This window comes from Oncorhynchus masou, chromosome 21 (genome assembly GCF_036934945.1).
Source record: "Oncorhynchus masou masou isolate Uvic2021 chromosome 21, UVic_Omas_1.1, whole genome shotgun sequence".
In the NCBI taxonomy this organism is placed as follows: Eukaryota; Metazoa; Chordata; class Actinopteri; order Salmoniformes; family Salmonidae; genus Oncorhynchus; species Oncorhynchus masou.
The window spans coordinates 10689960-10762048 of record NC_088232.1 but is presented as its reverse complement, the minus strand read 5'-3'; the positions used below and the strand labels follow the sequence as shown (position 1 = coordinate 10762048).

The 72089-nt window shown below is 43.3% G+C and overlaps 1 protein-coding gene across 1 annotated transcript; it reads right to left on the bottom strand.

Annotated features, from left to right (window-relative positions):
- Positions 1-42488: 42488 nt before the first annotated feature.
- On the bottom strand, positions 42489-69002 carry LOC135507805 (spermine oxidase-like). Its single transcript, XM_064927470.1, has 7 exons — positions 68913-69002; positions 60667-60901; positions 59330-59556; positions 52920-53093; positions 47877-48621; positions 45603-45763; positions 42489-43042 (listed from the first exon to the last, which is right to left on the bottom strand). The coding sequence occupies exons 2-7, from the start codon at positions 60872-60874 to the stop codon at positions 42893-42895; spliced, it is 1665 nt and encodes a 554-aa protein (XP_064783542.1). The 5' UTR covers positions 60875-60901; positions 68913-69002; the 3' UTR covers positions 42489-42892.
- Between the last annotated feature and the right edge of the window lie 3087 nt (positions 69003-72089).

Below are 72089 nucleotides of genomic sequence, written 5' to 3'. Positions count from 1 at the left end.
CCGCACTCTGACATGGCTCAATCTGATATGTCTTTCTTTTTTTTGTTGAGAGGGGATTATGTGTATAGTTTTTTAAATTGTTTTATTTTATTACTGAACTGTTGGAGCGAGAAACACAAGCATGTCACTGCACCTGCGATAACATCTGCACATCTGTGTAGGCGACCAAAAAACGTTGATTTGTATTCAAAGAGTTACATTTAGGTATTCATCCTGAGTGGTTAAAAGGTCAGGGCTATGGTTTGGGGAAGGCTGAAGACAAAATAACTAAAAAGGAGGTGCTATTACCATCAACTATCATCAAGTATTTTCGCGGCTTGCTCGGACATGGTGAACTGCGGAGGCGTGGTGTTATAAGCAGCGCTCTTCGGCTCAGAACGAGTTGGCGCCCATTGCTGGGAAATCTCTCTATATTCTTTTGGGGGTGCCGAAGAAGACATATTTCGATGTTCTCAGGACCTTATAAGACTCCAAAATCGCAGTCTGTTTGTAGTAATCAGGCTGGTCTTCCTGTCTGCCGAGTGTTGTGTCCATATATCTGCATCATTTGAGAAACACTTGTGATGACCCTCCCACTCTGTCCGGTTCGTGACACACTGCAGAGAGGATTCGATGCAACGTTGCGAACAACCAGCAACATTAAACATTTACTTTCCATGATCAGAGGAGTGCAACACTCAATTAGTCTATATAACCCATAATAGCCTGAAGCTCACTAAAATCCACTGGGGTGGACAGCACATAGCTACCCACTCTCATCCCTCTAGGGACGAGAAGACGGTTTTGGATGTCCTCTATTTGTTTCTAGTTTCGATCTCTTATCTAATCCTTACTAAGGACTGACACGGATCATTTCCTGTTCGTCACCTTTTAATCTATCCACACACCTCTCAAACGCAGAGGGGTTGTATGTTGCAGTTGTTCATTAGGGTGCAGCGTTTCAAAAGATTGTGCAAACAGAAACAGAAAGCGTATCGTTCCATTTCAGCCAGGTTTCTTCCGTTTTGTGCCTTGTGAATAAGACCTTGGAGTGGAGTTATCCTATTAATGCACTTTTGAGGCATGTTATTTTTGTGTGAGCACTCCTATGGCATTTTCCAAAATAAACAGATTAGGGGAGTCAATCTTAATGATTTGCTCTGCCAGTAGACTTGGCAAGTATGTTTTGACTTCACTTTCTATTGGGAGCGAGGGTTTGTTCCACATTGTCTAGCAGTATATTTGTCATTACTGTACTGTAAATCCACAACTGATCATTTTGAGAGTATCACTTGATATCTTTCTGTCAGAAGGGTAGCATGTGGGTTTAAGTAATAATGGAAAATTATTCATTCAAATGAATCATAATTTGACTCCTGGCAGGTTTATCTGAGTTTTATTACATTCATTGCTGACAGATTTAACACAGATTAAAAATTATGTTCACCAGGGGTCAATTCACATGTAATGGCTGTGGATTGTGTCATTCCTTGAGGAAATGTGGAAACTGATATTGATATAAACTGGGACTGGACAATGTGACAATATAGAAAATAATATTGTCAAAGAGTGCACTGCTCTAAAACGGCACGGTTATGCCACAGTGAGAAAAAGAGAGTGAACCTAAGCAAGACAATGGTAAAGCACACATTACACATGTCTAACCAATGGCATCCGGTTTAACCAATGTGAAGAAAAAAAACAGTTTAAAAAAACGCTAGCGATGGAGTTATCCAATGTGTAAAAAAGCTGTAAACTGTAACATTGCGCATTCATCCAAACGTATATGAATCTGCCAGATTTAACCAGCCGGCTAATTTTAATCTGCAAGTCATAATAGAGTTCAATTATTCAGATACCATCTGTAGTCATTGGAGACGAAAATTCCAATTCATCCAACTCTTGATTTGAATACATTTTATCTAACAAAAGAATGCCTGGCACAAACACCTTTTGAGAAAAGAGGAAAAGCGTGAAAGCACAGTAGCACTCACCTGTGAGTGAGATGGTTGGTCGCCCGTCCTCATTTCGCCATGCTGCACATCACAGGACAACAGGCGTCTGCTTCCTTTCTATTATCGCTCACCTCGTCACGGTGAAGGGATGAGGAGATGCGGAGAAGTGTATCGCTCTAATGATAAGGCGTGATGCGCTAATCAGGGTAAACGAAGACAGTCCCCTGTCATCGTACACAAAAGGGTGGATGGGTAACGGAAGGGAGGGGGGGCGGGGGGGGGGCGCAGGGTTGGGCATTGTGATGCTAATACTCACACTTGTCTCTCACTTTCATCCCTCTGTTAAAGACAACTTTTGCTACATCCCTGATTCTATCACCTTGATTCTACCAGATGAGGCAAGTCTGCCACGTTACAAGAGGATGGGAGCGACTCACATACCGTACAAGACCACTACCCACAAGACTATATTAGCTCACAGAGTTAAAGCCAAGGTTTTAGCTCTGGGAGCGAATGCAAGTCTTCAGGTCTCAGGCAAGGTTACTCTTCACTTGATCGTGGTTCAGGACCACCCTGTTAGAAGAGCATAAATGCATGGTGGGTGACTACCTGAGTATCTTATAGGTAGCTACCATCCCTGCTGTCCTCCCACCACTAGACAAAGGTTGCGTTCCCAAATCGCATCCTATTACCTAAATAGTACATTACCTTTGACTAGGGCCCGGGTCAAAAGCAGTGCACTATTTAGGGAATAGGGTGCCTTTGGTGTGCAGCCCGGCTCTCACGCTCTTCTTTCATCTCCCCAGTAATGCATTAAAGTGGAGCCGATTTTCCCACCCCTATTCTACATACCTGGGTTCTCTATCTCAGCCAGGGGAGTGGACCGTTTTCTGTCTCTCAAGTGCAGCATGGTGGATGTATTTGAATTAATTAACCATGCTGAGAGTTTTTAATTAAGCAGGAGGGAAAAGCCTTTTTTTCCCCTCCTCGCTTGCCCGACTAGTGTTTTTTTTAGACCAGTCATTCATATGTGTAATGTGAGTGTTTCCCTCTGCAGTGGAGAGGAAAGGTGAGGAAGAGAGGAGCGGCAGTCGGCGGGCACATCTGTTGCTTTTGAAAAGGGAGGACGTGGTTCGATTCTTGGGCAATGGGCGATTTGTTATGTTCACTCAAGGGGTTCACTCAATTGGCCTGGCTGATTAATCGAGAACATGATCACGCATATTATTATAGGAAGAGGCAGCATGAGGTTTATGGTGGGGAAGAATGTTTTGATGATGTCAATGGGCAACTGATGTAACAGAGACGAGTTGTGGAGTGAACCATGCTCAAGTAGCCTTAGCTTGTTTTGGCTAAAAGGCTTTATGTGCTCCACTGGTGCGCAGGAGATCTGGGTTCAAATCTTGGTCACTTGTAATGATGTACAGTAACTGCATGGAATTTTGTGCCTAAGAGAGATCGGGCCTTTCTCACAACAATGGCACATAATTGTTTCTGTGAGTCCCAGAAAAAGCACTCACAGCCAATCACAAAATCCTCTCAACCCTTATCCCCAAAATTACCTCTAATTGTTAAAGGGCCATCAGTTGTCTGCCACAAGAGATTGAAGGCTTACAGTGGAGTTCTGTAGTATCTGTTTACTTCCAAACACTTTGAATATTTGATTTAAACTGCCTAGAGTGCAGGATGGGAAGGGACTTTGCACTTTTGAGACTATTCCCAAAGTGCTCAATCAAACTCTCATGAAAGTACGATCTGAACCCAGGTCAAATTGTGTCTGACTGTTACTCGTGGCAGGGACAGGGCACCGTGACCCAGTCTAACGTATGGAATTGTTTTAAGATGGTCATACCAAGGATCATTTAGCTATTTGATTTTGAATTTTAAGAGAAAAAAGAATATCCCAAAATTATTGGCTGAAATTTTTTATTTTGCATTTCTGTTTCAGATAATCCTCCCTGAAAAAAATCAAAAGCAAGTTTGTTCTGAAGTGTCTGTCCTATATCTGAGAGATAGAAGAGATATCAGGATTATTTATCCCCTTATTTTAGGCACTGAACTATCTCCGTACACGCTTCCATTCATTTTTTTTTTTACTGGTATCGGGACCTTCAGACCAGACTTGTGAGAGTTGTGTAGAACACCATCATATTCGTGAGCGTCTCACTGTCCACAGAGGGGTCATGTTAGTGTGTAGCCCAAACCATTCGGCCGCTACAGACAGAAGTTGGCGGAAGAGGTTGGACCGACTTCAGATGAGTCTTGTGAGGCTTGAGGGCATCCTAGAGCAAAACGGAGAAGGCCATCTTGTTTGTGAGAGTCTCGTGGTCAATACCTTTGCAGGTCAAACCGTTCGGACGCTACAGAGATTTTTGTGAGAAGATTTTCGGGATATCTCAAGGTCCGACAAACATGCTCTAGCTCTGCCAACTTTCACCACAGATGTGAAAGGGCGTTGTCGGCGGATTGAGACACAGCCCATGCAAAAAAAAAACAGGGTAAACTGTGGCCTTACCGGTTGTCTTACTGGTCTTAGGAAAAACCTATGAAAAATCTTTCTCACTACAGTATCATAGAATAACCACAAGATCCTGAGAATAAATAGGTGTAATAGACATTTTAAATGCAAAGCAATTGCTTTTCTAAAGTGTAGCACTAAACCCATCTCAGCCCTGTGCATAATTGTTCTTTCATATCCTGTTTCACAGCTATTGCTATGGAGACCAATATTCATGAGTTTGCTTATTAGGGATTCATTCGTCCTCATCTGCGTTCTCTTAATGAAGTCGGGATGCTTTAAAATAGAAATTTGTGTGTATTAAAACCCAATGTTCCACTTTAAAGTATCTAAATCAATCATTGAATGATACTCAATTAAAAGGAAGTGCTGCATTCAGGCCACACCGCAGTCATTCCTTTGATACACTTCCATAATAGGTCTTCCATGTACTTATTATTAATAATTTTATTAGGCATGTGTCCCAAATGGCACCCTACATAGTGCAGTACTTTGGACCAGAGTCCAATGGGTAAGTAGGGAATAATGTGTCATTTCGGCAGGACACTAAATGTACTGTACCACCCGACACCTAATGCGTTTTAAACCTGTCTTGAATCAAGGATAACAGAAGACTGGTCCTTGTCTATAAACAACAATAGTCGGTGCAATAATGTTCCCTATTAACATACTGTAAATATTTTGAAGAACACACATCAAATAACACACATTAAAGGGGGGTAAATGTTTAGTAAAGGTCCATGTTTAATAAAACATTTATGAAAAATATGTTTGATAAATGTTTAATAAAGGTTTGAGACCTGACCAGACCAGACCACAACAGTAGACGAACAGAGAAAGAGAGGCCACCTTTAAATAGTCACACTGAGGGTGAACGCAGTGCTATAAGAAAGAGAGGCCACCTTTAAATAGTCACACTGAGGGTGAACGCAGTGCTATAAGAAAGAGAGTCCGCCTTTAAATCGTCACACTGAGGGTGAACGCAGTGCTATAAGAAAGAGAGGCCACCTTTAAATAGTCACACTGAGGGTGAACGCAGTGCTATAAGAAAAATACAAAGCCTGGCGTTTTAGATCAATAAAATAACCTTAGACTATGATACACTTGGACCACCTTTTCAATGGACAATCTTCAAGCATGCAGAGCAACCTTTAAAGCCATCTGTTATGAGGCAATTTTGTAAGGGTTTTAACCTTTATCGGTCTCTCATTTGTCCCTCCTCCCTCACTGTACTTAGGACAGCGTTTCCCAAGATGAGACCCCAAAGGGTGCACTTTTTGGTTTTTGCTCGAACACCACACAGCTGATTGAAATAATCAAAGCTTGATGAGTTCATTATCAGCTAGGGCAAAAACCAAAAGGTGCACCCCTTGGGGACCCCAGGACTGAGTTTGAGAAACGCTGACATAAGAGTTTAGTTGCATCAGTAGGACTATGTCTGAGTTCCAAATGGCACTGTATTCCCTATCGAGTGCACTACTTTTGATTCCTTATACGGTGCTTCCAATTTATAGGCTGAGGGAATAGGGTGCCATTTGGAAAGCAACCCATTTCAGGGAAGGCAATCACAGGAAGGAGGACCAGGAAGTAAAAGTGTGTAAGTCATTTCCCCTTTAGAAATGGTCTATGGACGTCACATAGCAGCTGGCATCATCTTAACTTGCCATAGTAATCAATGTAGCATCCGGCTGCTATCCAAAATGCAAGCCAAATCTAGTGTAAAACTAAACGTTTCACAGTGCATGCCAATGCTAATCGTTGTTTTCCCGGTAACTATTGGCAAGCTCAAAACCTCCTGGCTGATCTGTTTAAATTTCCCATAGATCTTCTTTAAAATGACTCATTTTATTGTCAGTCACTCGTTTGCTGGGAAGACATGAGTCTTGAAAGGTGATGCATGGATGAAACCACGTTGACAAGAAACCAAAATAACATGGGACAGGAGCCTTCATTTTGTTTTGCCACATTGAAACCAGCAGCGAAGGCCAAGAGAGAAGAATGTTGCATCAAAAGAAGTTAATTTCAACAACTGTAATTTGAAACAACATTAAGATCCAATCTTCAAAGCCATTTCAAGGCGGTAATTAAGAGACTGCATTCTCCAGAGCTTTTAGTAGTGGCCCTAATGGTCAAGCTGGTCCTAGGTGGGTACTTGAGAGGAGAGTAGGGGAGTGTGTGTGTGTGTGTGTGTGTGTGTGTGTGTGTGTGTGTGTGTGTGTGTGTGTGTGTGTGTGTGTGTGTGTGTGTGTGTGTGTGTGTGTGTGTGTGTGTGTGTGTGTGTGTGTGTGTGTGTGTGTGTGTGTGTGTGTGTGTGTGTGTGTGTGTGTGTGCTTTCGGTCAATGGCCTGAATGGCCTGCTATTGTCAAGTCTAATTTAGTCCTTCTAACGATTGATCTCTCCTAAACGATCTGCCACTGAGTCAAAACAATGATAAAATAATGTTTTTTCCATTAAAATGTGCTGACATAGGCTGCACCCCTTTAGGAAGTGAACTAAGCTGAATTAGCTTATCTCTCTGGTACAGAGTGAAATTACCATTGTCACTGCTCAATAAAAGAGTTCCATTAGTTGCTTAATCTATCCAAATTGGTTGTAAACAAATAAAGAAATGCTGTGAATCACATAACATAAATGTTCCACCCTACTAGTCTGAAAAATAATTTGTGAAATAGTTATAAAATATATATATTTAAATATATATATATATATATCATGCCCTTGTAAAGTATTGTGAACACACAAAGCAGTGAGCGTGATTGTTTTTTTTGGGTGCTTATATAAGATTTTAAAAACATTTACTGTATATGACATTTACTGTATACACTGCCGATTTTGCACATTTTCCTACTTACAAAGCATGTAGAGGTCTGTAATTTTTATCACTTCAACTGTGAGAGACGGAATCTAAAACAAAAATCCAGAAAATCACATTGTATGATTTTTAAGTAATTAATTTGCATTTTATTGCATGACATAAGTATTTGATCACCTACCAACCAGTAAGAATTCCGGCTCCCACAGACCTGTTATTTTTTCTTTAAGAAGCTCTCCTGTTATCCACTCATTACCTGTATTAACTGCACCTGTTTGAACTTGTTACCTGTATAAAAGACACCTGTCCACACACTCAATCAAACAAGACTCCAACCTCTCCACAATGGCCAAGACCAGAGAGCTGTGTAAGGACATCAGGGATAAAATTGTAGACCTGCACAAGGCTGGGATGGGCTACAGGACAATAGGCAAGCAGCCTATGATAAAAATTACAGACCTCTACATGCTTTGTAAGTAGGAAAACCTGCAAAATCGGCAGTGTATCAAATACTTGTTCTCCCCACTGTATATATATAAAATGTAGAAATATATAAAACCTCTAGTGAATCGACTTGGCTCTTTAAAGGTGAACCAATATATAAGAAGTCATAAAAAAACATAAAGGCAGAGAAAATACTGTACATTACACAACATCCAAGAATTGGAATGGTGATAGCTTTTGATATTACATCAGTTTTTCCAAGAACATGCATTTGCTCAGTGATCCTTGACATTGTACTCAAACTACAAATTGCAACCACAAGAAAAAAAGAAAGTTACAGTACATACAAATATATGAGATTTAGTTTTTACTTCTGAGAGACGGACCAAATCAAATGACAGAAAACATAACATTTTCATTGGTCTTCTCCCAAAAGCCATAATGTCCTCAAAAGTCTCTTCCCCTGCAATAAAACAAAGAGGGCGAAAGAGTGGACAAACTTAGAAATTGCCTTCAATAGAAAAAGCTGTCATAATGCAGCCAAGCTTATTTTTATCCCATGCTCCAGCTGTGGCCAATCAACTAAAATGGCCGCTACTTTACAAGAATGTTGTACACTTGATATGCTTTTATGTATCCTCCTTAATAGAGACAAATGAGAGGAGATAGGGGTCATACAGAAAGCAGTAACCCATTTGTTTAAGTTGGATTTATCTTCTCCATCTACAGAATGATCTGCCTAGTCCTAGTGGAATTAGTCCACCTCTATATGCTTCGTTAACCTGAACCTATCATGACACTAGGTGAGACTCAAATGCAGACACAGGAGGCAGATGGTTGGACTTTAAGATGTTTAATACATCCAAAGCCAAGAGAATGGTCGTGGACAAGCAAAAGGTCATAACCGGATCAGAGTCCAGGAGGTACAGAGTGGCAGGCAGGCTCGAGGTCAGGCAGGCAGGTACAGAGTCCCGAATCGGCAAGGGTCAAAACCAGGAGGACTAGAAAAAGGAGAAAAGGCAAAGCAGGAAATTGGGGGGAAAAAACCTTGGTAGGCTTGAACATACAAGACGAACTGGCACAGAGAGACAGGAAACACCGGGATAAATACACTGGGGAAAACAAGCAACACCTGGAGGGGGTGGAGACAATAACGAGGACAGGTGAAACAGGTCAGGGTGTGTCAGTAAAAAAATTAGCTTTTCTTTCAAATGCAGTACATTTCTAAGTGACACAAAACTTCTGAAAGGAGGTGCATATTTCGCCTCTAATATTTTTTGTCTGTCAATTCGCTCGTGGTTGAATCTCAATGGAGAAATTATCCTATCGAGGGAAACAGAGCCACCTCTGTCTCAGTATGTGTAGCCCATGTATCTGATGCTGTCTGCAACAAAAGAGTATGACATGTTGCTGCCGTAGCATTTGATTGATTGATGCCCGCAATCATTTGGCCTCCCTTGATAAAAAAAGTATAAAATAATTAGCCAATCAGCTGTGGGTTGTCCTGGAGCAGCAAGAGAGGTCAGTTTGGATTTAGCTTCACCCCAATCAAATCACTGTCACGGTTGTCGAATGAACTGGACCAAGGTGCAGCATGTTGAGCGTACATATTCTTATATTTTAGAAAAGACGCAAAACAAAACTATAAACGCTACAAAACAAACCATGAAGCTAAAGGCTAGGTACCCTAAACTACAGTGCCTTGCAAAAGTATTCGGCCCCCTTGAACTTTGCGACCTCTTGCCACATTTCAGGCTTCAAACATAAAGATATAAAACTGTATTTTTTGTGAAGAATCAACAACAAGTGGGACACAATCATGAAGTGGAACAACATTTATTGGATATTTCAAACTTTTTTAACAAATCAAAAACTGAAAAATTGGGCGTGCAAAATTATTCAGCCCCTTTACTTTCAGTGCAGCAAACTCTCTCCAGAAGTTCAGTGAGGATCTCTGAATGATCCAATGTTGACCTAAATGACTAATGATGATAAATACAATCCACCTGTGTGTAATCAAGTCTCCGTATAAATGCACCTGCACTGTGATAGTCTCAGAGGTCCGTTAAAAGCGCAGAGAGCATCATGAAGCATCATAAAGAACAAGGAACACACCAGGCAGGTCCGAGATACTGTTGTGAAGAAGTTTAAAGCCAGATTTGGATACAAAAAGATTTCCCAAGCTTTAAACATCCCAAGGAGCACTGTGCAAGCGATAATATTCAAATGGAAGGAGTATCAGACCACTGCAAATCTACCAAGACCTGGCCGTCCCTTTAAACTTTCAGCTCATACAAGGAGAAGACTGATCAGAGATGCAGCCAAGAGGCCCATGATCACTCTGGATGAACTGCAGAGATCTACAGCTGAGGTGGGAGACTCTGTCCATAGGACAACAATCAGTCGTATATTGCACAAATCTGGCCTTTATGGAAGAGTGGCAAGAAGAAAGCCATTTCTTAAAGATATCCATAAAAAGTGTTGTTTAAAGTTTGCCACAAGCCACCTGGGAGACACACCAAACATGTGGAAGAAGGTGCTCTGGTCAGATGAAACCAAAATTGAACTTTTTGGCAACAATGCAAAACGTTATGTTTGGCGTAAAAGCAACACAGCTCATCACCCTGAACACGCCATACCTACTGTCAAACATGGTGGTGGCAGCATCATGGTTTGGGCCTGCTTTTCTTCAGCAGGGACAGGGAAGATGGTTAAAATTGATGGGAAGATGGATGGAGCCAAATACCATTCTGGAAGAAAACCTGATGGAGTCTGCAAAAGACCTGAGACTGGGACGGAGATTTGTCTTCCAACAAGACAATGATCCAAAACATAAAGCAAAATCTACAATGGAATGGTTCAAAAATAAACATATCCTGGTGTTAGAATGGCCAAGTCAAAGTCCAGACCTGAATCCAATCGAGAATCTGTGGAAAGAACTGAAAACTGCTGTTCACAAATGCTCTCCATCCAACCTCACTGAGCTCGAGCTGTTTTGCAAGGAGGAATGGGAAGAAATTTCAGTCTCTCGATGTGCAAAACTGATAGAGACATACCCCAAGCGACTTACAGCTGTAATCGCAGCAAAAGGTGGCGCTACAAAGTATTAACTTAAGGGGGCTGAATAATTTTGCACGCCCAATTCTTCCGTTTTTGATTTGTTAAAAACATTTGAAATATCCAATAAATGTCGTTCCACTTCATGATTGTGTCCCACTTGTTGTTGAATCTTCACAAAAATACAGTTTTATATCTTTATGTTTGAAGCCTGAAATGTGGCAAAAGGTCGCAAAGTTCAAGGGGGCCGAATACTTTCGCAAGGCACTGTAAGTCATAGATAACAAAACATAGAATGCCCACCCCAAATCACACCCTGACCAAACCAAATAGAGACATTAAAAGGCTCTTTAAGGTCAGGGTGTGACAGTACCACCCCCCAAAGGTGCGGACTCCGGCCGCAAAACCTGAACCTATAGGGGAGGGTCTGGGTGGGCATCTATCCGTGGTGGCGGCTCAGGTGCGGGACGCAGACACAGGACGCACTGGGCTGTGCAGACGCACTGGAGACACAGTGCGCAGAGCCGGCACAGGATATCCTGGTCTGTAGAGACGTACTGGAGTTCTGGAGAGCAGGGCTGGCACAATCCTTCCCGGCTGGATGCTCACCCTAGCCCGGCAGATGCTGGGAGCTGGGATGTAGCGCACCGGGCTAAGAACGCGTACTGGAGACAATGTGCGCTCCACCGCATAACACTGTGCCCGACCAGTACTACACCTGTGTCACGATCGTTGTAGTGAGGAGACCAAAGCGCAGCATGATGTGAATACATCTTTTTTTAATGAAAGATGAAAAAACACGAAGTACACTAAACAAACAAACAAAATAACAAGACGAACGTGACCGCTATCAAAACTGAGTGCAAACATGCAACATCACATAGACAATAACCCACAAAATACCCAAAGAAGATGGTTGCCTAAATATGGTTCCCAATCAGAGACAATGATAAACAGCTGCCTCTAATTGACACCGAACAAAACAATAAACACTACAAAACAAACAGTGAAGCTAAAGGCTAGGTGCCCTAAACAAAGTCATAGATAACAAAACATAGAATGCCCACCCCAGATCACACTCTGACCGAACCAAATAGAGACATTAAAAGGCTCTAAGGTCAGGGCGTGACAATCACATCCTAAGCAAAACATCATAATTGTCAGAAAAACTTGCCTGTTTCTGGTCTGCATGTGTTGATGTCATGCAGTAGCTAGCTTGCTAAATCAGCCATAATCCATGGATGGAGATGTGGATTTGGACTTAGTTTTAGTAGTTTTGACTTCATTCTCTGTACAGGACAATGATTATGACATCGATTCTGATCTAATCATAAGTTAATATATTATGCAACTGGCCTAAGATGATTGAAGTTAAATATGTAGCCTAGTATGCTCACATTAATTAGCTAGGTAATTTAGCTGGTTGATTGTTACCCATTTGAGTAAGTTAGGCTAGCAGGCATAGGTAGCCTATGAAAACTAAAACTAAAAGCATACCGTATGACAGAGCCATAGACCGTTTTGCGAACATTAAAGTGTGCCTTTGGAAAGTATTCAGACTTTTCCCACATTTTGTTACGTTACAGCATTATTCAAAAAATCGATTGAATAGGTTTTTCCCCCTCATCAACCTACACACAATACCCCCATAACGACAGAGCAAACACAAGTTTTTAGAAATGTTTGCTAATTTATCATATAAAATAAAAAATAAAAAACATTTACATAAGTATTCAGACCCTTTACTCAGTACTTTGTTGAAGCACCTTTGCAATGACTACAGCCTCAAGTCTTTTTGGGTATAATGTTATAAGCTTGGCACACCCATATTTGGGGAGTTTCTCCCATTCTTCTCTGCAGATTCTCTCAAGCTCTGTCAGGTTGGATGGGGAGTGATGCTGCACAGCTCATTTCAGGTCTCTCCAGAGATGTTCGATCAGGTTCAATGTGCCTTTTCCTGGCCACTCTACAATATAGGCCAGATTGGAGGAGTGCTGCAGAGATGGTTGTCCTTTTGGAAGGTTTTCCCATCTCCACAGAGGAACTCTGGAGCTCTGTCAGAGTGACCATCGGGTTTTTGGTCACCTCCCTGACCAAGCCCCTTCCCAGATTGCTCAGTTTGGCCGGGTGGCCAGCTCTCGGAAGAGTCTTGGTGGTTCCAAACTTTGTCCATTTAAGAATGGTGGAGGCCGCTGTGTTCTTGGGGACTTTCAATGCTGCAGACATTCTTTTGGTACCCTTCCCCAGATCTGTGCTTCGACACAATCCTGTCTCGGAGCTTTACGGACAATTCCTTCGACTTCATGACTTGGTTTTTGCTCTGACATGCACTGTCAACGGTGGGAACCTTATAGACAGGTTGTGCCTTTCCAAATCATGTCCAATGAATTGAATTTACCACAGGTGGACTCCAATCAAGTTGTAGATACATCTCAAAGATGGTCAATGGAAACCGGATGCACCTGCGTTCAATTTTGAGTCTCAAAGCAAAGGGTCTGAATGAAGGTATTTCTGTTTTATGTGGAATAAATTTGCAAACAAATCTAAAAACATGTTTTTGCTTCGTCATTATGGTGTATTGTTTGTAGATTGATGAGATTTTTATTTCTTTAACCCATTTTAGAATAAGGCTGTAACGTAACAAAGTGGGAAACGGGAACGGGTCTGAATACTTTCTGAACGCACTGTACATGCATGCACACACACCAACATACACACATACAGTATGCACGCAGACAAACACACACAAACAAACACACACAGACAAAGGCACAGATGAAGGCACGCTCATGGGCACAGGCCTTTCCTTTCCTATGGGAAAGGGTATTAGTTGGATGCTCAAAGGAAGTTTGGATGTCACCTGGATATGCGTGCGTATTTGACATGTCTCCCATTCCTTTGCACCTCCCCTCTCCTTATATGTTGCTCCCCACGCTACCTTCTTTCCTTTTCTCCCCTCCCTCTTTCTTTCTATCTATCTCTGAGCAGGATTCATGCTTGTTGTGATGCATGCAGACAGTGCCTGTCCCTCGAGACTGTGTGTGTGTTGTGTGTGTGCTGCACTGCATGTCCCCCTCTCTCTCTTTCCCAGGAGTCTGCCCGTCATGTCCCCCTCTCTCTCTTTCCCAGGAGTCTGCCCGTCATGTCCCCCTCTCTCTCTTTCCCGGGAGTCTGCCCGTCATGTCCCCCTCTCTCTCTCTTTCCCAGGAGTCTGCCCGTCATGTCCCCCTCTCTCTCTTTCCCAGGAGTCTGCCCGTCATGTCCCCCTCTCTCTCTTTCCCAGGAGTCTGCCCATCATGTCCCCCTCTCTCTCTCTTTCCCAGGAGTCTGCCCGTCATGTCCCCCTCTCTCTCTTTCCCAGGAGTCTGCCCGTCATGTCCCCCTCTCTCTCTTTCCCAGGAGTCTGCCCGTCATGTCCCCCTCTCTCTCTTTCCCAGGAGTCTGCCCGTCATGTCCCCCTCTCTCTCTTTCCCAGGAGTCTGCCCGTCATGTCACCCTTTTTAAAATATTTTTTACCCCAAACCTGTTTAACGGGGCCTCCGCCACTCTGCAACTCTCTGTTGTTCTTTTCTATTACAGCACTGGTCGTCGGTCGTCTGGTCGGTCACTGGGCCCCTCACTCCAGCACGCCCCCAGCAGAGCATCCACACCCTCTGGACACTCTGCCCTGTCCGTGTGGGGCCTGAGTGGGCTACTTCCGCCCCCCACACCCACCCCGGCCTTGACCCGGTCTGGGGGGAGAGAGAAAGAGAGAGTGTTGAATAAGAGTGAGGAGAGAACACACCCCAGAGCAGCGAGGTATGGGGGTCTCTCTCTACATACCTTTTACCTTGAGGGTGTTGTTGGGGATGTGGAAAGGGCCGCTGCGGTACACCACCTCCTGAACGACGATGCCAAAACTGTACACATCCCCCTTCTGGGTGCCAGAGGAGGGCATGCTGTCCCTCAGCAGTTCCGGGGCCCTCCACAGCAAGGCTGGGAAGAGAGAGGGGCTTAATGTATGAGAAGCTCATATTGTTAGTTATACTGTTTACAAGTCTGTATTTGTAACCTCTTTCTCTCGGTCTCTCTTTCTCCCTCTTCTCGTTTCTTCTTTCTCGCCCCTCTCGCTGTACCCTCCCTTTTTATGGTAACGTTTACAAAATTCCAAGGTTTTCCAGAAATCCTGATTGGAAGATTCTGGACTTGCTGCCTTTTCCCTCCTGATTCAGGGAAACTGGTAAAAATCTGGAAAATCTGAGGTAAGTGGGTAAGTTACCGGAATTTTGCAACCCTACACCCTACACATGTCCAGTGTTCATTGGACCAGCCCTCCTCATCCTGGTCGGGGGGTCTTCTGAGGAGACTGAGGCCATGGTCGGTCACCTTTTAGGACAGTTAAATGATGACAGGTGACCAGGGGGCTGCGGTGCAGGTAGTCCATCCCCTAGAGCAGATGCACACACACACACACACATTTCAGTTTGACAGAACCAAATCCCCCACAGACGGGAATTGCACTGATATGAACTTCCACCCCAGTTTTGTCTGCCTTGTATCCAGCTCATAGAGACAGCCGTAGACATTATGTAACTCATACGGCATGAACACTCTAGAGTTGTGAGAAAATGTACCTTGACGATGTCCAGCATCAGGGAGAACCTGAAGCCCCAGTCAAGCTTAACGGAGCCATTCCTCAACATGTCTTGGAGTTTGGGAGGTGCAATTGGACTTGTTTTGTCTCGTGATGTACCGAAAGAAGCAGTGAAGGTAGGGTTATGTGCGTTTACAGCAGTGGTGTGTGTGCGTGTGTGCGTGCGTACGTTACCTGCAGGCTCCCTTTGGGACAATGCTCAGTCAGCAGAAAGAACTGTGGAGGTACCAGACAAGCACCAATGAAGCTGCAGATGTTTTGGGTGGCTCAAATCTCTACACTGTACATGTGCGCGCGCATGTGTTTGTGCGAGAGAGAGTGGAGTCCATACAAAACACATATGACAAAACTCTAAATGTACAGAGTTCATAACATGCACATTAAGCACATTAAGCACTGCAATCTCTACTAACCCTCGACAACAGACGCAAACACATCTCTACAACGAGGAGGGCCTCACCTGTTCCAGTTCAGTGAGCAGCATTCACATTCAGCAGTCGTACAGGACAGATGTTCTCCTGAAAGAAACCGGAGGGAATGACAGAGGCAAAATTAAAATGAAATGAAATCTAAAATTTACCCAAAGCCCCATGATGATGACAAGGACGAAGCCTGGCTTCTAATCAGCAGGATCATTCAATTAGATGTCCTTTCACAGGACCAGGTGTCAGAGTTTGGACACCTGCGTCTAAAGTCTCAAAGTATACAAAAGGTTTTTACTATTTCCTACATTGTAGAATTTTAAGGGAAGACAAAATCATAAAATACATTGTATATTTGAGATTATTCCAATAGCAACCATTTGCCTTGATGACAACTTTGCACACTCTTGACATAGTCCTAGAGTTTACAGCCAGGAACAACTCTAGGCCCAAGTTATATTCTCCCTCTCACCTCTCTCTCCCCCTCCAGTCAAGAAAAACTCAAGGCCCTAAATGCAACATTGTATAAGTAAAGTGTGGCCAATAAGGACAAGCAATTGATTCACACTTACAGGAAAAACTCAAGGCCCTAAATGCAACTTTGTAAAAGTGTTGACAATAAGGACAACCAATCATAAGTTCAAAGGCACAAATACAACATCATAAAAGTTACTAATAAGGACAAGCAATTCTCACTTTATAGACGGCCGTTCTGTGGGAGGATGGTTTGACCTTCATATTTCCCAGGATGGACTCCAGAGAGGCGTGGATGGACACACTACTTTATCATGAGTCTCTCTCTCTCTCTCTCAATTCAATTCAAGGGGCTTTATTGGCATGGGAAACGTGTTATCATTGCCAAAGCAAGTGTGGTAGATAATATACAAAAGTGAAATAAACAATTAACAGTCAACATTACACATACATAAGTCTCTCTCTCTCTCTCTCTCCCCCTCTCTCTCTCACTCCCCCTCTCTCTCTCTCTCTCTCACTCTCTCTTTTTCTCTGTCACACATGCACATGTTTGTGGGTCACAACACTGGCACCTGATCAATGTGTTTTTTATACACAATGTGAAATGTATTTCATCTACTTCCTTTACAGGTAGGGGAACACAATGGTCAATTCTTGTTTTCATGGTTCTAGATCATTTTAGTGTCTGCAACAATACTGCAGACCTATTGTATGGGACTTAGACGCAATTTCAAATCGACACATTTGCTCTACATAATAAACCATGTCAGAACGTGTTGCATGTGTTGTGAAGACAATGCCTACAGCTGCAGATAGGGCCTTCACAGTAGTACAGTGTACCATTCTCTTTCTCTCTCTGTGTGTGTGTGTGTGTGTGTGTGTACCCGTAGAGAAGACCAACGATAAGTGTCCCGATGGCCAGGACAACCGCAATGGTTCCCACAGGTTCCCCTATAGCGAACCTCCTCTCTGCCACACAAATAGGCAAATACACTGTAGCGTAAGCTTCGATAACAGGTCAACAATGCCAAAAGGTGTGGTTTTCAAACAAACCTTTTATAAAACATTGATTTTATTGCTTTTCGTGACTCATTTGGGAAAATAGATTTGCTCATCTCAGTATAAACTCCTGAGTAACTAAAGGAGAAGTGAATCAATAATGAACTGCGTATCTAATGTAGCAGATGACACGTTCTAATCTTTATCATCACTTTAAGGAGATTCATTTATCAAATACAGGCAGGAAAGTGTTATTTTCATAAACAGGTGGCCAAACAAAACATTCTCATTTGCATTCTTGCATCTCTTCCACATGAATGCCGTCTTAACACAAATTAATATATATATATAAATCCCAAACATCATTAAGTTCCACACATTCTTCTAGGGACCATATGTACGAGTCCGTCTGCAAGCTAGAAGCAACAGCAAAGAAAACATAGTCGGACAATGTATCAAATCCATGCAGAGAGAATCCCAGATAGAAAACCGTTGACAACAAAGCATAAAAACCTTGGTTACTTCTCAAATGGCACCCTATTCCCTTCACGGTGCACTACTTTTGACCAGGACTGTGTACGGAATAGGGTGCCATTTGTAACGCAACCCGTTACATAACCCTGGCTAGACCGTTATGAGATAGACTGAGGTCTACCTAGGTAGCTAAAGGGGACTTTCATAAAACGGCATTAAAAGAAGTAATACTTCAGTGGAAAAATAAAATAACTATTTCCTTTCGTCCTGCAGGCATACGTGAATAATTCAATGAGTAACTGTTTTTGGGAGTCAATTCTTGTTCTCTCTGGTTCCCTCTCTCTCTCTCTCTCTCTCTCTCTCTGCCACTGTCATTCTCCCTCTCTCTGACGCACTCCTTTCTCTTTCTCCCTCCCTCCTTGGGTTAATCTTGAGGGAGTCAGTGCCGGTACAAAGGTTGGTGGAGTTGGGTGACCTATGGTGTAGCCGGAGCAATGAGCTCCAAACACAGTATATCAGAGAGCAGAGAAGTGGGACCGACAGCAACAGAACAGACACAGCTTTAGAGGATATATGGGGCTCTGGCCCCCCCTGTTGGTGTGGCAACATACTGCAAGTGCTGTCAAGTGACAATACTTACATGACATATAAGGACATACAAGCCTGGAGAGGACAGACCACAATGCCTGCTGTTTTTCATCAAGTAAACAAATTAACTAAACAAATGAATGTATTTTGTTGAATGAATAAAGATCGGAAATAAATTATGACTAAATAAATTATAGATGTATATCACGAGACCAATGATTTATATATACACTAGAGCCAGATCTACTGTAATACTGAATGTCTCACAGTGCATGCTAATGACCATTGTTATTTTCCCGGTATGCATGCCCTCACTACTGTAAAGCTCAAATCCTCATGGCTGATCTGTTTCCATTTCCCTTAGATCTTCTTTAAAATGACTCATTTTATTGCCACCACTCGTTTCCTGGGAAGACATGAGTCTTGAAAGGTGATGCATGGTCGGATGAAAGCACGTTGACAGAAGCCAAAATAACATGGAAAGAAAGTCCTTCATTTTGTTTTGAAATCAGCAGCAAGGGGCCAACAGAGAAGAATGTTGCAACAAAATAAGTGTATAATAAATAGCTATATCTTCAGAGCCATTTCTAGGCGATAACAAAAAGACTGCACTCTCCAGAGCTTTTAGTAGTGGCCCTGATTGCCAAGCTGGTCCTAGGTGGGTACTTGAAATAAGAGTAAGGGAGAGTGTGTGTGTGTGTGTGTGTGTGTGTGTGTGTGTGTGTGTGTGTGTGTGTGTGTGTGTGTGTGTGTGTGTGTGTGTGTGTGTGTGTGTGTGTTGCCCTGCATGTCCGCCTCTCTCTTTCTCTCTCTCTCCCAGGAGTCTGCCCGTCATGTCGCCCATTTGCGTACTGCAAGTGGGCGACTGCTCCGCCACTCTGCAATTCTGTTGTTTTTTTTATTACCGCACCTGGGTTCAAGTAGTATTTGTTTGAGCATTTGATTAAGCCTGCCTGCAGTGCCAGTTGGGCATGGTTTAAGATTCCGGGACTATTTACGTGTGCGTGTGTGTGTGCATGCGTGTGGGTGGGTGGGTGAGTGTTCATGATCAGAAATACACTGAAATCAGACAACTGAAATGTGGGCCAAGGAGACAGATTTGGGTTGAAAGGCAAAATGGCAATAAATACAGTGGCAGGGCATTAAATCAGCACTGTATTTGTTCAGAAGTATTGACATGGGCGTTTTACTTTTGGACAGGCTGTGATAAAAGTGATAGCTTAAGATATGAACACTGAAAACAGAGGGTTGGAAAGCAGGGAGGGATATATATATACAGTTGAAGTCTGAAGTTTACATACACCTTAGCCAAATACATTTAAACTCCATTTTTCACAATTCCTGACAATTCCTAGTAAAAATTCACCGTCTTAGGTCAGTTAGGATCACCACTTTATTTTAAGAATGTGAAATGTCAGAATAATAGTAGAGAGAATTATATATTTCAGCGTTTATTTCTTTCATCACATTCCCAGTGGGTCAGAAGTTTACATACACTCAATTAGTATTTGGTAGCATGGCCTTCAAATTGTTTAATTTGGGTCAAACGTTTCAGGTAACCCTCCACAAGCTTCCCACAATAAGTTGGGTAAATTTTGGCCCATTCCTCCTGACAGAGCTGGTGTAACTGAGTCAGGTAGGCCTCTTTGCTCGAACACGCTTCTTCAGTTCTGCCCACAAATTTTCTATAGGATTGAGATCAGGGTTTTGTGATGGAAACTCCAATACCTTGACTTTGTTGTCCCTGTCTAGGACTGGGGTTCCGCTAGCAGAAAAAGTCAAAAGCCAATGAAATTGCAGGGCGCCAAATAACAGAAATCTCAAATAATCAAATTTCTCAATCATGCAAGTATTAGGCACCATTTTAAAGATAGAATTCTCGTTAATCCACCCACAGTGTCTGATTTCAAAAATGCTTTACAGCGAAAGCTCCACAAACGATTATGTTAGGTCACCACCAAGCCACAGAAAAACCCAGCCATTTTTCCAGCCAAAGAGAGGAGTCACAAAAAGCACAAAGAGATAAAATTAATCACTAACCTTTGATGATCTTCATCAGATGACACTCATAGGACTTCATGTTACACAATACATGTATGTTTTGTTCGATAAAGTGCATATTTATATCAATAATTCTCATTTTACATTGGCGCATTACGTTCAGTAGTTCTAAAACATGCGGTGATTGTGCAGAGAGCCACATGACACAGAAATACTCATTATAAATGTTGATGACAATTCAAGTGTTATGCATGGAACTTTAGACACACTTCTCCTTAATGCAACCGCTGTGTCAGATTTCAAAAACACTTTACAGAAAAAGCATAATCTGAGTATGGCGCTCAGAGCCCAAACCAGTCAAAAGAAATATCAGCCATGTTGCGCAGTCAACATTAGTCATAAATAGCATTATAAATATTCACTTACCTTTGATGATCTTCATCAGAATGCACTCCCAGGAATCACAGTTCCACAATAAATGTTTGTTTTGTTCGATAATGTCCATTTATGTCCAAATAGCTTCTTTTGTTAGGGTGTTTGGTAAACAAATCCAAAAGCCCGAAAAGTTCAAAAAGTTATATTACAAGTCGAAGAAACTTGTCAAACTAAGTATAGAATCAATCTTTAGGATGTTTATCATACCGGAGAATTAGATTGTCTGTAGAAAAGCAATGGAACGGAGCTACCTCTCATGTGAAATGTGAGTGACCAGCGCGTGACTCTCTGCCAGACCACTGACTCAAAGAGCTCTCATCTGGTCCCACTTCACAGTAGAAGCCTGAAACAACTTTCTAAAGACATCTAGTGGAAGACTTAGGAAATGCAACTTGACCCATATCCCATTGTGTATTCGATAGGGCTAAGTTCAAAAACTACAAACCTCAGATTTCCCACTTCCTGTTTGGATTGTTTCTCAGGTTTTTGCCTGCCATATGAGTTCTGTTATACTCACAGACATCATTAAAACAGTTTTAGAAACTTCAGAGTGTTGTCTATCCAATACTAATAATAATATGCATATATTAGCATCTGGGACTGGGTAGGAGGCAGTTTACTCTGGGCACGCTATTCATCCAAAAGTGAAAATGCTGCCCCCTATCCCAACGAAATTTAAGACATTTTGCCACAACTTTGGAAGTATGTTGGACTTGTTTTACTGTGGATATAGATACTTTTGTACCTGTTTCCTCCAGCAACTTCACAAGGTCCTTTGCTGTTGTTCTGGGATTGATTTGCACTTTTCGCACCAACGTACATTAATCTCTGGCAGACAGAACGCGTCTCCTTCCTGAGCAGTATGATGGCTGCGTGGTCCCATGGTGTCCCATGGTTATACTTGTGTACTATTGTGTGGTACCTTCAGATGTTTGGAAATTGCTCCCAATGATAGACCAGACTTGTGGAGGACTACAATTTGTTTTCTGAGGTCTTGGCTTGATTTCTTTTGATTTTCCCACGATGTCAAGCAAAGAAGCACTGAGTTTGAAGGTAGGCCTTGAAATACATCCACAGGTACACATCCAATTGACTCAAATTATGTCAATTAGCTTATGTCCAAGCTGTTTAAAGGCACAGTCAACTTAGTGTATGTAAACTTCTGACCCACTGGAATTGTGATACAGTGAATTATAAGTGAAATAATCTGTCTGTAAAGAATTGTTGGAAAAATGACTTGTGTCATGCACAAATCAGATGTCCTAACCGACTTGCCAAACTACAGTTTGTTAACAAGAAATTTGTGGAGTGGTTGAAAAACGAGTTTTAATGACTCCAACCTAAGTGTATGTAAACTTCCGACTTCAACTGTATATCAACTAATATATATATATATATACACTGGTCAAAAAAATAAAGGGAACACTAAAATAACACATCCTAGATCTGAATGAAGGAAATATTCTTATTAAATATTAATTTTTTTACATAGTTGAATGTGCTGACAACAAAATCACACAAAAATTATCAATGGATATCCAATTTATCAACCCATGGAGGTCTGGATTTGGAGTGACACTCAAAATTAAAGTGGAAAACCACACTACAGGCTGATCCAACTTTGATGTAATGTCCTTAAAACAAGTCAAAATGAGGCTCAGTAGTGTGTGTGGCCTCCACGTGCCTGTATGACCTCCCTACAAAGCTTGGGCATGCTCCTGATGAGGTGGCGGATGGTCTCCTGAGGGATCCCTTCCCAGGCCTGGACTAAAGCATCCGCCAACTCCTGGACAGTCTGTGGTGCAACGTGGCGTTGGTGGATGGAGCGAGATATGATGTCCCAGATATGCTCAATTGGATTTAGGTCTGGGGAACGGGTGGGCCAGTCCATAGCATCATGCCTTCCTCTTGCAGGAACTGCTGACACACTCCAGCCACATGAGGTCTAGCATTGTCTTGCATTAGGAGGAACCCAGGGCCAACAGCACCAGCATATGGTCTCACAAGGGGTCTGAGGATCTCATCTCGGTACCTAATGGCAGTCAGGCTACCTCTGGCAAACACATGGAGGGCTGTGCGGCCCCCCAAAGAAACGGGCTGTAAGCACAACCCCCACCTGTGGATGTCGGGCCCTCATACCACCCTCATGGAGTCTGTTTCTGACCGTTTGAGCAGACACATGCACATTTGTGGCCTGCTGGAGGTCATTTTGCAGGGCTCTGTCAGTGCTCCTCCTGCTCTTCCTTGCACAAAGGCGGAGGTAGCGGTCCTGCTGCTGGGTTGTTACCCTCCTACGGCCTCCTCCACGTCTCCTGATGTACTGGCCTGTCTCCTGTTCCTCTTGCAGGAACTGCTGACACACTCCAGCCACATGCCAGGAAGCATAGGAACGGAGAAGTGGTCTGTTGTTGCCACCTGCAGAACCACTCCTTTATTGGGGGTGTCTTGCTAATTGCCTATAATTTCCACCTGTTGTCTATTCCATTTGCACAACAGCATGTGAAATGTATTGTCAATCAGTGTTGCTTCCTAAGTGGACAGTTTGATTTCACAGAAGTGTGATTGACTTGGAGTTACATTGTGTTGTTTAAGTGTTCCCTTTATTTTTGAGCAATATATATATATATATAGAGAGAGAATTAGACCCAAGAAAAAGATAATTACTTGACACATTGGAAAGAATTAACAAAAAACAGAGCAAACTAGAATGCTATTTGGCCCTAAACAGAGAGTACACAGCGGCAGAATACCTGACCACTGTGACTGACCCAACATTAAGGAAAGCTTTGACTCTGTACAGACTCAATGAGCATAGCCTTGCTATTGAGAAAGGCCGCCGTAAGCAGACATGGCTCTCAAGAGAAGACAGGCTATGTGCTCACTGCCCACAAAATGAGGTGGAAACTGAGCTGCACTTCCTAACCTCCTGCCCAATGTATGACCATATTAGAGAGACATATTTCCCTCAGATTACACAGATCCACAAAGAATTCGAAAACAAATCTAATTTTGATAAACTCCCATATCTACTGGGTGAAATTCCACAGTGTGCCATCACAGCAGCAAGATTTGTGACCTGTTGCCATGAGAAAAGGGCAACCAGTGAAGAACAAACACCATTGTAAATACAACCCATATTTATGCTTATTTATTTTATCTTGTGTCCTTTAACCATTTGTACATTGTTAAAACACTGTATATATATAATATGACATGTGTAATGTCTTTATTGTTTTGAAACTTTTGTATGTGTAATGTTTACTGTTAATTTTTATTGTTTATTTCACTTTTGTATATTATCTACATCACTTGCTTTGGCAATGTTAACACATGTTTCCCATGCCAATAAAGCCCTTGAATTGAATTTAATTGAATTGAGAGAGAGAGAGAGAGAGAGAGAGAGAGAGAGAGAGAGAGAGAGGCAATTGAGAGGGGGAGAGAGAGAGAGAGGCAATTGTGCAAGTGAAGGAGAGATACAAAAAAGGGGTCAGGAGGGAGAAAGAAAGACAGAGAGCAAGAGAGAGAGGTATAAATTATGATATTATTATTTTTTCAATGGAGAAATAGGCAGACAGAGAGACAGAAGTATGGCACGATAAAGATGAAGAGAGAGAGAGTAGGATGTAAGAGACAGAAGAGACAGAAAGACAGAGTGACAAAGTGATAGAAATAGACAGAAAGAAAGTGTTAGAGAGAGAGAGCGATCGAAATAAAAGTGAGCAAGTGACAGAGAGATAGAGTGGCAGTGTATTAACGTCTGACTTTGAGCTCTCTGTCGTTGTCTCTGCCCTTGATGTGTTTCATCATGAAGGCAGACTCCCTGTCTCCATTGGCGTCCATGGTAACGTCCAGAAAACAAACATGTGGGCTATCCACACCTGAAGTGTCATTATGTTTTAAATACAGTCATATACAGGTAAATGCCAAAATAAAGGAAACACATTTTAAGGCATTGGGCCAAAATAATGGGCTACTGGTTATTTTTATACAAGACCCAAAGCATGATGGAATGTAAAATTGCTTAATTAACTCAGGAACCACACCTGTGTTGAAGCAATTGCTTTCAATATACGTTGCATTCCTCATTTACTGTATATCTCTCTGTGAGCTGCCTTCTTGGCCAGGTGTCCATAGAAAAATAGCTATTTTGACCTCAATGGGATGGCTGTGCAAAACATAAAGAATAAAATGAAATAATTGTATTTTATAAATGAAACACAATTACTCTTGTAAATAACTGTAAATAATATTTGTATATTATCTCAATGAACTTTAACCGCAACCATTAATCATTAAAGGTATAACTACCTATCTGATAACATACAGGTGAAATGAATAATACAAAATGGCTGACCTGTGAAGGTTTGGTTCCACATCTTGCGAGTTATAGTGAAGCCATCGTATGGGTCTCCACGTTCCGCCAGGTTTTCATTCAGAGCCTGAGCGTACAGCAATACAGTCATGGGCTATGGCTGCCAGGACCGACACCTGCCATTGGACAAACTGTTAAGAAACAGAGTGTCACATATATTGTATATACACTCTTATAAAAAAAGGTGCCAAAAGGATTCTTCGCAGAACCCATTTTGGTTGCAGGTAGAACCCTTTTGGGTTCCAGGTATAATGCTCTGTAGAAAGGGTTCTACATGGGACCCAAAAGAGTTCTACCTGGAACCAAAAAAGGTTATTCAAAGGGTTCTCCTACAGGGACAGCCAAAGCACTCTTTGGTTCTAGATTGCACCTTTTTTTCCTAAGAGTGTACAGTATATATAGTTAAACATAGTAGCTAAGTACAAGACCCGGTTTCATGTATTTGGAAATCGGTCAAATCTTTTAGCTGCGCTTAATTGAGATTGCCTGGCGCAATGGAACAAATGAAATAATCCCAAAAGTACAAAGGCCACCCCATCTGGAACTCCAGACAGGTTCAATCGACAGATATGTGTGTGTTTTATCGCACACCTTTTCGTTGGGTGAGTAGGCATGTGAATTTAGGTGTGCTCTCTCTAATTCTCTCTTTCTCTCTTTCTTTCTCTCTCTCGGAGGACCTGAGCCCTAGGACCATGCCTCAGGACTACCTGACATGATGACTCCTTGCTGTCCCCAGTCCACCTGGCCGTGTTGCTGCTCCAGTTTCAACTGTTCTGCCTTATTATTATTGGACATTCTGGTCATTTATGAACATGAACATCTTGGCCATGTTCTGTTATAATCTCCAACCGGCACAGCCAGAAGAGGACTGGCCACCCCACATAGCCTGGTTCCTCTCTAGGTTTTTGCCTTTCTAGGGAGTTTTTCCTAGCCACCGTGCTTCTACACCTGCATTGCTTGCTGTTTGGGGTTTTAGGCTGGGTTTCTGTACAGCACTTTGAGATATCAGCTGATGTACGAAGGGCTATATAAATACATTTGATTTGCATAGCCAATGTCCTCTCTGCATCTGCGGATGACGTCATTGGAGAAGTTCCAGTACCTCTGGTCGTTGGGTTTGTACAGAGAGAGTAGAAACAGAGCCTGGTAAGGCCTGCTGAGCCACGGAGTCATCCACATCTCCTACAACACAGCAACACCATTCATTGATTCTTCCTAAGGTTATACAATTCCAGTAGCATTCCCAAAATTCCCATGTAGTATTGTGTTGTATTGTAGGGTGCCAATTGGGACACACTACACGATTATTGCTTGGATTACTTTTGAATTAAAAAAGGTTTGAGAAAACAATAGATTGACACTTTTCTGTGTTCTCAATCACATTCAATTCAGAATTGAAAAAAGGTGCAAGTTTAAGTTTGTTCCACCTGAGTAAGTCTCACTGTAAGTCAGAGACCACTATGATGACATACCAAATATGTTTAACGGACCCTTTTTGTCTTCTTCTAATGCTTCTTAAATTAGAGCAATACAAAAGTAACAGAAAGTGATAACATTTCGTTACAGAATTTCAGGTAATCAAAAAGTTTAGTGATTGATTACAATTTTGGACAGATAACTACTAACTGTAATGGATTACATTTAGAAAGTAACCTACCCAACCCTGAGATTGTTAATGGTTAATAAATGTAATTAAGTTGTTCAGGTTTACTTCCTCCTTGGGGCTACAGTCCCAACTGGGATGTTACATTGAATTTAATAGATTTCAGTGCAGTTTCAAACAATTCCCTTTTTAAGAATGGTTGTTTTCTCATTTGTCTTATTTCACATGGGATTTGGGAAGTAAAACAGCCAAAAGGATTATGAAAAACACATATATATGAAAGAAAAAAAATATATATATTTTTTTATTGACAAAAGTATCCTTATCTATGAACTGTGAGAAAACAGGATCATGGGAAATGGCTTGAAGCTCCAACCAGGCTGAAAGCCAAAGGAGGCCTATCGCTACTACTAATAGATTCAACACCACTTGTCTGCATGAGAAATAAAGACAAATGTATCTGCTCAGCCTGAAGAAGGACGTTGCAGAAAAGAGTAGCTCCCTCTTAGAAAAACAGTTATGTTTATATTGAGGACTGGACCCAAGTCAGTGTCGTAGCAATTATTCAGAAGTCAATGTTAAAACAACATGATAGCACGTAATTTATGGTGGCGATGTTCCAGAAAGAAACTGGATTCATAAACATCAAAATATTGAATTGTCACATTGGGTAGATAAGATTAAATTATAAAGGCCAGAGTCCCTGACCCGGATTAAACCTACTCCTGGACCAAAAAGCACTGAGCACAAAATCTGGGTCAGTTAAACCGCTATGGTGTTATACTTTAATCTTATCTCAAAAAATAACGATCACACAATAAGGCCCTCTGGGAAGTTTCCCCTTCTATCCCACATGCACAAACGCACACTTCAGTTTTTTCCTATCCAACAGTTTCATCAGCAGGTTTGGTTAGACTCGAACCTTCCATCCCCTTTTGGTCTCACCTTTGACCTCTGACTCAATAATGACAATCTCACCCCCTTAACCCTAACCCCTGACACTAGTTGGTCATTCGTCCGATATCGGTCAGCCATTTACTCTCCGTCACTGATGATATTGCATGTGTGACTACAACTGCGTGAGTGAGGGCGAAAGCGAGAGAGAAAGCGTGAGAGCGAGTAATGTGTCAGTAGGCCTACCATAGAGAGGTGATGATGTGGTTCCAGGCGATCTTCCATTACTATCAGGTCATGGACTGTTGCTTTGCTGCAGTGATTTATTGTCAACAAGATCATGACAGGCATGAGTGCTGGTGGCTGTTGAGCTAAATGGTGGACATGGATTTACTTCTTTTTTTTGCCAATGTCATAACATACAGTTGAAGTCAGAAGTTTACATACACCTTAGTCAAATACATTTAAACTCGGTATTTCACAATTCCTGACATTTAATCCTAGTAAAAAATGCCCTGTCTTAGGTCAGTTAGGATCAACACTATATTTGAAGAATGTGAAACGTCAGAATAATAGTAGAGAGAATGATTTATTTCAGTTTTAATTTCTTTCATCACATTCCCAGTGGGTCAGAAGTTTACATATACTCAATTAGTATTTGGTAGCATTGCCTTTAAATTGTTTAACTTGGGTCAAACATTTCGGGTAGCCTTCCACAAGCTTCACACAATAAGTTGGGTGAATTTTGGCGCCTTCCTCCTGACAGAGCTGGTGTAACAAGTTTGTGGGCCTCCTTGCTCGCACACGCATTTTCAGTTCGGTCCACAAATTTTCTATGGGATTGAGGTTAGGGTTTTTTGATGGCCACTCCAATACCTTGACTTTGTTGTCCTTAAGACATTTTGCCACAACTTTGGAAGTATGCTTGAGGTCATTATCCATTTGGAATACCCATTTGGGGCAGCAGGGTAGCCTAGTGGTTAGAGTGTTAGACTAGTAACTGAAAGGTTGAAAATTCAAATCCCGAGCTGACACGGTACAAATCTGTCATTCTGCCCCTGAACAGGCAGTTAACCCACTGTTCCTAGGCCGTTATTGAATATAAGAATTTGTTCTTAACTGACTTGCCTAGTAAAATAAAGGTAAAAAAAAAAATATAATTTGCAACCAAGCTTTAACTTCCTGACTGATGTCTTGAGATGTTGCTTCAATATATCCACATATTTTTTCTTCCTCATGTTATCTATGTTGTGAAGTGCACCAGTCCCTCCTGCAGCAAAGCACCCCCACATCATGATGCTGCCACCCCTGTGCTTCACGGTTGGGATGGTGTTCTTCGGTTTGCAAGCGTCCCCCTTTGTCCTCCAAACATAACGATGGTAATTATGGCCAAACAGTTCTATTTTAGTTTCATAAGACCAGAGGACATTTCTCCAAAAAGTGTGATCTTTGTCCTCAACTGTAGTCTGGCTTTTTATGGCGGTTTTGGAGCAGTGGCTTCTTCCTTGCTGAGCAGCCTTTCAGGTTATGTCGATATAGGACTCGTTTTACTGTGGATATAGATACTTTTGTACCTGTTTCCTCCAGCATCTTCACAAGGTCCTATGCTGTTGTTCTGGGATTGATTTGCACTTTTCGCACCAATGTACGTTCATTTCTAGCAGACAGAACGCGTCTCCTTCCTGAGTGGTATGATGGCTCTGTGGTCCCATGGTGTTTATACTTGCGTACTATTGTTTGTACAGATTAACGTGGTACATTCAGACATTTGGAAATTGCTCCCAAGGATGAACCAGACTTGTGGAGGTCTACAATTTGTTTTCTGAGGTCTTGGCTGATTTCTTTTGATTTTCCCATGATGTCAAGCAAAGATGCACTGAGTTTGAAGGTAGGCCTTGAAATACATCCACAGGTACACCTCCAATTGACTCAAATGATGTCAATTAGCCTATCGGAAGCTTCTAAAGCCATGACAAAATTTTCTGGTATTTTCCAAGCTCTTTAAATGCACAGTCAACTTAGTGTATGTAAACTTCTGATCCACTGGAATTGTGATACAGTGAATTATAAGTGAAATAATCTGTCTGAAAACAATAGTTGGAAAAATGACGTGTGTCATGCACAAAGTCGATGTCCTAACTGACTTACAAAAACTATATTTTGCTAACAAGAAATTTGTGGAATGGCTGAAAGACGAGTTTTAGTGACTCCAACCTAAGTGTATGTAAACTTCCGACTTCAACTGTAGCATGACATAACATGTCCTAACTTCCCGAGCTCTCCGCTAACTTTTTCCCCTAGGAGTACATGTGCTTCTAAATGAAAAACATGTAGGAGCACACAAAGAAATTTAGGAGCACAGTGAAAAATATAACACAGAGTTTATTAACAAACAATTTATTATATTCATATTCATACTGCATGTGTGAGTGTGTGTGCGTGTACCAAAGGACACACATCTGTGGAACAGCACATACCACCAAAATCACACATTGACCCATGCCTACTAGACGCAAAGGATAGCAGTTGTCCAGCTGCTTTTGTATGTCGGCCGTCTGGCACGCTTAGAGGTCAGCCGTCTGGCACGCTTAGAGGTCAGCCAGCGGTCCACGGCAGGAGTGGGATCCACAACTCCTCTACAGAAGGCCCCTCCAGGCTGATCCTCATCAGGTCTTCGCTGGTGGAGACCCCAAGGCAGCTTCTTGTCGAATTCTTAATCCGGTTCTGCGCAGAGAAGCCTCGCTCACACCGGGCGGCTGAAATGGGCAGCACCAGCACAAGCTGCACCAAATCCAGTATGTTCCAGGGTAAAGACGATATCTTTCAATTTCATTTAAACTCTTACCATTAACCTCTAGCGTCGAGCAATCCCGTATCCGGGAGCGTAATCATAGCCTCAAGCTCAATAGCATAACGCAACGTTAACTATTAATGAAAATCGCAAATGAAATGAAATAACTATATTGGCTCACAAGCTTAGCCTTTTGTTAACAACACTATCATCTCAAAATATACTTTTCAAACATAGCTACACAAGCATTTGTTTAAGAGTATTGATAGTTAGCATAGCATTAAGCCTAGCATTCAGCAGGCAACATTTTCACAAAAACAAGAAAAGCATTCAAATAAAATAATTTACCTTTGAAGAACTTTGGATGTTTTCAATGAGGAGATTCTCAGTTAGATAGCAAATGTTCAGTTTTTCTAAAAAGATTATTTGTGTAGGAGAAATCGCTCCGTTTTGTTCATCACGTTTGGCAAAAAAAAAAAACGAAAATTCAGTCATTACAACGCCAAAATTTTTCCAAATTAACTCCATAATATCGACAGAAACATGGCAAACGTTGTTTAGAATCAATCCTCAAGGTGTTTTTCACATATCTATTCGATGATAAATCATTTGTGGCAGTTGCCTTTCTCCTCTGAACCAAATGGAAAAGTGCACGCAGCTGGAGATTGAGCACTAATTTCGACGGAGGACACCAAGCGGACACCTGGTAAATGTAGTCTCTTATGGTCAATCTTCCAATGATATGCCTACAAATACGTCACAATGCTGCAGACACCTTGGGGAAATGACAGAAAGTGTAGGCTCATTCCTGGCGCATTCACAGCCATATAAGGAGACATTGGAACACAGCGCATTCAAAATCTGGGCCATTTCCTGTATGAAATTTCATCTTGGTTTCGCCTGTAGCATTAGTTCTGTGGCACTCACAGACAATATCTTTGCAGTTTTGGAAACGTCAGAGTGTTTTCTTTCCAAAGCTGTCAATTATATGCATAGTCGAGCATCTTTTCGTGACAAAATATCTTGTTTAAAACGGGAAAGTTTTTTTATCCAAAAATTAAAAGATTGCCCCCTATATCGAAGAAGTTAACTTATCAAAACCAACCACAGGATACCATACATAACCATACATAACCACTCGTAGACTCGTAGTCTTCCTTTGTAATTGTGCCTGCAGGGGTTCTTTGTCAACATGGTCTTCCACAGGCCACTGTAGGACTTGTCCTTGAAATTGTGGCTGACCAGGATTTTCAGTCCCTCCCATCCTGGATTGCAGCCATGTTGCACCCCGATCTGCAAAATTGAACAGAGCAAGTGAGTTTGCAAATATGCAAACATAAATTGTCTCATATGGCAATGCAGTGTCAAATAAATTCTTACCTCTCTAGAGGCTCCTTGAAATGCCTCATTAGGTATGCCACACCATCATCGCCAAAGGTGAGACCTGGTCTTCTGGCCATGTGTCAGGGTTTAGCACTCTGAAAGACTCCACTGGGGTCTGGACATCCTCATCCTTTAGCAGACCACCAAATCTGGCTTTGAGATCATCCACGCCCATGTTGATGGCCGCCTCCACGTGTTGCTTCAGCTGGGGATTGGTGAGGTCCGTGAAGCCTTTCAGATTCCCCTTCAGTGTTATTCCCTTCACACACAGAGAGACACACCCAACACACAACAACATGTCTGGCCATTTGTCTGTCTCCCATTTTTTTTATGTAAAGACTTCTCCACTGCATTTCCCTCCTTATCCTCAAATCATTCTATTGGGCAACGAATACATTGATTCTCACACTGAGAATCTGTCTTAATCATCGATTTTAATCAATTTCTCTTACATCCTAACAAGCTCTCATCCTAACACATCTGGAATCTCCTCTCATCACTCTGCTGCTTAGCAAGAATGGTCTGCCTCCTGCCTTTTCCCTAAGTTTTAGTGGTTCCAGTCTGGTCACTGTCTTCCTCAACTCTGATGTGGCTTGGGGGAGGGTCAGGTCATTCCTTTGCAGGGTGAGGCTATGTGAGGATAGCTCCTCAAACATGTCTGAAAGAAAATGGCAGAATACACAAGAGTGCATTCTCCATTTCCCGCTTTTTCTGTTAAGTAGTAAGTAAATAAACTGTCACCTGTGAATTACTTGATTCTGAAAGTTCATTTGAGTCTTGAACCTATTTTTTAAAACTTGTGTGGTATTACATTTGCTGTGTAAAACTGACCTTCTTTCCCCGCCCTTGAACTTCAGCTGTTGTTGATGCTATACCAATACTATTTTCCAGTGTTGTTCACCATTCTCTCTCTGACTGGACTGTGTCATCACAGAAAACTCTACCCTGGTTGGCACATGCCGCTTGTGGAATGTGGGACTTGTAGTTTTTAAACAATTAGCAGCGGGGGGGAAATAGATTACGGTAGGTTGTAATCTTTAATCGCACACCATGCTCGTAAATATTTTTTCCGGTTCACACATATCTATTTTTAGGGGCAAATACGAGTGAAATACTCGCACTGTAGAGCCCTGAACTTGTTAGGTTCATATTCGGCATTCCCAGGTGGAACCTGGGTCCTGGATTGTAATAATGTTGACATGTAAAATGTGTATTTTTACATTAAATTCAAGGATTTTGCATTGGAGAGTTCCCTTTCTACCACTGGCCATAGTCTTGGCTGGTGATTAACTGTTCTGTACATGGAGTATATCAAGTACCTAGAGACAACAGATGGAAAAACTTCTGTGACTACCATACACTTGAGTCCCATATCCAGTACATAATATTATGCAGTAGATGGCAGTCATATCCTTTCTAAACTCTAGGCAAATAGAATCAAACTCTGGGCCTGTATTCATAAAGTGTCTCACAGTAGGAGTGCTGATCTGGGAACAGGTTGCTCTGTCTGTGTAATATTGTTTGTGATCTTAATGGCAAAACTGATCCTAAATCAGCAGCCCTATCCTCGTCACCAGGCTTAGTACTCTGGGTCTGAACATCTGCCTCTGCAACTGGAACCTGGACTTCCTGACAAGCCGCCCCCAGGTGGTGAAGGTAGGCAACATCACCTTCACCACACTGATCTGTTTGTGAAAGGCGTGCCGCTAGCGGGACACCTCGACAACATCCGGTGAAATTGCAGATTCAAATTAAATTACTACAAATATTTAACATTCATGTTATACATCAAAATAAAGCTTCACTTGTTGTTAATCCAGCCGCCGTGTCAGATTTAAAAAATACTTTACCGCGAAAGCAAACCATGCGATTTTCTGAGGACAGCTCCCTTTCAACCAGGCAGGTGCGACACGAAAGTCAGAAATAGCGATAAAAACAATGCCTTACCTTTGATGATCTTCTTCTGTTGGCACTCCAAAAGGTCCCAGTTACATCACAAATGGTCCTTTTGTTCGATAATATCCTTCTTTGTATCCATAAAAACTCAGTTTAGCTGGTGCGCTTCAGTCAATAATCCATCCAGTTTCCCTCCATCAAAATGCATACAAAATGAATCCCAAACGTTACTAATAAACTTTTCCAAACAAGTCAAACAACGTTTACAATCAAACCTTAGGTATCCTAATATGCAAACAAACAATACAATTTAAGACGGAGAATAGTATGTTCATTACCAGAGATAAATAAGAAAGAACACGCTTTCCTCCACGTGCTTAGAAACACTACAGCCAATGACAAATTCTGGGTAATTATTTTGAAAAACCAGCCTGAAACTCTCTCTAAAGACAGATATCTAGTGGAAGCCTTAGGAACTGCAATTTGGGAGGACTTGGGCTTATAATTATAGTACTAGCCATTGAAAACAGTGGTAAGGTGAATTATTTGGGTGGGGGGTGTTTGTCCTCGGGGTTTCGCCTGCCATATCAGTTCTGTTATACTCACAGACATAATTTTAACAGTTTTAGAAACTTTAGAGTGTTTTATATCTAAATCTAACGAGAAAATACTTCCCCCTATTCCAAATAAGTTTTAACTTCACTAGGGTAGGGGGCACTATTTTTACTTCCGGATGAAAAGTGTGCCCAAAGTAAACTGCCTGCTACTCAGGCCCAGAAGCTAGGGTATGCATATAATTTGTATATTTGGATATAAAACACTCTAAAGTTTCCACAACTGTTAAAATAATGTCTATGAGTATAACAGAGCTGATTTGGCAGGCAAAAACCTGAGAAAAATACATCCAGGAAGTGGGATTGTTTTATGTTTGTGGTTTTCTATTGAATGCCATTACAGTATCCATTGACTCAAAGGACTCAAATTGCACTTCCTATGGCTTCCACTAGATGTCTTTAGAAATTGTTTCAGGCTTGTATTCTGAAAAATGAGGGAGTAAGACCACTCTGAACGAGTGGACACTGCAGTGTCCCAGAGCTTTTTCATGCGCACGACCGAGATCGCGCCTTTCTTGAAATATTATCGATTATTGAGGCTAAAAACAACCTGAGGATTGATTATAAACATCGTTTGAAATATTTCTACGAACTTTACGGACCCTATTTGGATTTTTAGTCTGCCTGTTGTGACTGCGTTTGAGCCTGTGGATTACTGAAAAGAATGTGAAAACAAAACAGAGGTTTTTGGATGTAAACAGGTACTTCATTGAACAAAACGAACATTTATTGAGTAAATGGGAGTCTTGTGAGTGCAACCATATGAAGATCATCAAAGGTATGTGATTAATTGTATCTCTATTTCCGACTTGTGTAACTCCTCTACTTGGCTGGTATGCTTTTGCCGTAAAGCCTTTTTGAAATCTAACACCATAGTTGGATTAACAAGAAGTTCATCTTTAAACCGATGTATTACACTTGTATGTTTTATGAATTTTTATAATGAGTACTTCTGTTTTTGAATTTAGCGCACTGCAATTTCACTGGATGTTGGCCAGGTGGGACACTAGCGTCCCACATACCCTAGTGAGGTTAACGCATTAGTGTGTGCTTAGTCCTCTCATGTATTCCCTGTTCACCCACAACTGGGTAGCAACGCTCGACTCCAAGACCATTATCTATTTCTTTCACAACACGATGGTGGTAAGCCTGATCTCCGGCGACGAAGAGTCAGCCTACAGGGAGGAGGTAAGTGACCTGGCAGTGTGATGCAGGAGCAACAACCTCTCCCTCGGGGCTCCCAAGTGGCGCAGTGGTCTAAGGTACTGCATCGCAGTTGCTAACTGTGCCACTAGAGATCCTGGTTGGAGTCCAGGATCTGTTTCAGCCGGTCGGGGCCCGGGAGACCAATGGGAAGGTGTGCAATTGGTCCATCGTCATCCGGGTTAGGGGAGGGTTTGGCTGGCAGGGATGTCCTTGTCCCATCGTGCTTTAGCAACTCCTGTGTCGGGCCGGTCGCATGCACGCTGACACGGTCGCCAGGTGTATGGTGCTTCCTCCGACACATTGGAGTGGCTGGCTTCCGGGTTAAGCGGCATTGTGTCAAGAAGCAGTGCAGCTTGGTTGGGTCGTGTTTCGGGGGACGCATGGCTCTCGACTTTCGCCTCTCCCGAGTCCGTATGGGAGTTGCAGTGAGACAAGACTGTAACTACTAATTGGATACCACAAAATGGGGAGAAAAGGGGGTAAAAGAAAGAAAACTCTCCCTCAAAGTCAACGTTTTTTTTAATGTAAAACGGAAAAGTGTTGCGTGAATATGTATTCACCCCTTTGCTATGAAGCCCCTAAATAAGATCTGCTGCAACCAATTCCCTTCAGAAGTCTTAATTAGTCCACCTGTGTGCAATCTAAGTGTCACATGATCTGTCACATGAGCTCAGTATATATACACCTTTTCTGAAAGGCCCCAGAGTCTGTAACACCACTAAGCAAGGCGCACCACCATGCAAGTGGCACCATGAAGACCAAGGAGCTCTCCAAACAGGTCAGGGACAAATATGTGTAGAAGAACAGATCAGGGTTGAGTTTTTTATTTTATTACTTTGAACATCCCATGGAGCACCATTAAATCCTTTATTAAAAAATGGAAAGAATATGGCACCACAACAAACCGGCCAAGAGAGGGCCGCCCACCAAAACCCACGGACCAGACAAGGAGGGCATTAATCAGAGAGGCAACAAAAAGACCAAAGTTAACCCTGAAGGAGCTGCAAAGCTCCACAGCGGAGATTGGAATATCTGTCCATAGGATGGAGGTTCACCTTCCAACAGGACAATGACCCTAGGCATACTGCTAAAGCAACACTCGAGTGGTTTAAGGGAAAACATTTCAATGTCTTGGAATGGCCTTGTCAAAGCCCAGACCTCAAATCAATTGAGAATCTGTGGTACGACTTAAAGATTGCTGTACACCAGCAGAACCCATCCTACTTGGAGGAGCTGGAGCAGTTTTTCCTTGAAGAATGGGCAAAAATCTCAGTGGCTTGATGTGCCAAGTTTATAGAAACATACCCCAAGAGACTTGCAGCTGTAATTGCGGCAGGGTAGCCTAGTGGTTAGAGCGTTGGACTAGTAACCGAAAGGTTGCAAGTTCAAACCCCCGAGCTGACAAGGTACAAATCTGTCGTTCTGCCCCTGAACAGGCAGTTAACCCACTGTTCCTAGGCCGTCATTGAAAATAAGAATTTGTTCTTAACTGACTTGCCTAGTAAAATACAAAGTATTGAATTATGGGGGGTGAATAGTATTTTTTGTTTCACAATAAAAAATATTTTGCATCTTCAAAGTTGTTGGCATGTTGTGTAAATCAAATGATACAACCCCCCCCCCCAAAAAAAACTAAATAGGAAAAATGCCAAGGGGGGTGAATACTTTCGCATGGAATTGTACATAATCAGTCTCTGTGTGTAAAATGAAAAGTGGTTAATGTGAACCTAACTCACAGCTAAAATAATGTAAAGAAAGCAATCCAATGTTATTTGTTGCCAAGACTTCACTACAAATGAGAAAGAACAATACACTAATATTGCAGTAAGCCATGATAGCCTTTATAATAGAAAGCTTGTGATCACACACATCTAAATATTACACTTGGGGGGGGGGGACATCTTAAAGTAGAAGTAGAATGAAACAAACAAGCATTCTATTTTTGATCTATTATAGTGGCCACTATAGACATTGATCAAGTGCACAAAGGCTCCATGTGTGAAAAAGAAATGTTTACTCTCACACAAAAATTTCTGTCAAGTTCACACAACAAAGCAATATCTTTGGGCTACACTGCACATCATTACATTGTACACTTTCTGTCTGTGGAAATCTACTCTACAATGTGCCAGCAGCAGAGCATGATACCCTTTCTTGGCATAATTGATCTCTTTCAGGCAGAGAGTACACCTGGCATACCCCTTTTTATGCAATGTATTGAAAAAGTGAGAAATAGGGGGAGTGTGTGGCGTTCCTTTCACCTCTAAAGTTGCATCCAGCTTAAGCCAGGCCCAGCTCAAATCAAATCAAATCAAATCGTATTGGTCACATACACATGGTTAGCAGATGTTAATGCGAGTGTAGCGAAATGCTTGTGCTTCTAGTTCCGACCGTGCAGTAATATCTAACAAGTAATATAACAATTTCACAACAATTACCTTATACACACAAGTGGAAAGGAATGAATAAGAATATGTACATATGGATTAATGAATAAGCAATGGCCGAACGGCATAGGCAAGATGCAGTAGATGGTATAGAGTACAGTATATACATATGAGATGAGTAATGTAGGGTATGTAAACATTATATAAAGTGGCATTATTTAAAGTGACTAGTGATACATTGATTACATCCAATTTTAAATTATTAAAAAGTGGCTATGTTGGCAGCAGCACTCAATGTTAGTGATGACTGTTTAACAGTCTGATGGCCTTGATATAGAAGTTGTTTTTCAGTCTCTCGGTCCCAGCTTTGATGCACCTGTACTGACCTCGCCTTCTGGATGATAGCGGGGTGAACAGGCAGTTGCTCGGGTGGTTGTCCTTGATGATCTTTTTGGCCTTCCTGTGACATCGGGTGGTGTAGGTGTCCTGGAGGGCAGGTAGTTTGCCCCCGATGTTGTGCAGACCTCACAACCCTCTGGAGAGCTGTACGGTTGTGGGCGGAGCAGTTGCCGTACCAGGCGGTGATACAGCCCGACAGGATGCTCTCGATTGTGCATCTGTAAAAGTTTGTGAGTGTTTTTGGTGACAACCCAAATTTCTTCATCCTCCTGAGGTTGAAGAGGCGCTGCTGCGCCTTCTTCACCACGCTGTCTGTGCGGGTGGACTATTTCAGTTTGTCCGTGATGTGTACGCTGAGGAACTTAAAACTTTTCACCTTCTCCACTACTGTCCCGTTGATGTGGATAGGGGGGTGCTCCCTCTGCTGTTTCCTGATGTCCACGATCATCTCCTTTGTAATTTTGACGTTGAGTGTGAGGTTATTTTCCTGACACCACACTCTGAGGGCCCTCACCTCCTCCCTGTAGGCCGTCTCGTCGTTGTTGGTAATCAAGCCTACCACTGTAGTGTCATCTGCACCCTTAATGATTGAGTTGGAGGCGTGCATGGCCACGCAGTCATGGGTGAACAGGAAGTACAGGAGAGGACTGAGAACGCACCCTTGTGGGGCCCCAGTGTTGAGTATCAGCGGGGTGGAGATGTTGTTTCCTACCCTCACCACCTGGGGGTGGTTCGTCAGAAAGTCCAGGACCCAATTGCACAGGGCGGGGTCGAGACCCAGGGTCTCGAGCTTACTGACGAATTTGGAGAGAACTATGGTGTTAAATGCTGAGCTGTAGTCTAACAGCATTTTTACATAGGTATTCCTCTTGTCCAGGTGGGTTAGGGCAGTGTGCAATGTGATTGTGATTGCGTAGTCTGTGGACCTATTGGGGCAGTAAGCAAATTGGAGTGGGTCTATGGTGTCAGGTAGGGTGGAGGTGATATGATCCTTGACTAGTCTCTCAAAGCACTTCATGATGACAGAAGTGAGTGCTATGGGGCAATAGTCGTTCAGCTCAGTTACCTTAGCTTTCTAGGGAACAAGAACAACGGTGGCCCTCTTGAAGCATGTGGGAACAAGCCGACTGGGATAGGGAGAGATTGAATATGTCCGTAAACACATCAGCCAGCTGGTCTACGCATGCTCTAAGGACACAGCTAGGGATGCCATCTGGGCCGGCAGCCTTGCAGGGTTAACACGTTTAAATGTTTTACTCACACCAGCAGGTTTTGGTAGCGGGCTGTGTCAGTGGTATTGTATTGCCTCAGCTACACCTGTTTAATAACAAGCAACGCCTCATTTTCACCTAATTCTCTCATTCTGAAAATTAACCACATAAATTACTGTAGAGGAAAAACAGTTTGTTCGTTAGCTAACCATAACTCGTAAACATTCCACAGAATGCGTTATAACTTGAGGAACGGCAAGGAGTCGAGGCGAATTGGTTAGGTTACCAACGTTAGCACATCTGTTGTAATATTAGACTTTATTAGCCAGCCAGTTTTCACACCATAAACTCAATTATTTGATTGATCAATTACGTTGGCCAACGCTCATCATTTCTCTGGCTAGCTAACAGATCATTCGAAACAACTAGCAAGATACTTGACCTGGTACACCACACTTTCTCCCTCACAAACTTTCCTATAGGCAGTTGTTGTTTTTTCGGTTAAGGCTAATGAAGTACGCTTCATCACCTTCTCACCCCCGTCTCTGTGGTCAGGCTTCTCACCTACCCCTTCGTTATCGTTCAGGGGACGCACTGCTGTAAATGAACTGATAAACTGCCTTTCCCCTCTCCCGCTGTATTTCCAGAGCTGATGCTGTAACTCCTGTGGCAAATCGGCTGTCTTTTCTCTCGTCGGTAGCTGCTCCATTCTGTTGTTATGTATGTGAACTGACTGGCTGAGCCTTGAATGCAGCCAGTATTGCTCCAAACTACTGGAACAGACTTTAAATATATACAGTGGGGCAAAAAAAAAATGTGTCAGCCACCAATTGTGCAAGTTCTCCCACTTAAAAAGATGAGAGAGGCCTGTAATTTTCATCATAGGTACACTTCAACTATGACAAAAAAATATGAGAAAAAACAATCCAGAAATTCACATTGTAGGATTTTTTATGAATTCATTTGCAAATTATGGTGGAAAACAAGTATTTGGTCACCTACAAACAAGCAAGATTTCTTCCTCTCACAGACCTGTAACTTCTTCTTTAAGAGGCTCCTCTGTCCTCCACTTGTTACCTGTATTAATGGCACCTGTTTGAACTTGTTATCAGTATAAAAGACACCTGTCCACAACCCCAAAGAGTCACACTCCAAACTCCACTATGGCCAAGACCAAAGAGCTGTCAAAGGACACCAGAAACAAAATTGTAGACCTGCACCAGGCTGGGAAGACTGAATCTGCAATAGGTAAGCAGTTTGGTTTGAAGAAATCAACTGTGGGAGCAATTATTAGGAAATGGAAGACATACAAGACCACTGATAATCTCCCTCGATCTGGGGCTCCACACAAGATCTCCCGTGGGGTCAAAATGATCACAAGAACGGTGAGCAAAAATCCCAGAAATGAATGACCTGCAGAGAGCTGGGACCAAAGTAACAAAGCCTACCATCAGTAACACACTACGCCGCCAGGGACTCAAATCCTGCAGTGCCAGACGTGTCCCCCTGCTTAAGCCAGTACATGTCCAGGCCCGTCTGAAGTTTTCTAGAGAGAATTTGGATGATCCAGGAGAAGATTGGGAGAATGTCATATGGTCAGATGAAACCAAAATATAACTTTTGGTAAAAACTCAACTTGTCGTGTTTGGAGGACAAAAAATGCTGAGCTTTATCCAAAGAACACCATACCTACTGTGAAGCATGGGGGTGGAAACATCATGCTTTGGGGCTGTTTTTCTGAAAAGGGACCAGGACGACTGATCCGTGTAAAGGAAAGAATGAATGGGGCCATGTATCGTGACATTTTGAGTGAAAACCTCCTTCCATCAGCAAGGGCATTGAAGACAAAACGTGGCTGGGTCTTTCAGCATGACAATGATCCCAAACACACCGCCCGGGCAACGAAGGAGTGGCTTTGTAAGAAGCATTTCAAGGTCCTGGAGTGGCCTAGCCAGTCTCCAGATCTCAACCCCATATAAAATCTTTGGAGGGAGTTGAATGTCCGTGTTGCCCAGCAACAGCCCCAAAATATCAGTGCTCTATAGGAGATCTGTATGGAGGAATGGGCCAAAATACCAGCAACAATATGTGAAAACCTTGTGAAGACTTACAGAAAATGTTTGACCTCTCATTGTCAACAAAGGGTATATAACATAGTATTGATATAAACTTTTGTCATTGACCAAATACTTATTTTCCACCATAATTTGCAAATAAATTCATTAAAAATCCTACAATGTGAGTTTCTGGATTTTTTTTCTTATTTTGTCTGTCATAGTTGAAGTGTACCTATGATGAAAATTACAGGCCTCTCTCATCTTTTTAAGTGGGAGAACTTGCACAATTGGTGGCTGACTAAATACTTTTTTTGCCCCACTGTATATATTTCCTGTATATGGTATGCTTACTTACTTGTGTCTTTCATATTTCTCCTGTGCTTTTTTCTCGTAAAACATTGTAATTGATTATTGTAGCATTGGGTTTTGAGTTTGAAAGGCATTCCGTCGTCCTTGTCCATGTGACATTGAAACTTTAAACTGTTCAGAGATGCTCGATACATATGGCCACATATCAGTCCTGTTGGAAGGAACTGAACCTATTGTGTTGCATTGCATCCCTCAGATCTAGTTCTGCTAATTGAGCCAATATTTCTTTGCAACTGTAAGTACCTGATGTAGCACGCACCACAACACGTTGTTTCATTTCACCCACAAGGAAAGAACATACACACATGATAACACATCTGAGAGGTGTGAAGACTTGACTGAGGCTCCATTGCCACCTGCTACCTTGGCACAGTTACACAGTGTGCTTCAGTGTCCTCGACTATGATTGGTTGAGATTAAGGAACATAGTGTCAACGCCTGCCAATGTCTGTCCTCGACTGGCACCGTCTGGTACACATTCAAATGGCATTACATTTACAATTAAACATGACCATTTCTCACATTAATAAACAAGTTTATTAATTCTTGCCATTATTTTTTGTTTGTTTTTCAATAACATGACATTAAATACAGAAGGCACTTACAAAAAAACTGTTCAATTATAGACGTGTTATTATATAAACATTAACTTATCAATGACTTTTTTTTTTAAACGTACAGATTGATGAAGGACCAGAGATGACGGCACCCTTTGCCTATTTACAGTACATCTCATATAAGTGGTAAAATCTACCTCGCAATACAGTAAAAACAGTATTCATCATTATCATCGTTAGAATTGTTAATGCCCCTATTATGCTTTTACATGTATAACTTAATCTAAAAAACTTAAAATATAGAAAGCATAAAACAAGTTGTTTATTTTTTATCACTAGTCAGTGGTTCATTTGTCAATTTTTACATGTTAGGCTTTATGGTTTCTTTGTGCAAGTCCTGGTACATCTCTGTAAGACGAGTGGCCTCTCTCTGTCCCGACAGCAATGCACCATGGGTAGTGGAATAGTATTTCCGGTGGGTGGCTTCCCCAGCGAATAAAACCTGTAGAGGCTGAGAGGGGGAAGAGGAGAGGAAGGGTGAGGAGAGAAGTTGGAAAAAAGGAGAGGATAGAGAAGAGATATGATATACAGAAGAATAGAATAGAGGAGATAGGTGGATAGAAGGAGAGGGCAGAGAGAGATGAGGAGCGGGCGAGAGAAAAAAGACAAGATCTAAACAAACCAGTGAATGTCGGCATGACCCAACATATGGCATTACTGCCTCCGAGCCATGGCCTGCATCCCAAATGGCCCCCTATACTCTACATAGCACACTGCCTTTGGCTATAGCTCCATGGTCCCTGGGCAAAATTAGTGCACTACATAGGGAATAGTGAACCATTTAGACGCTGCCACAGGGACCTATTTTAGGCTCAAGACAGAGTGTATCTGTCTATATGTAATAAGGCTTCTTGTGACGATCTGTCGCTCTTTTGACGGTAGGGTGGATTTCTCAAAGGTCACACTGCTCATTTAGCAGTCTTTAAGGGGCCACACACACAGTACACACGCGCACACTCTAAGATAAGGACACATGCATCAAGTTTCAGGGGCTACGCTGCTGGCCAAGACCCATGATACATAAATCGATCCAACACGGACTGTCATGTCCCTTGCTGCCTTATTTGGTGACATAGTGATGACACAGGCACTTTGACAACATGCTACGAGTTCCTCTGGTGGCTGTAAACAAGCGTCACGCCTCCAAAGACCAATGAAAGTTTTAAAACGTCTTGCTACGGTGTGCCGTAATTAACCCGACTCAGCTGATATACACTATATCCTGTCTGGGTTCAAATACATACATATTTAACGATGTGTTATTTAAAATACTTATTTTCTGTTTGAGTATTTTCAAATAATGTGGTCAAATCAACTTCTTCTATTTGAAGTATTTTTAAGTATTTTCAAACGACTTCCTATAAAATATACAAAACCATTTTCAAATAGCCCTAGGACCGAACAGACCTGGGCTAAAATGCATGGAGTATTTAAAATGTAAAGAAACGTCCTCTCACTGTCAACTGCGTTTATTTTCAGCAGACTTAACATGTGTAAATATTTGTATGAACATCACAAGATTCAACAACTGAGACGTCAACTGAACAAGTTCCACAGACATGTGACTAACAGAAAGGGAATAATGTGTCCCCGAACAAAGGGGGGGCTAAAATCAAAAGTAACAGTCAATGCAGCTGGTGTCTCCTCCTCATGGACTGCACCAGATTTGCTGTGAGATGTTACCCCACTCTTCCACCAAGGCACCTGCAAGTTCCCAGACATTGGGGGGGGGGGGGGGGTGGCCCTAGCCCTCACCCTCCGATTCAACAGGTCCCAGACGTGCTCAATGGGATTGAGATCCGGGCTCTTCGCTGGCCATGGCAGAACACTGACATTCCTGTCTTGCAGGAAGTCACGCACAGAACGAGCAGTATGGCTGGTGGCATTGTCATGCTGGAGGGTCATGTCAGGATGAGCCTGCAGGAAGGGTACCACATGAAGGAGGATGATGTCTTCCCTGTAATGCACAGCGTTGAGATTGCCTGCAATGACAACAAGCGCAGTCCGATGATGTGACACACCGCCCAAGACCATGACGCGCCCTGCAAATCAATGTACATGCCTCGGTGTAACACTCATTCCTTCGGCGATAAATGCAAATCCGGCCATCACCCCTGGTGAGACAAAAACCGCAACTCGTCAGTGAAGACCACTTTTTGCCAGTCCTGTCTGTTCCAGTGACGGCGGGTTTGTGCCCATAGGCGACATTGTTGCCAGTAATGTCTGGTGAGGACCTGCTTTACAACAGGCCTACAAGCCCTCAGTCCAGCATCTCTCAGCCTATTGTGAATAGTCAGCACCGATGGAGGGATTGTGCGTTCCTGGTGTTACTCTGGCAGTTGTTGTTGCCATCCTGTACCTGTCCCGCGGGTGTGATGGTCGGATGTACTGATCCCATGCAGGGGTTGTCACACGTGGTCTGCCACTGCGAGGACGATCAGCTGTCCGTCCTGCCTCCCTGTAGCGCTGTCTTAGGCGTCTCACAGTACGGCCATTGCAATTTATTGCCCTAGTCAGATCGGCAGTCCTCATGCCTCCTTGCAGCATGCCTAAGGCACGTTCACGCAGATGAGCAGGGACCCTGGGCATCTTTATTCTGGTGTTTTTTTTCCAGAGTCAGTAGAAAGGCCTCTTTAGTGTCCTAAGTTTTCATAACAGTGACCTTAATTGCCTACCGTCTCTAAGCTGTTGGTGTCAGAACGACCGTTCCACAAGTGCATGTTCATTAATTGTTTATGGGTCATTGAACAAGCATAGGAAACCGTGTTTAAACCCTTTACAATTAAGTTATTTGGATTTCAACAAATCATCTTTGAAAGACAGGGTCCTGAAAAAGGGACATTTCTTTTTTTTTGCAGAGTTTAGTATTTTCAAATACAAGCCAATACTTTCCAAGTGTACTTCCAGATGCATTCCAAAATACTTACTTTGAAATGTCTTGAATTTTTTTTTAAATACCCTAAATAGTATTTGAACCCAAGTCTGCATCCAGATCCAGATGCGGTTCTTACCGGAGCCTTGGTGCTCTTGGTGTAAGGCAAGGGCATGGCTAGCTTCTCCACGTCACCCCCACTGGAGCCCACCCGGGTGAAGGAGTAGGAGCCCCGGATGTAAGGGTGACTGCCCCACGACGAGCGCAGGATCCGCCTCGGCTTCGGAATGTTGGGGTTCCCTGAAGGAGGGAGAGAAAGGAACGGTGAGGTGGATGGTGAGGACAGTCAGTCCAATATAAACCCTTTGGATGGACACGGAAACATCAAGATCCACACACACCAACACTCTCTCTCACACACTGGCATGCCCGCACACACACACACACAAACACACCCTCTCTTACAACTCTTCCACAGGTGGAAATAAGCCATTGAAAACTTCCTAAGGTAATGGCGATGCATGGTGAGTGATCCTCTACCAATCTCCCATAGGTGATCCTCCAACACATCCAATCCAATCTCCTGTATAGGTACTAATAAGCTATGGTCCCTCTCAGAGGCCATACACACTCACACATTCTGTCTGTGATGAATGTGCTTCGTAGGGGGATTAAACCGCACTGACCTACATCAGGGGAGTGTGTCAGTGTGTGGGTAAATGAGTTCCCATGAGTGTGTCCTTCCTATGGAAGTAAACAAAGTGAGGGCAGGAAGCGAGTATTGCTCAGAGCAGAAGGCGGGTTTAGGGTTTACTGTGTCCGTTGGCTTGGCTGCATAGGGAGGAGTAACTGCAGTGAGGTGTGTTTGTGTGTGTCCAGGAAAGCCTCTGACGTCATCATTAAGTGATGGTAACAGGGTCGGAGACATATGCTAAGCTTAGACCTGACTCTACTATGACCTATTTGTCAGCTAACTGGCTTGACCAGAGGATAACTTAGTCCTTGAAGGAGGACAATTGTCACTTACTGTCTGCCGTAATACCGAGCTTTGTCCACCCATGAGATGGGATGCATCCCAAATGGCAACCTATTCCCTAGTGCATTGCTTTTGAGCAAGGCCCATCAGACTCTGGTCAAAAGTAGTGGACTCTGTATTTTATGTTCATTCCACAGACACACACACACACACCTTTATCTAAACTATTTAAATCAGGACAGCGTTCTTATATCTCTTAACCTATTTTCTCTTTCAATATGAAACAGACTGAAGCTATACAGAGCCACATACAGAGGGCTCATCTCTATCAATGGTCATTATTTTCTTCCCGGTGTAGGGCATCCCAAGAACGACTGTGTGTGTGTGTGTGTGTCTTGTCTACACTATCATTTACAGTGTTTTCCAGGGAGCAGAAACTTAATATGGCCTTAACGTAAGATAGCAATGATTCCCGTCTCATGAAGAGACCGGTCAAATCGAACAATTGATTTTCTGTCAGGTTTTCTTTAAAAAAGGCCGGTTAGTCTCGATGAAAGTTACAGCCAATTTCAATTTGCTGTGTTTCCTTTTGTCATCATTACTCTTAAAAGGGGGCTGCTCATGGGTGAAAGACAGAAATGAACAACTTGATAAAGTCGAGCAGCTATGGCATTGACTCACTCATCTCTTCTGTGAGAATACTGGGTCATTCATGTCTGGGATGCAGACACACAGGCAACTCCTCTACCAACTTGTGTAGGATCAGCATTTCTTCATCTGATCCGTATTCCACCTATAAAGAGCACAGTGACTAAAACTGACCCTGGACCAGTTGTTGCGGGATGCACATGTATTCAAAACCTCCACTCTGCCAGACATCTATGTGACTGATTCAGCCCCCTAAAAGCCCCTTTTGGGAAAGGCCATAACTCAAGGCTCGGGAATGATGTCACATGTTGTCATTTCCTGTATCTAATGTATACCTAGAGGCCCACTAAGGCTGAATAAGTGGAATTGCTCTTCAGTGCGTCACCGTGACTCACTGGGAGTACAGTAGTGATGCACCCATTCAGCCCTCAAGGTCACAGTGTGCTCGTAACAGTCTGTGTGATATGTGTGAGAGTATTCCTGCCCTATACTGATGAGTTGAAGCACAGAGCTTGATTCATACTCAGTGAGGGAATGCTGATGATGGCCTATCTCAGTGAGTTATTTAGGTCAGTGGTCCCTCACTCCATCAAGAACATATGATTTGATTCATCAACAAGGCCTTTAAGTACCTGAAATCTAGTGTTACTGCAAGACGTGTACAAAAGCTGCGGGTTCGATTCAGAAAACTCTGATTGTTACTGCATATCACACACACACACACACACACACACGTCAACTGGCCTATGTCAACGTCACAATGACAAACACACAGACATGCACACTGACCTGTGAAGCGTCGCAGCAGCTTGGTGCAGGTCTCAGCCACCGTCTCGTCATCGCAGCGCTCCATGAGCAGTGCCTCCTGGCCACAGATCCAGCCACTCAGCATGTGGCCGTAGCGCTCGGGCGGGTACAGCACATCAAATGAGCAGATCTTACGGTACCACAGCTCCTCGGGGTAGACCGGCTGCTCCAGCTGCGCCTCATCCTCCCACACAAACTGGATGCTGTTGCACTCGGGGCTCCAGAAGGGATCGGCGAACTCCAGGAAAATCTTGTCAGTGGTGCTGATGCCGAGCTTCTCGATGGCGAGGACTTTGTCCTCGGGCAGCGAGGGTGAGAAGAGCGCCTCATGGCGGTTCTTGAGGACGCCGAGAGAGGCGGTTACGATCACGTGGTCGGCAGGGAGCGACTCAAGGTCCTCGCACTCTACGCTTATGGGGTACGCGTGACCCGGATTGGGGTTGGGCTCACCATGGCAACGTCGGTCGTCGTTATGGTCGTCGTGCCGATTGTTGTTGTCGCCATTGGCGATCTCCTCCTGTCGCTGGGCGGAGTAGTTCCAGTGGACACAGCGGACGGGTTTCCCCAGGCGCATCACGCGGGACGGAATGTCCTGCGCCAAGAGGTCCACGATCTTCATGAAGCCTCCCGGTATGACGTGGTGGGCCCCGGGGATCTCCGTCCACTCGCCGAACTCACTCAGCGAGACCTCATCCATGCTGGGGGACGAGCTCTCACAACTCTCCACCTTGGGAACGACACACAAACAAATCAGATCAAATTGAGCTCCTTTATCAGCTGCTCTCACAACTCTCCACCTCTTTCCATCAATCAATCAACTCAATGAATCAGTCAAATGTATTTGAGCTCTTTTTAATATCCAAGCCTAGAAGCCCAGAGAGCAAGCAGCAGAACAGTTGAAAAACTCATTGGATGGAAGAAACCTAAAAAGAGCAACCAGACACTGGCTTTACTGTATAGAAACAGACAAATAAGTCGGTTCAATTCTGGTCAAATGTATATCCATCTTGGTGTATCTACTTAGTTTCAAATATATACACTGCTCAAAAAAATAAAGGGAACACTTAAACAACACAATGCAACTCCAAGTCAATCACACTTCTGTGAAATCAAACTGTCCACTTAGGAAGTAACACTGATTGACAATACATTTCACATGCTGTTGTGCAAATGGAATAGACAACAGGTGGAAATTATAGGCAATTAGCAAGACACCCCCAATAAAGGAGTGGTTCTGCAGGTGATAACCACAGACCACTTCTCAGTTCCTATGCTTCTTGGGTGATGTTTTGGTCACTTTTGAATGCTGGCGGTGCTTTCACTCTAGGGGTAGCATGAGACGGAGTCTACAACCCACACAAGTGGCTCAGGTAGTGCAGCTCATCCAGGATGGCACATCAATGCGAGCTGTGGCAAGAAGGTTCGCTGTGTCTGTCAGCGTAGTGTCCAGAGCATGGAGGCGCTACCAGGAGACAGGCCAGTACATCAGGAGACGTGGAGGAGGCCGTAGGAGGGCAACAAGCCAGCAGCAGGACCGCTACCTCCGCCTTTGTGCAAGAAGGAGCAGGAGGAGCACTGCTAGAGCCCTGCAAAATGTGCATGTGTCTGCTCAAACGGCAGTGTAGCCTAGGGGCGGCAGTGTAGCCTAGTGGTTAGAGCGTTGGACTAGTAACCGCAAGGTTGAGAGTTCAAACCCCCGAGCTGACAAGGTACAAAATCTGTCATTCTGCCCCTGAACAGGCAGTTAACCCACTGTTCAAAACAGGTCAGAAACAGACTCCACAAGGGTTGTATGAGGGCCTGATGTCCACAGGTGGGGGTTGGGCTTACAGCTTACAGCCCAACACCGTGCAGGACGTTTGGCATTTGCCAGAGAACACCAAGATTGGCAAATTCTCCACTGGCGCCCTGTGCTCTTCACAAATGAAAGCAGGTTCACACTGAGCACATGTGACAGACGTGACAGTCTGGAGACGCCGTGGAGAACGTTCTGCTGCCTGCAACATCCTCCAGCATGACCGGTTTGGCAGTTGGTCAGTCATGGTGTGGGGTGGCATTTCTTTGGGGGGCTGCACAGCCCTCCATGTGCTCGTCAGAGGCAACCTGACTGCCATTAGGTACCGAGATGAGATCCTCAGACCCCTTGTGAGACCATATGCTGGTGCGGTTGGCCTTGGGTTCCTCCTAATGCAAGACAATGCTTGACCTCATGTGGCTGGAGTGTGTCAGCAGTTCCTGCAAGAGGAAGGCATTGATGCTATGGACTGGCCCGCTCGTTCCCCAGACCTGAATCCAATTGAGCACACCTGGGACATGTCTCGCTCCATCCAACGCCACGTTGCACCACAGACTGTCCAGGAGTTGGCGGATGCTTTAGTCCAGGTCTGGGAGGAGATCCCTCAGGAGACCATCCGCCACCTCATCAGGAGCATGCCCAGGCGTTGTAGGGAGGTCATACAGGCACGTGGAGGCCACACGCACTACTGAGCCTCATTTGGTCTTGTTAAGGACATTACATCAAAGTTGGATCAGCCTGTAGTGTGGTTTTCCACTTTAATTTTGAGTGTGACTCCAAATCCAGACCTCCATGGGTTGATACATTTGATTTCCATTGATAATTTTTGTGTGATTTTGTTGTCAGCACATTCAACTATGTAAAGAAAAAAGTATTTAATAAGAATATTTCATTCATTCAGATCTAGGATGTGTTATTTTAGTGTTCCCTTTATTTCTTTAAGCAGTGTATTTTTTTCTATTACTCTTTGATTGGCTAAAACTCCTTATTGAATTGAGGCCAAATGAACCTCCTCTATCAAAGTGCTACTTAGTCCAAGTTGAACGACCTATTTATTGGCCATTACGTATTAAACTCTCGTTGGGATATCGTTTTATGGCTCAAGTCTATGAACCCAATAGCTTGTTTACAGAACTAGAGAGACAGTAAGGATGTCATCTGCATCGGTGGCTCTGTAGCCTCAACAATAGAGCCTAACGTTTCCCTGAGGAAAATTTTTAATCATGGCCTTGGCTGCCACTAAAGGAAACTTTTGACATCAGGGGATGCATCTTAAGTGGCAAATTATTCCCTAGATATTACATAGGGTTTTGGTCAAAGATAGTGCACTACATTGGTAATATGGTTCCATTTGGGATATAGCCCTAATAATTGAGTACCGGCGGACCAGGAAATTAATTGAATAAATATACAAACATAATAAGGCTTGCAATAGCTACATTTCCTGAGGTAAATTGTTCGATGCCCTGCTGTACCACAGTTTGCTCTAGGTGTAAAAAAAAGGGCGTCCATTTTGTTGTCCGCTGTGTTTCCATTTCATTAGCAAACTGACCTTTAACTTCTTAGAGATAGGGGGCGCTCTTTTAATTTTTGGATAAAAAACATTCCCGTTTTAAACAAGATATTTTGTCACACAAAGATGCTCGACTATGCATGGAATTGACAGCTTTGGAAAGAAAACACTCTGACGTTTCCAAAACTGCAAAGATATTATCTGAGTGCCCCAGAACTAATGCTACAGGCGAAACCAAGATGAAATTTCATACAGGAAATGGTCCAGATTTTGAATGCGCTGTGTTCCAATGTCTCCTTATATGGCTGTGAATGCGCAAGGAATGAGCCTGCACTTTCTGTCGTTTCCCCAAGGTGTCTGCAGCATTGTGACGTATTTGTAGGCATATCATTGGAAGATTGACCATAAGAGACTACATTTACCAGGTGTCCGCCCGGTGTCCTCCTCCGAAATTATTGCGTAATCTCCAGCTCCATGCGCGTTTCAATTTGCTTCAGAGGAGAAAGCCAACTGCCACGAATGATTTATCATCGATAGATATGTGAAAAAAACCTTGAGGATTGATTCTAAACAACGTTTGCCATGTTTCCGTCGATATTATGGAGTTAATTTGGGAAAAAGTTTGCGTTGTAATGACTTAATTTTCTTTTTACCCAAACGTGATGAAAACGGAGCGATTTGTCCTACACAAATAATCTTCCTTGAAAAACTGAACATTTGCTATCTAACTGAGAGTCTCCTCATTGAAAACATCTGAAGTTCTTCAAAGGTAAATGATTTTATTTGAATGCTTTTCTTGTTTTTGTGAAAATGTTGCCGGCTGAATTCTAGGCTAATAGCTATGCTAGCTATCAATACTCTTACACAAATGCTTGTTTAGCTATAGTTCAATAGCATATTTTGAAAATCTGAGATGACAGTGTTGTTAACAAAAGTCTAAGCTTGAGAGCAAATATATTTATTTCATTTCATTTGAGATTTTCATGAATAGTTTACGTTGCGTTATGCTAATGAGCTTGAGGCTATAAATAGGATCCCGGATACGGGATTGCTCATCGCATGAAGTTAAGTGATCAACACTAATTTGAATCCAATGAGTCATTGGGTATAATTACAAGGAGCAAGGATCACCGACGGAGCAATAAAATTAACAAGCTAATTAAGCTATTGCTAACATAAACAAGATAATGTAGCTATAGCTAACAGCAATGCCAACATTAGCACTTGGGGATGGAAGTCAGAGTTTTACACTTGATTCCCTGACCTGCTTGTTCAGTTGAGTCATAAAACATGCCGTAAACTCTTATATTGTGTGAGACTAAACATAGCAGGAGCATCAAATGTGCTACTTCAGCCATTGATCAGAGTATAAAGAACTGTTTTGAATCAGAACTGTGAGAGAGGCCATAGAGGTGCACCAATTCTCGGCAGAGATGAGTGATTCAGAATACAGCACTGTAGATTTAATATGGGAAAAAAAGATAGTCATGCCTTCCGTGACGATTTTTACAACTGCTTTTCTTGCAACACAGAGCCAACTACATACCGAGAAGGAAACCATAATTCTCTAATTTATTGGATTTGCATGTTTGTCTAGGCTTACCACTGCATTCCAACCATAAACCAGAGCTCTAGCATATTTTATTGTCTCTTAGAAGGACCCCCCCCTCACACACACACACACACCCATCCCTACCCACCCTCCACAAACACACACCTTGAGGTACTGCTGGAGCATGGACAGCTTGAGTCTCTTGGTGCTCTCAGAGTCGTCGAGGTCCAGCATGATCTTCTTGCGCACCACGTCCCTCGTGAACACCCCAACGCTGTTCTGGCTTTCAGCACACACAGGCTTCCCACTCTGGAAAAACTCCTGAGTCAGCTCGTACACCTAGGGAGGAGAGGGGGGGAGAAGAGGAGAGGGGTAGAGGGGATGGCAAGAGGGGAGATAAATGGGACTTTGATGGTCATGGTATAAGCAGTAAAGAATGTGCTGAGGGATTGCATCCCAAATGGCACCCTATTCCCTTTATAGGGCACGGCTTCTGACCATGGCAAATAGGGCTCTGGTCAAAAGGGTTTGTTGCCAGGGTTTGTCTGGGTGCCAGTCTGTTTTCATTCTGGTTCTACACTGGACAACCCAGAGTTTCATAGACAGGCAGTATTTTGCTACTACCTTATCCAATAGCCAAGCAATCCAAAATAGAATAGAGTGTGCCTGCTACTGTGGCTATAACCGAGTCTGAATCTACTGGGGTGCTTCTAAAACTTTAAAAGGGGCAATCTGTAAGTTGATCTCTTTGTGATCACGTTGTTTGAATGCCAAATTTGCCCTTTAAAGGGTGCAGCCAGGAGAGAATTTATAACATAATTTAACACCTTGGCATGGCTACATGGGAGGGTGGAACATAGTACATAATTCAACAACAGATGGTCATTTAATTTATCGACACTTTCTTCCGAGGTCCGTGACTTCTACAGTACAGCATATATAGCAACATGCATGACAGAACTTCTTTATCCAAAGCACACACCTCTTTTAGAAGGAACTGCCCACTCATTGCACAATAGGGGGAGCATCATTGTGTAGGAGGTCACACAGTGAAGGGTTAGCACTATATCCATTGGTATTTACTAGGAAATTCTGTTTTTTAATTAATACCTTCTGGTACTTAGTTTCAACAATTCAACACAATTGGCAATGGCCTGGTACCAATTGGTGCCTGTTTTAAGAACAAACAAGTCATTTATAGATTACCGTGCACCATTTCACATGTAATTTCTCAGTAAATACCTGGGATGATGCCAAATGGCAGCCTATTCCATATTTAGTGCACTACTTTTGACCCACAAGGCTCTGGTCAAAAGTAGTGCTGTATGGGATGCAGCCCTAGCCATTTCTGTGCCGTAAAATAAAGTGCAACCGTGAAGGTGTCTTATTTAAATAAGTTAAACAGTGAGCTGAAAAAAAGAGGCAGGAGGGAACTGGAGCTGAGCCGTCAGTCAGTCACGAAACTGGCGATCGCCCGGGGGCCATTCCTAGGGAGTGCCGTGTTACAACAGGTAGACACCACTGGCACTGGGAAATAAGATCTATGGTAGGCTACCGCAAAGTAGCCGAAAGGCGTCCGCCTATTCAATAGCCTGTGGGTATTCTGCCCATGTATGAGGGTGAGCGTGATGGGGGTAGGCACCACAGAATATCTTTGGTTGATACAGCACCAAAATCTGTGGCATGAGTGATACCATGTCTTGAAGCCAAGGGCATCCACCTATTCCGTAGCCTGTGCGGGTGATGTGATTCTGCCAAGTTATGAGTGTGTTGTAACCACAGATTATTATTGTGTGCAATAATAATCATTTAAAAATTGTGTTTTTCAAGGACCCAAAGTCATGGTTGATACAGTACTGCCACGGATACCCCCGGTATTGCTGCTCATTCCGTTCACCAGCTCAGGAGGTCTACGTCGCGGCCTTCTAGGCGTCACATTACATTACATTACATTTAAGTCATTTAGCAGACGCTCTCCGAACTGGATCATTACCACCAAACCCGGACTGTCTTGTCTCATTACGCACACCTGGTTCCCATTCCCCCTGATTAGTATGTGTATATATGTGCCCTGTTCCCCATTGTCCTTGTCAATCCTTGTCCTAGGTCCGTTGGTCTTGTGAGCACCTATGCTCAGTTTTTTTTATGATTATTTAGAGGTTTACACCTCGCTCTTTTGTTTTGGGTAGATAATTTAAAAACACTATTACTTATTCATGCACATGTCTCCCCTCCTTATGCAACGTGATAAGTATAAATACATGTGTCATGTTGGGGTGTGAACGTTTAAACGTTAAAAGTTTAAATCAAGAGAGACGCTCAAGTGTTTTAGTACTATATCTCTTGACACAATGATGAATATAATCATGGCCTCAAAACCTTCAAGCTGCATACTGGACCCTAGTCCAACTAAACTACTGAAAGAGCTGCTTCCTGTGCTTGGCCCTCCTATGCTGAACATAATAAACAGCTCTCTATCCACCGGATGTGTACCAAACTCACTAAAAGTGGCAGTAATAAAGCCTCTTGAAAAAGTCAAACCTTGACCCAGAAAATATTTTAAAAAACTAAAATCGGCCTATATCGAATCTTCCATTCCTCTCAAAAAATTTAGAAAAGGCTGCAACTTAATGCCTTCCTGAAGACAAAGTGTATACGAAATGCTTCAGTCTGGTTTTAGACCCCATCATAGCACTGAGACTGCACTTGTGAAGGTGGTAAATTACCTTTTAATGGCATCAGACCGAGGCTCTGCATCTGTCCTCGTGCTCCTAGACCTTAGTGCTGCTTAAGATACCATCGATCACCACATTCTTTTGGAGAGATTGGAAACCAAAATTGGTCTACACGGACAAGTTCTGGTCTGGTCTAGATCTTATCTGTCGGAAAGATATCAGTTTGTCTCTGTGAATGGTTTGTCCTCTGACAAATCAACTGTAAATTTCGGTGTTCCTCAAGGTTCCGTTTTAGGACCACTATTGTTTTCACTATACATTTTACCTCTTGGGGATGGTCATTCGAAAACATAATGTTAACTTTCACTACTATGCGGATGACACACAGCTGTACATTTCAATGAAACATGGTGAAGCCCCAAAATTTCCCTCGCTAGAAGCATGTGTTTCAGACGTAAGGAAGTGGATGGCTGCAAACTTTCTACTTTTAAACTCGGACAAAACAGAGATGCTTGTTCTAGGTCCCAAGAAACAAAGAGATCTTCTGTTGAATCTGACAATTAATCTTAATGGTTGTACAGTCGTCTCAAATAAAACTGTGAAGGACCTCGGTGTTACTCTGGACCCTGATCTCTTTTGAAGAACATATCAAGACCATTTCAAGGACAGCTTTTTTCCATCTACGTAACATTGCAAAAATCAGAAACTTTGTCCAAAAATGATGCAGAAAAATGAATCCATGCTTTTGTCACTTCCAGGTTAGACTACTGCAATGCTCTACTTTCCGGCTACCCGGAAAGTGCTAGTCTCCCTACACTGGCTTCCTGTCAAAGAGCTGATTTCAAGGTTTTACTGCTAACCTACAAAGCATTACATGGGCTTGCTCCTACCTATCTCTCGGATTTGGTCCTGCCGTACATACCTACACGTACGCTAGGCCTCCTAATTGTCCCTAGAATTTCTAAGCAAACAGCTGGAGGCAGGGCTTTCTCCTGTAGAGCTCCATTTTTATGGAATGGTGTGCCTACCCATGTAAGAGACGCACACTCTGTCTCAACCTTTAAGTCTTTACTGAAGACTCATCTCTTCAGTGGGTCATATGATTGAGTGTAGTCTGGCCCAGGAGTGGGAAGGTGAACGGAAAGGCTCTGGAGCAACGAACCGCCCTTGCTGTCTCTGCCTGGCCGGTTCCCCTCTTTCCACTGGGATTCTCTGCCTATAACCCTATTACAGGGGCTGAGTCACTGGCTTACTGGGGCTCTTTCATACCGTCCCTGGGAGGGGTGCGTCACTTGAGCGGGTTGAGTCACTGATGTGATCTTCCTCTCTGGGTTGGCGCCCCCCCCTTGTGTTGTGCCGTGGCAGAGATCTTTGTGGGCTATACTCGGCCTTGTCTCAGGATGGTAAGTTGGTGGTTGAAGATATCCTCTAGTGGTGTAGGGGCTGTGCTTTGGCAAAGTGGGTGGGGTTATATCCTTCCTGTTTGGCCCTGTCCGGGGGTGTCCTCGGATGGGGCCACAGTGTCTCCTGACCCCTCCTGTCTCCAGTATTTATGCTGCAGTAGTTTGCGTCGGGGGGCTAGGGTCAGTTTGTTATATCTAGAGTACTTCTCCTGTCCTATTCGGTGTCCTGTGTGAATTTAAGTGTGCTCTCTCTAATTCTCTCTCTTTCTTTCTTTCTTTCTCTCGGAGGACCTGAGCCCTAGGACCGTGCCTCAGGACTACCTGACATGATGACTCCTTGCTGTCCCCAGTCCACCTGGCCGTGCTGCTGCTCCAGTTGCAACTGTTCTGCCTTATTATTATTGGACCATGCTGGTCATTTATGAACATCTTGGCCATGTTCTGTTATAATCTCCACCCGGCACTGCCAGAAGAGGACTGGCCACCCCACATAGCCTGGTTCTTCTCTCGGTTTCTTCCTAGGTTTTGGCCTTTCTAGGGAGTTTTTCCTAGCCACTGTGCTTCTACACCTGCATTGCTTGCTGTTTGGGGTTTTAGGCTGGGTATCTGTACAGCTTCTTTGAGATATCGGCTGATGTACGAAGGGCTATATAAATACATTTGATTTAATTTAATAAATAACATTGGGCTACTTAACTTTAACTATGAAACAGAAAGCATGTGTTGGAACGTGGTAACAGCTTCTTTTTCTAACAAACAATAAATACATTTGCAGGCACTCTTGTCCAGATCAATTAGAGTTAAGTGTCATGCTCGAGGGCACAGAGATTTTTCACCTCAGGGATTCGAACCAGCAACCTCTCAGTTACTGGCCCAACCTATTAACTACTAGGCTCGCTGCCACCCTTTACACTTAGATAATGGCTATCTAGAACCTAAAAGGGTTTTTCACCTGTCCCCATATGATAACCCTTTGAAGAACCCTTTTTGGTTCCAGGTAGAACCGTTTCCACAGAGGAAAAGGGTTGCCCGTAGAACCAAAAAGGGTGCACGTATATCTGAATGGTAGTGGGGGGGGGAAGCCAATGGTGTGTGACTAACAACGCTCTGAGGTAGCTGAACAGGGAATGCCATGCTTCACTGGATCACGGTGAGTTTTGCACGCCCAATTTTTCAGTTTTTGATTTGTTAAAAAAGTTTGAAATATCCAATAAATGTCGTTCCACTTCATGATTGTGTCCCACTTGTTGTTGATTCTTCACAAAAAAATACAGTTTTATATCTTTATGTTTGAAGCCTGAAATGTGGCAAAAGGTCACAAAGTTCAAGGGGGCCGAATACTTTCGCAAGGCACTGTATGTAGAAACGGCTTCCAGTAGGACTCCTCAATCGTGCTTGTTAGCAAAGCCATGGAGACGTTGGCTAGCTAAGCTCGTCTCACGCCGAACTGTGCATGCGCAGGCCGTCTCAATCAAAAGGCACTCCTTAGACACGAAGTCATGTTGTCACTTTCACCATGTTGTAGTCATAACAAGTTTAGTTACTTATCGGCTCGAATCGAAGACGTTCTTTTAGATTTCAAGAAAATCAACAGCTGAAAAGGAAGAATTTTCCCACTTCTCTCATTAACTTCACGGAAGTCTCGCAATGTTGCGCCTCTGAGTTTAGAAACTCTGCGTTATTACCGTGTATTATTCCTGTTCGTACAGTGTGTTCTTAAAGGAATGGGTGCTGCTGTGGAGAATGCTGTGTGAAGGTGAATAGAGAAAGTGCTTCTGTGTTCAAGTGCCTTGAAATGGTTCCAGTTCCGTAAGCGTTCCAGAACAACCGACGTCACCACAATCTTGATACACCTCTTTCTGGCCCACCCAATGTGAATCCTTTAAGAACTGACTGGCATGTGTTCTTTATTGGCAACTTCGCTGCTTGCAACACTTATGGAACGGAACTATTGCGAGATTTACTCAGGAACACAGACAAAGGGAAGTGTGTCGAAAGCGTCCCCCTTTGCTCTGCACCGTGTCTAATTGCACATATCTGAATGGTAGTGGGGGGGGGAAGCCAATGGTGTGTGACTAACAACACTCTGAGGTAGCTGAACAGGGAATGCCATGCTTCACTGGATCACGGTGAGTTTCCCTGCACACCTGTATTATACACACGCACCTGTATTGAAGACACACACACACCCGCCCACACACGCATCTGTATTATACACACACACGCGCACCTGCATTATACACACATATATTATACACATGCACACACACACACACACGTATTATACACACGCACACACCTGTATTATACACACGCACACACACACACACCTGTATTATACACACGCACACACACACACCTGTATTATACACACACACACACCTGAGCATATGTGCCACTGTGTACGTACAGTATCTACATTCAGTCATGGGTGGCTCCCTTCATGTGCACACATCAGTGGTAATCTGGACACACACACACACCTCTCTACCCTCACCTCATTGTAGAGGTCACTGAACTCCTCGACCAGGTCCTTGGGGATCCTGGTACCGCTGTTGGTCTGGTAGTGGGCCACGCCGTTCTTGGTGTACAGGCTGATGCGGCCCACGCTGTGCTCACCGTCCGTGGTGTGCTCCAACAGCCCGTTGTCCTCCGCCAGGTGGTACACCGGGTTCCCGTTAGCGCCATGGATCCAGGTGGCGCCGAGCTCCAAAGTCGTTTGTCCTGGAATAGAGAGAGGAGAATAAGATGAAGAAGAATGTGGTCCTCTCTTTAGCTCAGTTGGTAGAGCATGGCATTTGAAATGCTAGGATAGTGGGTTGGAATCCTGGGACCATACATACAAAATGTAAGCTATGGATAAAAGCATCTGCTAAATGGCCTAAAAATATATAATAGACTTAGTCTCTGTCCCAATATGAAACAATGTTTTGGCATAGCAAGTAGTGGGGATATTGGGACAGGCCTAGGTTCTGGTCAAAATAGTGCAATATATTGGGAATAATGTGCCATATCAGATGCACCTTTGGGGTTACACACAAACTTTGTTTACCTCCCCCCAAGAACTTGATTGTTTGTGTCAATTCATTTGGGAATAAGTTGAATGGAATGGAACTTGAATTCAATTAAATAAACAGAGAAATGAGAACAGGATGTTGTTTTAATGGAATGGAAGTGCAAAGGAAGTGCAATTAGAGGGAGTCAAGTCAAAGAATGTGACTGCAGGCTACAGGACATTTTGAGGATGCCACAATCACCTATTCGAGAGATACTTGTGATTGAAACGACTTCATAGAGAAGGAGGAACAGGGATAAATATGGATATTTTTAAATATTGAATTAAAGCCATGTGCGGCAATGGGAGTAATCTTCTAACTTGTTCAGCTCAAAGGGGATTTCGCAGAACTAACCACACATCCATCCAAGAGATAGAGACAAATTCCCCAATCACATTTCACATTTTTGAATTGTGAAAGCTTAAATTGGACTTTGCAAAGCACACATTCTGATCCAGTGTGATTTTGGGAAGGCTTTTAGCATTAGCACTGGTAGCATAGCCCCATAGAAAATAGATGGGGGGGGGGGGGGGGGGCTGTTTGACAGCTAGATGCGAGTGCGGGGGGGGACAATCTGATGATTACACACAGACATGTCGAATGTCTCAGTGAGTGAGGTTTGGAGCTTTCAGCCTACAGAAAATGTAAACTACTTAACAAAAGAAACACCCATTGAGTCATAACCCATGAAATTCCAAGGTTGGGTTGAGCATAATTTCCACCGTGTTGTTTCCTCACTCACTCTTTGTACTGTAAGGTTCACAGCATCATGTCTTACCGTGCTGAATGCTTTGAACTCTCCCTCCGACGCGGTCTGACGCCTCTAGGACAGTGACATCCGTGAAGCCGCTCTCCAGGAGGCTCTTGGTGGCTGCGAGGCCGGCCAAGCCCGCGCCGATCACTACTATTCGAGGCTGTCGACGAGTGCGGAGGTCTCTACTAAGGGGGTCATCAGTGCTGTCTGAAGATATTTCGCAACTTTGCATGCCGTCCAAGCTCCTCTTCTAGGGGGTCTGAGGGGGAAGCAGAAGCAGAGAAGCCATTAGTTAAAAACAAGGAGAGCCTTGGGGGGGGGGGGGGGGTTCTAGCGGTGTAAAGCGCTGACTGTGGAACCCATACCGCTGCCAGCACGGGTTCGAATGGGACTCCTTGCCCTCTCATTCTTCCTCATTGTCCTGTCCAATAAACATGGACGGAATGGGACCGCACACAACAAAACAAAAACAAAGCAAGTCAGTTTCCCTCGGGCAAGATGAGGACAGAAAGTATCTTTTCACACAGGGTAAGATAGCATCCTTGGGTATCGGTGGGTACTCGATGGAGTGTTTTCAGTTCAAAGTAAAGGCCTCCGTACACAGTACTTGACCACAAACCCTCTTTCAGATCAAATACCCGTTATGACATCACTCCATTCCGGAAACAGAATTCCATCACGCCTTCCCAAGTACGCATACTTTGAGTGTGAAAGGGGAACGGGTTCATCACGTTATTGCAACAGGTTTTGATATTTCGTGGCCTAGTGTGGTCTAGCTGTCTAAGCCACTGTGTCTGGAAAACATACCTACCCTAGACCTGGTTAAAAACACATCACTGTTACATGGCTAACAAGTAGGGGCTTATTATATTTAAGCAATAAGGCCCGAGGAGGTGTAGTACATGGCCAATATACCATGGCTAAGGGCTGTTCTTATGCACGATGCAATGTGCATGTGTATTACCCATATACCACAAACGCCCGAGGTGCCTTATTGCTATTGTAAAACATGTTACCAATGCAATTAGAGCAGTAAAAATAAATGTTTTGCCATGCACGTGGTATACAATCTTGAACCACTCAGTGTATAATAACGTATAGACAACTGTGTCTGAGGCAACAAACGCAAAAGGGAGCATATTTAAAGCGCATCTCGCTGATCCCATTATACTAATCTAATATTGTCTCGAAACAAAACGCTAAGCAACAGCTAATGAACGAGGCCCATTTGGGTCCTTAATTGACTGTTTTGGGGCGACAGGGCATTGCAGGGTTGAAACTTTGAGGTGAAATGAAACACGGTTTTCCCACAGACTTCCTTCCACCTCTCTCATTGAAGTGGTAGTGTGTGTGTGTGTGTGTGTGTGTGTGTGTGTGTGTGTGTGTGTATACGCAAGTGAGCTGAACTGTACCCCAGCAACTTTGCCAAATGGAAAATAGGCACATTTGACACAAAGCAGGCAGAGGAAGATAGGACACAGGAGAAGAGAGAGAAAGGGGGGGGGGTAGGAAAAGCAAGGAGAGTCAAAGAGAAAAAAGTATGTCTGTGTGAGAAAGATTAAGAGGAAGATGGAGGGACCAGGGAGGAAAATGCATTTATGAAACAGACTAAACAGAGTAGTAACTTCTTCCATTTCCCCCATCTTTCAATTGTTGCATCCCTGAGAGCACCCCCCCCCCCACCCAGAGGTGCTACCTTCCGTTCCTACATGTGACGCACTGCACTCCACCCCAAAAAACCTCCCCGCTCTGTCACCGTGGCAACGCTGCTGCACATGGAAATGCTGCGGCACCATACTGAGAAATGTATCGCAATACACACAAGAAAAAGGCAGTTTCTCCGGGAATCGGGGTCAAGCGGTCAAACCGGTTCAGTGAATCCGTTACCCCTCCTATTTAGAACTGTAGCTCCGTCTGAAGGTTGCTGATCATCTGTGCTTCCCGAAGGTTGGCTGTCTCCGGTTTCAAATGACACCATATTGGTACACAAAGTGCAAGAGGACAGAGCCAAAACGACAAACCAATTTGAGTACACTTACTATCACCCAGACCAAAATGTGGATTATAAACTGGGCGGTTTCAGCCTTGAATGCTGATTGGCTGAAAGCTGTGGTATATCAGACCGTATTCAATGGGTATGACAACTTTTTTTATTGCTTTAATTAGGTTGGTAACCAGTTTATCATAGCAATAAGGCACCTCGGGTGTTGCCAATATACCACGGCTAAGGGCTGTAACTAGGCACTCCGCGTTGCCATAGTATAATGGCCATATACCACACCCATTCGGGCCTTATTGCTAAATCATATCACATGCAGTGTAGAGACTCTGGGAACTAACTGTCTCTTTACACAATGTGTCATGGGCAATGTGCCATGGGCAAGACGTCTCTTCGAAACTGGTTTCAAACTAGCTGTGTGTAATAAGGCTCGAATAGAGTACACAGCGGGTGTGTTTACACAGGCATTTTTTCACTAATTTGTCTTTTGACTAAAAAAAAAGATCTGATGTGATTGGTCAAAAGACCAATTAGTGGAAAAATATCAGAATTGGGCTGCCTATGTAAACGCAGCCTAAATATCTCACGAAAGTTAGACACCAACATTACAGGCGCCAACTGCAGTGTGGATCATATTCAAAATGCTGTACAGACTATGGGAACTAATATAGTTCACAGTGTGTCGCAGAAAGGGTAGATGCAATCACTGCTGCTTGTGCTTGAAATGTTACACTAAAAGTTCAAAACCTTCTTCCCAGCTGTGTTCACCTTTAACCTCACAGCTGTCTGCATCCCAAGACTGAGAGTGTTAACTTAGTAGTGGGAAATGATCATCGTAGCGGGCTGAGAAGGAAGAAAAACGTGTCTGGACAAGTGCTAGCTGGTTAGACCATTCAATGAGTCTGGGTGCATCCCAAATGGCACCATATTACCTACACAGTGCACTACGTAGGGAGTAGGGTTCCATTTGGGATGTGTCCTCTTTCTGCATCTGTTTCGTAGCACTTTACAAAGGTCAAAAGTAGTGTAATATATAGGGAATAGGGTGTCATTTGGGATGTTCTGTCTGCATCGATTTCTTCACATTTTATACGTTTACATACCCTACATTGCTCATCTCATATGTATATACTGTACTCAATACCATCACGCATTCATATATTTTTATGTACATATTCTTCATCCCTTTACACTTGTCTGTATAAGGTAGCTGTTGTGAAATTGGTAGGTTAGATTACTCGTTGGTTATTACTGCATTGTCGGAACTAGAAGCACAAGCATTTCGCTACACTCGCATTAACACCTGCTAACCATGTGTATGTGACAAATAAAATGAGATTTGATTCATTTGACTGTGATGCCTTACCTAGAATATTCACACGATCCTGAAAAGTGCTCAATTAACGCCATCAACAAAGTTGTGGTATTTGTCACAGATGACAAACATTTAATACTAACAAAAAAAGCATAATGCAGTGAAATGACTTACAGAATGGATTCTCATTTGGCATAGCAATGGCGGTTTCTACGTATATAGGCCATGTTTAGGAACAGAGGATTAGTCTTGTGGCCTTGAGGCATGGAACGAATAGCCCCAACCGAGCAGCGGGGGGGGGGGGACCTTATCAGCAAGAATTGAGTGGCTACACACACATGCTGTAACATCCCTCTGTTTGAGCAGGCTAAACTAGCTAGCTGTATTAGCTAGCTAAGTAAATTAATCCTTCCCTCCTTCATTTTGGAATAAATGCATTTGTTCAAAACTGTGCTACTATTGTCTTTCTCTCTCTTTGAGTCAACAACTCAAATGGTATGCCCTGTAGTACTAGCTGGCTGTAGCTTATGCTTTCAGTACTAGATTTGTTCTCCTTTGATTGGGTGGACATGTCAGTTCATGCTGCAAGTGCTCTGATAGGTTGGAGGATGTCTTCCGGGAGTTGTCATAATTACTGTGTAAGTCTATTGGAGGGTGTGAGAAGCATGATTCTCCTAGGTATTTGTATTTAAGTCAATGTACCCAGAGGAGGCCCGAAGCTAGCTGTCCTCCGGCTACAACATGGTGCTACCCTACAGAGTGCTGTTGAGGCTACTGTAGACCTTCAGTGCAAAACACGGTTTCAATAAATTATTTGGTGACGTGTATATATTTAGTTCAGTTTTATCTAAAAAAGGTATACCTTTTTAAATGTTTCACTGTTTTTATGAAATTCTCTGAGGACGGTCATCCCCTTCCTCCTCTGAGGAGCCTCCACTGGTAAACACACACAGAAATAATACTCCCGATAATGACGATCCTAATTATGACAACATTCATTCATTTCTTTGGGCTAATAGGCATCCCCGGGTCACCTCACAACTGAAACGATGGTGGAGTTAAGAGTCAGATGACTAAGTGCCTGCGGGCTGAGGAAACAATGAAAAGTATTTTTACTGCTCATGATTGTCTTTTTCAATCCTTCCTTCTGTCACATATTAATCTATATGAAATGTTGACACACACCAACACACACACACACACGTGCTTTTCTCGTTTGTGGTGCAGCTTGTTTCATGGACCAAAAAAATTAAAAAGTTAATTGTTTTAATGTAATTGAAATGAGAGGTAACGGGGGATGAAATGGACCTCTTGCTAAGTTCAGGCAGACACATGTAAGATAAGCCACGAGCCGACCGCGGGCCTCCGTGAGGATACAGCGGGGTGTGATGTCTCAGTGACCATATTGTAGGTCACTGAGACATTTCCTGTTGACCCGGGAGGAGGACCCACAGTGGAGCTCACCCAAGGCCGATAAGGTAAAGGCGTCCGCACGCTTCCCAGCCAAAACAGTCCAGAAGAGTTTGTGCATATACTATGATGACATTGTGACGTTTTTGACATCGGTGAAGGTTTTTTTTCACTTCCAGCCGAAGTATGGAGCTGAAGTCTACGCCCCGTTCGTCGGTGATTGGTCAACAGTAGGGATTCTTCAATAAAGTCTTTGTTGTCATTCAACGAGAGACGACTCATTTTCATGCACATCTTTTCATTGATAACTACGGCATCAAACGTCTTAGCTAGATTAAAAATTGGGCCACTAAGATCTCCTGACTAATTCGGACTATTCTGAGGAAGTCTACACTGGCTAAGACGTCTCAAAATTAACAAACACCACTATTAACCGCTTTTCTTTCAAATAACCAACTCATCATCATGCTTTGATTACTTGATTCAGCTGTGTCGTCCTAGGGCCAAAACCAAAATGTCCACCCAGGAAAGGGCCCTGGATTAGGCTGTCATTTGGGCATCAAAAAAATGGTGAGATACGGACAGTCTTAAAATAATGACAAAATGCGGAGATCTTTTTTTGTTTGTTATTAGTGCTAAGGCAGACTCCTCAATCTGTTAGGACTGCTTCTCATCAAGTGAGAGGGAATACCAGATGAAAAAGATTAAGCAAACACGTTTCCCCATGTGTTCCTTCCCCCGTCCCCACAACATAAGGTGACACGCCTAAACAGGCAAAGTACCCCTACTCATCCTTAAGACTACAGTCACTCTGCAGAGGCATGTAAGCCTAGCGGTTAGAGGTCTCTGGTTCAAAACCCCTGAAAGGTGGAAAAATCTGCAGTTCTGCCCTTGAGCAAGGCAGTTGACCCCCAACAACAACGGCACAACAACTGCTCCCACGACTAGGTATCCCCCTTTCCCAGAGGCTAGAAGGGCCCGTGACTATGTAATAAATGGGACACAGAGGGTCCCAAATAGAGCACTACTTGGGGCTCCGGTCAGAAGTAGTGCACTGTATTGGGAATAGGGTGCCATTTGGGACAAACTGTTAGCGGGCCCTGGATTCCTTCAGTGATTCTGAAGAAAGATGACAAAAATCGGAAAGGAAGTAACAGAAAAGCCTGCTCGTGACATATGCCTCTCCAAAGCTTTATTCCTGCATCCACATTTACTTGGGAAGCAATTGGTGATGCGTATGCAAGCACTACCATAAATCACTGTGTAAAAATGGCATAACACGCAAACTCAGCCTTACTTTCGGAATCACAGGAGAGCAAAAAGATATTGAACGTCCCAGAACAGTGCATTTACAGTGTTGCATATACAGTGAAGCTGCCTACTGTAGTCCTATTACAGTAATACTATGATACCACTATACTTTATTACAAAACAGCTGTAAGATTGTTTAAGATCACAGAATGGGGTTGCTATTTCACAGGTCACATACACGCTCTGTCACACTCACGCGTGCATGTACACACCCACACCTCTCTCTCTCTCCTTGGACCTAGACATAGAGCCGCTGTGATTCTATTATCCCTGGCCGGTTAATGCACTCGCCACATGTCACCACTCCTCTCTCACCCGTCATGCCGCAGCATGCAGATTAATGGGGGCTGGACCCGGGGTGGGGAACTCTACAGGGTGTGACCTAGAAACGAGCAACCTAGCCTACATTTGACTGACGTGGCTCGAGTTTGCTCTTTCCAGGGGCGGGCCAAGGTATAAAAGGGACTGTAAGGTTAAAAAAAAAATAGTCTGCCTGTCATTTGTTGAGTTGTAAGGTCACCACAACACCCTTTTCCTTCCCAAATACCAGCCTTCCTAAAAGAAAAACACACACCATTCCTCCATCCATCTCCTCATCTACACTTCAGTCCACTCCACTGCTGCTTTCATGCCATACCCGACAACCCTGGAACATCTCTGGTCTGGATCAAACCCCCTAGTGTGCCCTACGGTGCTTGCTAGTGTGGCAACATGACATCTCACTTCCTCAAAACCTCAGACATCAAAAAGGACAAGAGCCCTCTAGCCTTAGGGGCCCAGGCCCCGTGCCAAACAGGCCCCAGACATTCCACACCTCTCTCCCAGCTCCGGTGTTCCAGAGCTGGGATGTTAGGGCTAGGGGACGGCCTCTGGCTGGCAGTGCTAGAACTGATGCTTGGGTGTCATCCATTCTGGAGCCGTATAAACAGGAGTGTGGTGCTCCTAGGACTAGAGTGGCAATGCCAAAGGTACGCAGCAGTTAAACGGGTACCGCCCCGTCAGGGGAACAGGTTGGAATGCGCTCCTTCACGGCAGTATTCATTAGTGTACACCGTACCAAAACGCTTTGCAACCAAAAACTCAAATGAGTGTTTCGTATTGGACAAATTCAGAGTATTCCCTCCCTATTTCAGTCTGTTTTCTTACATTTTGGTGCCGAGTGAAGACCCAGGTTGCAATATACTTGTTCACAAGCAAAAAGGGCAGGGACAGGAAGGGAGATTATCAAGTCAGGTGGTGCACAATGGACAGTAGTGCCTTTTGAAAAGGTTGAAAACAAAGAGTGGTAATTCTGAACGGTGAAGATATGTGGATACCACCTGACAGCATGGAGTTCAGACAGATCATATTATTTACCTCACGTAATGATAATACTTCACTTGATTTCTAGAACAAGGCTATCACACCTTCAGGCAATGTGCATATGCTGGTAATTATTAATGCATAAACTAGTGGAATTTCGCAAGAACCGATGTGGTTATTTTTTCCCCCATCTATTGTCTTATTCATTGGGTTACAGATAAGGGGCTGGGATTTAATCAAGTTACAATAGCATTGTAAAACAAGTCAATTGAATGAAATGATATTGCATCCCATTAATATTCTAGTCAATTCATTAAAAAATGAAGAGGGATAAATAATACAGGCAAGATAGAGGCGGAAAGAGAGAGAAAATGTCACTGAAATGATCAAGTTTATTTTGCTGACCACAGAGAAAGTAGCCTTGAGTTCCAGACAGGCTATGCGTATCTCATCCTCTGCCACGTAATAGTCAATGTGGCAACACAGACCACAGTTGGAAACAAAGAAGAACGACTAGTTATTCTCCTGTGAGATATCCTGATTCCCATGTAACCTTTCAACGGGAAGACATATCGAGTCAAAACGGAATAGAAAATACAACAGACTACACATTTTTACACAGAATGAAACTTAGGCTATAGCCATAATGCTTTGAAGATCTAACCGCATAATTGCACAAAGCGATGTGAATAATCGAATTGCGATTATTTGCGTTAGATTTTATTGGCCTAATACAGCGGCACATAATTCAACATTTGGCATAAATAGACTTTGCCTACAACAAGTACACACCATAGCCTGCTGACAGCTGCAGCTCAGCTGTTTACTTCTTTGCTGTCCACAATGTTGATGAATATTATAACCTGCGACAAATGGCGTTTTACATGTTTTACCTTCTGGGAAACAAGCTTGATTTCAGGAGGCGCTCATTACCTGACTCCGTTAGTCTTCAGTTTTAAACGTGAGAATTCTCCTCTTCTCCTTTGTGTTTTCTTCGTACCCGGCTCCGCTTTGTATTTATATGTGCCTAGAAACCAGAAGCAGCCAGTTCCCTGTTGCCGCTGCCTTCCTGCTTAAAGGAGCAGTGCAAAAACGTGATTTTATTTATCATTATTATTATTTATTTTTTACATTTTATGGTATTTCCGCGCTATGAGATCGCAATAACATTCTGAAATTTGGGAAATTATGATAATGCACGTTTAGTTTAAGAGCTTTTGGAGAGGAAATAAAACGCATAAAATTTCAACCTGTTCAGGTGGGATGGAGTTTTGGTCCTCGTTATTTGGGATCCTTAGGACTTCCCTTCCCCGACTGAAGTTGATATTTACAATGGTTACGGTAAGGTTTAAGGTTAGGGTTGGGTAAGGGTTATGGTTAAGGTTATGGTTATGGTTAAGGTATGGGTTTTACTCGTCGAATAAAGATATTTGCAGATGCTTGCAGATGTTTGCAGAAGACACCTCCTCTTTTCATGACATTTTAAGCCTTGGGGGGGGGGGGGGTGCAACTCAATATTAGGAAGGTGTTCCTAATGTTTGGTATACTCAGTATATATATATATATATATATATATATGTGTGTGTGTGTGTGTGTGTGTGTGTGTGTGTGTGTGTGTGTGTGTGTGTGTGTGTGTGTGTGTGTGTGTGTGTGTGTGTGTGTGTGTGTGTGTGTGTGTGTGTGTGTGTGTGTGTGTGTGTGTGTGTGTGTGGTGTGTGTGTGTGTGTGTGTGTGTGTGTGTGTGTGTGTGTGTGTGTGTGTGTGTGTGTGTGTACCGGCCAGTTTATTAGGCATACCCACCGGTGAAAAGCCTGAATTATTTGGGGCATGATTTCTACAAGTCGGAAACGTTTCACAGGGATGATAGTCCACGCTGACGCGATGGTATCATGCAGTTGCTGCAGATTGGATGGCGGTACACCACCACCAGCAGCCTGTACTGTTGACACCAGGCAGGATGGGTCCATGTCGCTTCTTTTGCCAATTCTAACGTTCAATCAAACAGTAACTGAATGCCTCATAAACTGCATGGCCCAAAGTATGTGGACACCTGCTCGTCGAACATCTCATTCCAAAATCCTGGGCATTAATATGGAGTTATTCCCCCCTTTTGCTGCGATAACAGCATCCACTCTTCTGGGAAGGCTTTCCACTAGATGTTGGAACATTGCTGCAGGGACTTGCTTTCATTCAGGCACATGAGCATTAGTGAGGTCGGGCACTGATGTTGGGCAATTAGACCTGGCTCGCAGTCGGCATTCCAATTCATCTCATAGGTTTTTGATGGGGTTAAGGTCAGGGCTCTGTGCAGGCCAGTCAAGTTCTTCCACACCGATCTCAACAAATCATTTCTGTATGGACCTCACTTTGTGCACGGGAGAATTGTCATGCTGAAACAGGAAAGGGCCTTCCCCAAACTATTGCCACAAAGTTAGAAGCACAGAATCGTCTAGAATGTAAATGTATACTGTAAAGTTAAGATTCCACTTCACTGGAACTAAGGGGCTTAGCCCAAACTATGAAAAACAGCCCTAGACCATTATTCCTCCACCACCACACTTTACAGTTGGCACTATACATTCGGGAAGGTGGTGTTGTCCTGGCCACTGCCAAACCCAAGATCATCACAGCAAAGAACGCATTTCTACTGCTCCAGAGTCCAATGTCGGCTAGCTTTACACCACTCCAGACAACACTTGGCATTGTGCATGGTGATCTTAGGCTTGTGAAGCTCCCGACAAACAGTTATTGTGCTGACGTTGTTTCTAGAGGCAGTTTGGAACTCAGTAGTAAGTGTTGCAACTGAGGACAGATGATTTTTACACGGCGGTCCCGTTCTGTGAGCTTGTGTGGCCTACCACTCTGCAGCTGAGCTGTTGTTGCTCCTAGATGTTTCCACTTCACAATAACAACACTGACAGTTGACCGGGGCAGCTCTAACATGGCATAAATTTGACGAACTGACTTGTTGATATCTTTTGACGGAGCCTGGTTGAAAGTCACTGAGCTCTTTAGTATGGGCCATTCTAGTGCCAATGTTTGTCTATGGAGATTGCATGGCTGTCTGCTCGATTGTATACACCTGTCAGCAACGGGTGTGGCTGAAATAGCCGAATACACTAATTTCAAGGTGTCGCCACATACTTTTGGCCATGTAGTGTGTAAATATATTGATTTTTTTTTTTTTTTTATATATATATATTTCTTTTCATTTTTTATTTAACCTTTATTTAACTAGGCAAGCCAGTTAATAACAAATTCTTATATACCGTATAATGACGGCCTAGCAACAGTGGGTTAACTGCCTTGTTCATGGGCAGAACGACAGATTTTTACCTTGTCAGCTCGGGGATTCGATCTAGCAATCTTTTGGTTACTGGCTCAAAACTCTAACCACTAGGCTACCTGCCCGAATATATACATACACTACCTTTCAAAAGTTTGGGGTCACTTAGAAATGTCCATGTTTTTGAAAGAAAAGCGAATTTTTTGTCCATTAAATAACGTCAAATGTATCAGAAATACAGCGTAGACATTGTTAATGATGTAAATGACTATTGTATCTGTAAAAAGCATTTTTTTTAATGGAATATCTACATAGGCGTACAGAGGCCCATTATCAGCAACCATCACTCCTGTGTTCCAGGCAGGCCCAGGGTCAGGCCAGGCCAGGCAGAGGTCGGTAAATCCAGAGTAAGGGCAAAGGCACAGGATGGTTGGCAGCCTCAGAGTCAAGACAGGCAATGGTCAAAACCAGGAGGACGAGAAAAAGACAGACTGAGGAAAAGCAGGAGCTGAGACAAAACGCTGGTTGACTTGAACGAACAAGCCGAACTGACACAGACAGACAGAAAACACAGGTATAAATACCCAGGGGATACGTGGAGAAGATGGGCGACGCCTGGAGGGAGGGGTGGGGAGACAAGCACAAGGACAGATGAAACAGATCAGGGTGTGACACCAGGGACTGAATGTTAGAGAGTAATTTACTTAGAAGAAGTGGATGGTACGCACACCTCCTAAGTCTGACTAGGAGCCCACTCCTTCTTTCTCTTCTCTGGCGTCTGGCCTTTTGGTTCAGCCCCCGGGATGAATGGAACTGACTCTGGG

Coding starts and splice junctions, on each gene's coding strand:
- LOC135507805 (XM_064927470.1), bottom strand. CDS start 60,874: ATGCAAAGTTGCGAAATATCTTCAGACAGCACTGATGACCCCCTTAGT. Junction 53,094..59,329: donor TCAGTGACCTCTACAATGAG/GTGAGGGTAGAG, acceptor TCTCCTCCCTAG/GTGTACGAGCTGACTCAGGA. Junction 43,043..45,602: donor CCAAGAGCACCAAGGCTCCG/GTAAGAACCGCA, acceptor TCCCCCTCTCAG/CCTCTACAGGTTTTATTCGC.